Source organism: Pararge aegeria, chromosome 14, assembly GCF_905163445.1.
Source record: "Pararge aegeria chromosome 14, ilParAegt1.1, whole genome shotgun sequence".
Lineage (NCBI taxonomy): Eukaryota > Metazoa > Arthropoda > Insecta > Lepidoptera > Nymphalidae > Pararge > Pararge aegeria.
In genome coordinates this window covers 12,266,255-12,327,202 of record NC_053193.1, presented here as the reverse complement: position 1 = coordinate 12,327,202, position 60,948 = coordinate 12,266,255, and the positions used below count along the sequence as shown (strand labels likewise).

At 34.3% G+C, this 60,948-nt stretch overlaps 5 protein-coding genes across 8 annotated transcripts; 2 read left to right on the top strand and 3 right to left on the bottom strand.

The window, feature by feature from the left end:
- Positions 1–2,937: 2,937 nt before the first annotated feature.
- On the bottom strand, positions 2,938–13,025 carry LOC120629206 (translation factor GUF1 homolog, mitochondrial). Of its 3 annotated transcripts, none has more exons than XM_039898062.1 (11): positions 12,825–13,025; positions 12,569–12,755; positions 11,881–12,003; positions 10,720–11,233; positions 8,986–9,196; positions 8,763–8,894; positions 7,571–7,686; positions 6,284–6,516; positions 5,848–5,976; positions 4,512–4,595; positions 2,938–3,111 (listed from the first exon to the last, which is right to left on the bottom strand). In XM_039898062.1, exons 1-11 carry the CDS (start codon positions 12,890–12,892, stop codon positions 2,986–2,988), a joined length of 1,923 nt encoding a protein of 640 aa, XP_039753996.1. In that variant the 5' UTR covers positions 12,893–13,025; the 3' UTR covers positions 2,938–2,985. The 3 variants fall into 3 exon arrangements, with proteins under 3 accessions (XP_039753996.1, XP_039753998.1, XP_039753997.1); XM_039898064.1 differs by having other exon boundaries at positions 12,569–12,743; XM_039898063.1 differs by having other exon boundaries at positions 12,569–12,752; positions 12,825–13,024.
- A 958-nt stretch (positions 13,026–13,983) lies between these two features.
- On the top strand, positions 13,984–18,032 carry LOC120629207 (ER lumen protein-retaining receptor). The gene is made up of 5 exons (XM_039898065.1): positions 13,984–14,189; positions 14,271–14,530; positions 15,055–15,201; positions 16,289–16,394; positions 16,623–18,032. Exons 1-5 carry the CDS (start codon positions 14,099–14,101, stop codon positions 16,655–16,657), a joined length of 639 nt encoding a protein of 212 aa, XP_039753999.1. The 5' UTR covers positions 13,984–14,098; the 3' UTR covers positions 16,658–18,032.
- Positions 18,033–19,884: 1,852 nt separating this feature from the next.
- Positions 19,885–28,391, bottom strand: LOC120629083 (DNA polymerase subunit gamma-2, mitochondrial). 2 transcript variants are annotated; one of them, XM_039897825.1, is made up of 8 exons: positions 27,980–28,391; positions 26,824–26,970; positions 24,092–24,136; positions 23,859–24,018; positions 23,131–23,243; positions 22,709–22,813; positions 22,533–22,573; positions 19,885–20,513 (listed from the first exon to the last, which is right to left on the bottom strand). In XM_039897825.1, exons 1-8 carry the CDS (start codon positions 28,370–28,372, stop codon positions 20,447–20,449), a joined length of 1,071 nt encoding a protein of 356 aa, XP_039753759.1. In that variant the 5' UTR covers positions 28,373–28,391; the 3' UTR covers positions 19,885–20,446. The 2 variants fall into 2 exon arrangements, with proteins under 2 accessions (XP_039753759.1, XP_039753760.1); XM_039897826.1 differs by lacking the exons at positions 22,533–22,573; positions 24,092–24,136.
- LOC120629082 lies at positions 24,280–25,945 on the top strand. The gene is made up of 2 exons (XM_039897824.1): positions 24,280–24,467; positions 24,574–25,945. Exons 1-2 carry the CDS (start codon positions 24,429–24,431, stop codon positions 25,909–25,911), a joined length of 1,377 nt encoding a protein of 458 aa, XP_039753758.1. The 5' UTR covers positions 24,280–24,428; the 3' UTR covers positions 25,912–25,945.
- Positions 28,330–29,645, bottom strand: LOC120629084 (glutamyl-tRNA(Gln) amidotransferase subunit C, mitochondrial). The gene is made up of 2 exons (XM_039897827.1): positions 29,183–29,645; positions 28,330–28,536 (listed from the first exon to the last, which is right to left on the bottom strand). The coding sequence occupies exons 1-2, from the start codon at positions 29,482–29,484 to the stop codon at positions 28,362–28,364; spliced, it is 477 nt and encodes a 158-aa protein (XP_039753761.1). The 5' UTR covers positions 29,485–29,645; the 3' UTR covers positions 28,330–28,361.
- Between the last annotated feature and the right edge of the window lie 31,303 nt (positions 29,646–60,948).

Sequence of the window (60,948 nt, the reverse complement as noted above, 5' to 3'; positions counted from 1 at the left end):
TCCAGACCGGGTCGATTAACGCGAACAATAAAGACAACTACGTTTATAAATATCTCGATATTATATAAATTTCACTTACACCTTACATAACTGTAAGCGAAATCGAAAATAGTTTCTGAGAAATAAATTGGTAATCTAATGTAAAATATTAACCAGACTAAATTGACAGGGAAACAGTCAAAAGGAAAGCACTTGCTCTGTCAATTTAGCTTAGTTTCTAGAGTGATTTAGTGTTATTAACAGAATTGGCACTGTTAAAATCTAGAAATCCCGCTAGCTTTGTCGAGGCTCGTTCGCACGGTCTGTATGCAGCATTAGATGAGTTTTGTTTATACAGTACCAAATATTTGAAATCAAGCGAGCGCGATATTATTAATATAAAAAAAGCTTTTAATAAACGCAAATAGCACACGCATTTCTTGCGTAAAAATGTTGCCACTTGCGGCAATATGAGATCAACTTACAATGCAGATGCAAGGTACCGCGCTCATGCTTGATTTTTATACACCTTTGTACATTTATAATTATTGTTATCGATATAATTATCTAAGAAATTTATAATGTTATTAGTGCCTGTTATAATCGGTTAAATAACTACCTTATGATATCATTTTGATTGCCTTATAATAGAAGATCTCGAAAAAATGTTTTTATTAGTTAAACTAAAATGATGAAATTCTAAAGATTTTAATTGTTGTAGATTAGGATAATGTTAAAACGAAATTATGAATATTGCAAGTGCAATAAATAATAACTAAGACTGAACGTTTACCATCTAACGATTCGCGGTAAATAAAACCCGGTCAAGTGCGAGTTAAACTCGCAAGCTAAGAGCTCCGTACCTCCTCCATGAAATAACACTTTTTAAATACTTTTGTATAGGCGGGTAGATATTACCTTCGGTATCAAGCTATATAAGGATATACCGACCACTACCCTAGAAAGATTTCTGTAATTAACTGTGATTGCGTTGGGTTTATTAAAAATGGTTTGAGGTTCGGCTCGGCCGCCTCCCCTTAAATAATTCACGTTGTTAATGGACGCCCCAAAAAAAAAAGGGTATAGTAATATAACAAAGTAAAAAATTTTTCCAATATATTAACATCCGTCCATACACTATATAGCGGGTATTTTGAAATTCGCCCATCTTGGTTTTAAAACTCACAAAAAACACACACTGTTAAAATTTTAACTCTATTACGGTAGGACGGTACCAACACGGACAGAGGAGCCTTCAAAATAGTATCCTGTGGGCAATCCCTAAAAAGTATTTTGGTAATATAAAAATATTTCTTAGCCTTCGATCATTTTGAAAAATTTCATAAAATCTAAATTTATGAAAATTAATGTTAGTTTTTCATGATTTATTTTTAAATTGAACAGTTTTTTGATTAGCTGGTGAACGATCAGCCTAAATTATATTGCGTATTACGAAATTTATGCGTATTTTGTCATTCCCGTATTACGTCACACTTAAATCTTATCCTATCCGTGCTCGCTTTCTAGTAATGCCTTTTTCCACACAAATCGTTTACTTATTAACCTTCTGTTTTTAAATTAATTGGCTAGGCTTTTGGTTCTAGCCCTTTTATGTGACGTGACGTATTATCTGGATGACCCATATAACTTAATATGTAAAATTTGATGCGATTATTAATATTTCGTGAGATCAAAGCAATCTTAATGGTTGTGTTTTAGGCACGTATACAAGCACCTACCTAAAACACACCCTGTAATGGTGTTGATAGTACGTTGAGTTTCCAACACTGCCAATGTGAGCGTGGTAAATAACCGACTTTTGAGTTTTGTTGAATATGTGGCCACCGACTACGCCTTTTTGTTGAACGATCGATCTGTTTTATTATATCAGGGAGTAAAAATGTATATGGGTTTTCAGCCTCTATGTAGCCTAATTTTAAATTTCTTTAAAACATAAATTTTTTTGTAGCCGTGGCCTAGCCGATGGCCTACTCGTAAACCATTAAAACGCAATGCGGCAAGTAAGGCATTGCTTAAACGCGTTATTTAAATGAAAGAATACAGCAATAAGCGCTAATCGCTGTATTTATAATGCATAAGACGATGACGATTGTATCAAACTTTTATATTAAATAATCGGCCATTACGTCGTAATAATTCTGAGTTACCCTGATGTGAAATCAACAAATTGTTCATTATTTTTAAACTTTACATATTAATATATTTAATTTTTTGATTTTTACATACAATTAATATGCTATAGATAGGTACTGTTATACTTTGTTTATGATTTTTTTTTCAGCTATCCAATGGACTTTATTATTGTAATCCTTTTTTTTTATTAAATAGCTATAAGTATTTTTAACAGTATTTTATTTTTACTCCTTAAACTTCTTTAAATCGACACTACAGAAGTATATAACACCTTTTCCTACTCAACTGTTTAATCAAAACCGTTAAGATTTTCCGCATGAAAAAATGCCCGATACATTGTTGTATTCTAAAAGACAGACAGGAAAATTTTAGAGAGTTCAAAAAAAATAAAGACGCAATTTAAAACACGAGCAACGTGTAATAAATACTCTGGTACATTTTGGGATAAAAGTCAAACAAAGGCCCCGAGATATGTTAATCGTGGCCTAACGTCGTTATTGTTGGACAGTGTTTTGACAGACTACCATTGACATGAAAAAATACTACGTAACTATCCCAACGTTATGGCACGTTTATTAACAACGCCACGAAAATCAGGATATTGTTCTTATGTTTTAAATGACTTATAAAATACAAGGTAGCTGATGGGGAAAATGAAAATATTCCTATTAAGAATTAGAACTACTAGTGTCTGGAGAAAAATTGTGGTTTTATGCAGTGTTTCCACATTACCACGAAAAATGATGCCAAGCTGCCCTAAGCTGTTATCAAGTTTTGCGCCTAAAGAAATAAAAAGAAGTAAAGCACTAATAATAATTAATTTATTCACTAAATATTAACGTACTAAATATACTATCTTTTTAGTACATCTACAAATGTGTTTCGTGGTATTTTAATGTTGGCAACACTCCGCATCTTCTTTTTCCCTTCGGCTTGTTGTTTTAATAGTTTTTTTCTTCGAGTCACGTCCCCACCATACTGAAATTATAAAAAAGAAAGTTTTATCGCAGGGATACAGTAATTATCAATTTTACTAGCCTTTTTTAGCTTTTTACACATTACGTAAACATGAATGACAGTTATTTAATCGTTTATTTTAAAATGTTACGATTCGTTTACTGATCTGTATGTTTAACCTGTCAATCGACGAAGAAATCTAAATGTCAGTTTCAAAAAGTTCATATTTGGAAGCCGTTCTTTTTTTTTAAATTTTACATTTACGACACTTTTTGGGGAAATGCGTATAAAAAAATATCCATCCCACCTTTCATGATTCTGTAAACGGCATTGGCTTCTTAAATAATTTATCTTTATCATAGTGCTATTTATAGAAGTATAAGCCACAATGATGTACGGCTACAAATTGCGAGGAACTGGTTCGTATGGGATGGTACATTCAATCGTTTTAACTCGCCCGCAAGTCAAGCCTACTTTAGTGCAGCCTAGAAGTTCTTAGCTCTTAAAGTCTTAATCTTTCTCACCTATGCGAGGAGGCATGTGCCCAGAAGTGCAACAAAACACTAAAAATGATGATTCATCTTCCTTTATCATACAGTGCATCATCGATATAACAAATCGGTAGGGAACAAGTAAACATTGGTTATGTCAAGTTTACGTTATATCATGGTTTGTTATATTGAAATAGGGTAGGTCTAAAATTTTTACAAAGAGATAAAAAAATATTTTATTGACAAGGTTTTTGATTGACAAAATTCCTACACTTTTTGTTTAGTTCGTACTTTGCACAACAAAAATACACTTATTAATCATAACTTCTTATTGCTTTTAATAAACTTTTCCGTCACACCATTTTGTTACTGGAATTAAAATATAACCAAAGACAACTACCATAATTTAAATTGTCAACTACCACAGATACAAATTCATATATATCATAACATTTTGATAGTTGAAAGTTAGTTAATATTCGTTATAAAGCGGTTGTTCGGTTTTACATTGCGAAATTTGGTGTATTTTACATTGCGAAAATTCTATCAACTTGCCGAATCGGGGCTAAACTAAGCATTGGCGTCCCTTTTTCACATTTGAGATTGTTGGATTGAAACTCACAAAATACACTAAATAAGATGAGTTTTAAGCGACCACAAGTAAGACAACATTTCCCAGTCAACTGTCAACAGAACTACTGGGAATAAACGGACGGGAATTCCCCTTTCAGAGACAATTGGATTAAAGTAGGCAGTTGCCAGTTGCCACCTTCCGGAGTAATAAGCTTAATTTGCTGTACTCCGCGAAAACTAGGAGAATCTGTATGGTGTAATTTATAATATCTTCAATCTATATACTCCACACCAAACAGATCTTCGACAATGTTCGAAAATTGGTTTTTTTTTTTAAATATCTTTAAAAAAGCTTACCAGTTTAGCGGTTACATCTTTCCGATACGCCTTCAGTGTTTCCCGCGAATAAACTTTTCCAGACACAACGGCCTGGATGGCGATCTATAAAACAATTACATTTTGTTACTGAAGCCTTGTTATTATACTTATTTCTTACTATCAGTACATCGTTCCCGTTTATTAGCCCATTCTCTTGGAAACCGTTTGTTTTTCTGGGGTGAAAAGAGGCCTACGTTACTCTCCGTACTTTGAAATAACTCTGCCAAAAACAAGCTAAGTGAAGGCGTAAAGTAAGGCCAAACAAACAAAACAACAAACTTGCAACAGACGAACAAAACAGCGCACACTATTAGTATGGATTAACCTTCTTTTAATAACGAAGGTAAGCTATATAACGATGCTAACAAATACACCAACGAGGCGGTATTATCGAAATCATCCTATTACCGGCACGAATATATATACGTATGTATTTTTTAAATTTAGTATTCTTATTTTATATTCTAATTTTTTGTATGTTTATATTAATTAATTCCGTTAGATACAATTTTCTGCGACTTGATACATCGACCGCTATTGGTCCTATTATTATAACTAAAATTGATAATCTACTTTAAATTGTTAAATCGCTTGAGATCACTAAGGATGGAGTTTGCCATGACGATGTAAGATTGCAAGGCACTTTTTTTTCGCATCAGCGACCGCAGCTCATAGGGGGACGCCCCAAGGTGCTCGCAGTGGAACTCATGGTCCAGGCGGAGTCTTCCGAAGTGTGATGGTCAAAACAGGCTCCTCTCAGAAAGAGAAGAGTTTAGACCACTTTAGAGAACTGTGAGACAATGTTTTCTATCGCCGTTAATTAAGCATATTTTATTTATTTATTTATATTCTTTATTGGCACACAAAAATAATACAGAAGAATAAAAAAAACACAGACAGAAGCAGTATACTAAAGGCGGCCATAACGCTTAGTAGCGATCTCTTCCAGTCAACCTTTATTGCTTGGCAAATTTTATTGCTCATAACGCACATAACTCACACACAAACACATAACACACTAAAGTCCTAACCACTGGTATCAACGACGTAGTGGTCAAAGACGTTTATTTTTCTGAAATATATTAAAACTACAAACAACGGCACGTACGAAACAATCGGAAATTGTGTAAATAAACTTGAGGGTAAAATTATAAATAAATATTTCATACTGTCATACGTAGCTAGGACCGCACTCAGATTTTGTCAATTACAAAAGTTATAAGTTTTTTCTTAAAAATATTGAAATTTTGTTCTATTTTAATGTCGTTAGGTTAGGCTCCTTATTATACGTAGTAGGTATTAAATCCTTATTCACCTGAACCATCTGTCGTGGGATCATTTCTTTGAGTTTCGTTGTCAGTCTGCGGGCGCTGTACTCTAAACGGCTGGTATGCACTATCGTTGTTAGTTCATCCACTAAAGCGCCATTTATTAGTATATCCATCTGTGTATATGACACAAAAATATGATTAAGACTGTATACAGGTACATGTAATTTTCTGAATGGGAGCAGTTTCTTACTAGGCAGTAATCTTATCGCCTAGTCTTAACTAACCGTAGAAGTAACGGCCCCCGTCAGTCTTTTTTTTTAAATTTTTCATTGGCTGTTAAGTAAGAGTGTTATGCGCTATTCAAATAACTTTCCCTTGATACATGATTTAAGGGAAAAACACTACTTGTTAATCTTTTTGTCCAGCAATAAAAAAAAAATTGAATAAAAAATGTCATGTAAAATAATAATAAATACTCACCCTTACTAAAGAGCTCGAGTGGAATCCATAATCCTGATAGTCAAAGCTGGCGAATCCGGAAGTCAAACTCTTCAATGTGTCGTGAAAGTCTATGACGACTTCGGAGAGTGGTAAGATAAACTGCATCATTGTCATCTTTTCGTCGACAGAACTTGACGGGAGGGGGGTACCCCGTCGATCCACACAAAGTGTGTTTACAGCACCGATGTATTCCACTGGAGTGATTATTGTGCCTAAAATTTAAAGATATAAGTATACCTATATACCAAATGTATACTTAACATAAACTTAAAACAGTTACCCAGTTAATCTGTACCATGTATTATGTATATTCATTGGTACACAATAATAATAAAAAGGTGTTTAAGAAGCATCTTAAATGGTAAGTAAGCGGCACGGTGCGACGGCGTTTTCAATTCAATCAATTGCTTCCATGCCACAGAATAAAATAATTGATTCAATATATAATAATAACGAAATAAATATAATATAGAATAACGAATCCCCAGAGAACCGTTTGTTTTCTTGGGATAAAAAGTAGCCTTTGTTACTCTCGGCCAATTCAACTTAGCTTAGGGCGTAATGAAAAGACAAAAAAACATACTTTTTGCATTTATAATATTAGTAAGGAAGTAAGGATTACTGGTGCTTATTTTTTAATACAGTTTCCTAGAGTTATGTTTACTCTAGGAAACTATATCAAAATTCAAAGTTTTATTCACGTAGACCTGATTACAGGCACTTATGAAGCGTTCAACATGTTACACTAATGTTAGTGCTGGTGATAACTGGATTCGTTAACTTAAAACTAAAGCTAGGAGGGTTCCAAACGCGCCCTGGTCTAAGAAGAGCCCACAACAAACTTAGCCAGGTTTTTTTTTGTTATCACCATCTCACAGTCTACTTAATGTTGAGCTATGAAGTTAGAACAATTCATACTCAAGCTTTTTTTATCATACATGTAATCCTTAATATTTTTCTATAACCTTACGTTTTATATAAACTTTGAACTTATTGAGTGGCATCTCAAGGATTTCATCTGGTAATTTGTTATAAAATGATGTATATACAATTACCCTTAAATAAATTACTAATTTTATACAGTAAACTGCACTACAAGTTTATTTTTACTAGAAGTAAATGTTAATATTATTACAGTCTACTTTCTTTTTGAATTTTGTTATATTTTTATGTACATAAATTAAATTTTCAAATATGTATTTATCTTTATGGGACAAATTAAAGGGGCTGTCGATGTTTCAAAGGGAGAAATCAATGATTCCATACCAATCACGTATGGCTCGTAGTACTCGACGATGTTATGAGGATCCGGCAATAGTAAGGGATTCGTGATGATTACCTCTTCACCTTTATACTGTTTTATAGCTTTAGCGCCTTTCACTCTGAAAACATTTTTAGAATTTAGAGCGTTAATTGTAACTGTATTCATTGGCGTGCATAGAGGGTATGCACAGGGTTTCAGATGATATAAAATGGAGAAAATCTCCAGCACGAGTTGTAAATACTTGAGGGTAGAATTTTAATAACTCTTACAATGCCTATCCTTAAGCTTTTCATAACTTGTACTGGAGATTTTCTTCATTTTATATAATCTGCATACCCTGTGCATACCCTCTATGCACGCCACTGACTGTATTATACCGTATATTTAACTTTTCCTAGTGTGCATGCGTTATAACTACACAACAAAAGGCATGGAGTTATAACGCATGCACAATTGTATAAGCATAACTGTTACTTGTACATAATACAACGTGTAACAGAATTACGAAATAATATCGAAAGATGCATAAGTATATTTCATAAGGAATCGCCCTGTAAAAATATTATATCAAAAGAAGTATATTTATTTTGCCATACAAACGAATTCAAAACATTCCATGATTTCAAAACACAAGTGTTGACTTATGACAACCCTATTAAGGATAAAAGACCGACATGCGCATAGTACCTAATAAAGTGAAGGGAGTCACTTGATTTTAATATTGCTTGTGGTGTTAGGGCTGTATCTGATTTTTTCAGTAAAAATTATGGCAGCGGTTTACTCAACCTAATAGGTTATTAGGTTTTCGGTTGAGTAACTAACTGCCATTATTTTTACTGAAACCTAATAGTTATCAAACCTTATAGTTTATTAGGTTTTCGGTTTCACAGATAAGTCTCAGAGACAGTACATAATGTACCTTTAAAGCCTCTAAATTTTAACATCATTAAAGGTTATGTTTTGTTATAATTTGCATGACATAGAATGTCATAGACTGTAGCACGGGATGTTTTTCTCTTTATTGAAAAACCAAAAACAGTTAAAAATAGGCGGCCTTAGTCGTTAGTCGGTGGAAAATTTATGCAAAAACTAAAACAAGTCGGTTATCAAGTTTGAAGAAGACTTGATAAGCCGAAGCATTATAAAGTCTCTGGCAGAGATTCCGCGGCCAGCATAACGTAGGTACACCCTTACTTTATTTTGTAAGGCACGGACGGAGCAGTCAGAATAGCTTCGGCCTTATGCTCCTGCAAAAGGCGTTGCGTGAATACGTCCAGATGCAAAAGTCCCAGGAATCCGATTCTCCATCCTTGACCTAAAGCTGGACTGAAATAAAATTAGTTTTCAAAAGTCAATACCGATATGTACTTTAAAGAAGTAAGAATCCTGATTTGCCAAGGTATTAGGATAATATTACCTAGAATCTACATTGACGCTGACTGCTGAATCGTTCAAAGCCAATTTTTTGATAGCGTCACTGAGCTGCGTGTGTTGGGACTGATCTGAAGGGAATATTCCAGCGTAAACCATGTGTTTAACTGTTGGAGCCGATGCTACTTTTGTTTCTTCAGCTGATTCTAGGGATAGCAGTTCATCGCCTACGGATCCACCGCCTTTAGGTCCGCAACCTGTCCAATAAAATTAAAATGAAAAAAATTAAACAACCCTCGACTTTCAATATTATTTACATTATTCTACTAATCAAGCCCTTTTATTTGATAACCATATTGAGGGAGTTGTGAAAAAATACGTAATCCGCCATTTTGTCTAAGTATTCTTTTGAATTCAAAATTCATTGACTCGAGGTAAACAATCCTAAACCATTGTATGTTGTGTTGCAAGAACGAAGCAGAAAGTGCAGGTGATAATGAACCAAGCATTATTCTCTTTAACCCGAAAAACGGGGATGTCTGTCACTAGCAAACTAAGCTTGGTAATGACTGTTTATCTTACACAACCTTCTGCTACATAATCAGGCCCGAAAATCTATGTAGTACCTACAATCCGATGAAAACATCATGTCGGAGGTTGCAGAAGTTAGCCGCGAGTGTAGTTGCATAGGTAGTCAACTATACCGTCCTGGCGTAGATTAGCTTGATACCGAATATCGCAGCGATTCAGCGCTTCGATATTTCACCGAATATTGCACCGATTCAGCGCATTGAAACGCACTATGTTTGAGAAGTCACAAAGTTTGATTCCGATCATACTCCCACTATAAAAAAATACCAAATCAAGTAATCAAAAATTAAAAAACTGAGCTAGTTACAGTTAAAGCTAGTTTAAGATCAGGGTAACCATTTTATTGCCAGTATCCTTAGGTAATTAACCTAGCTTAGAACTATCACAGTCGATTAGACAAGTGAAAATAATAGAATACAATTGTATGACCAAAATCCCATGCCTAATTAATAGAAAAAAAAGATTTCCGCAATCGTCACTTGTTCATATCAATACATGTATGTATGCAATAAGTAAATAAACAGGGGATTGAGTCAAGAATGGACCAAATCAGTTTACCATAACTTCAGTTTACTAAATAATGCAATCTTACAAAACTTACAGGTTTTATAAAATACACTGTCACAATTAACTCTGTGGAATGCATAGAAGCCAATAAATTATCGCACAAGGGAGTTAAGCTACGTAGTACAGATAATTTTTTGCAAAGCATTTAAATTATTAATACATTTCTGTGTATCCAACTTAGCAACTTCGCTGGAGACAACTCCCAGGAATGAACCATCGAGTGCTAATTAAACCATTCAACAGAAGGTCCGCGTCTGAGGCACTCTACAGAAAAAACCTATGCATCCTAGTGCTTACGGTGCACTGTGGGCTTAACAGGCACATGTTCAACACACACAGATCTATGTAGACGCTGTAAAGAGGCTTCGGAGACGCCGTTGCAGTTAATCTGTTTCTGCACCGCGCTGATGCATAAACGCAGCACTCTTTTGGGGAAGTATATAATACAACCAGAGGATGCTAAACTTCTTCCAGCAAAGAAAGTGCTGCTATTCCTGGCGGCGACTAATGCTTGCTGGGAGATCTAGACAGCGGCGTCACAATAGATCGTAGCCGGTCGACGTGACACCAGGGACCAGGCGAACCTGAGCCGCAAGCATAAGAAGAAAAATATCCTACTTACCCACCATTACTACTTGCCCAGCGACAGCCTTTTCAATAGGTTCCTCATTCGGTCGTAACAGCGCCAAATACTTCAGCGTATGCTGCTTCAAATCTGACCTCCATTTCACTGTCTGCCCAACTTCAATTGAACCAGATTCAATATAGGCCAAGCACATTACACCTCTATATTTATCATGCCATGTATCTATTATTGTGGCTTTGAAATGTTTGTTTAAATCAGCTTTGGGTGGTGGTATTCTCGTAATTACAGCTTCCAATAACTCTTGCACTCCCCATCCTTTTTTCGCAGATATACTTAATACGGTATCAGGGTCTATATTGAATAGAGATTTTAACTGCGATTTTGTATTTTCCGGGTCTGCTCTTGGCAAATCAACTTTATTAAGTGTGGGTATTATAATTAAGTTGTTTCTTTTTGCAAGAGAGTGAACCGCAACGGTTTGAGCCTGAACACCTTCATTTGCATCTACTAGGAATATTACTCCTTGACATGCTTTTACACTACGAACCACCTAAAAAGTTATATTAGTTGATGTAAAAACATTTAACACAAAATTACACTGTACACACATTAACACGAAATTACACTGCTACATTTCTTCAGTTCCAGAGTAAAATTGAGGAACAAAAACAGTGCACCCCCTTCCTAACTTTGTACAATAAATTTCATTTATTTCACTATAAGTTAGCCCGACTGAATCTCACTTGGTGGTCAGCTATTTTTATTTTATTTATTAGCTTTTCAAGGGAAACAAACAGTATAATTATACATAAAAGTAATGCCGTATTTTTGTATTACATAGACCAATGAAGTTTCCACAACTTGGTGAAGTCTACAATAACAGGCTGTTAACCTGTATACTTAGGCAAGTAGCTGTATTAAATCCAACTCCATAAACTGTTTCTATGTGGATTAGTGGCATATCCTGTGTATAAAGTGTTGGCGGAGACCAGAGAACGTTAACATATTACAAATTCCCAAAATGTTTCAGTCATACTGCAGTAACTACATCTTCAGGCAAGGCACTCCACATTTGTATAACTCTATTGCTAATAAAGTGCTTGGAAGGATTAGTATAGATCTCACTTATGAACACTACAACTCTTACTTATGGGTCTGGGAGGTCAGGAATATAAAAACAATAATTTAATATCTTACCTCATTGGAAAAATCAACATGTCCGGGGGTATCTATTAGATTCAAAAGATAGTCTTCATTCTTGTATTTGTAATTCAAAGATGCTGTTACAGCCTTAACAGTTATGCCCCTTTCCCTCTCCACCTAAAAAATACATTTACTCCAACCATCAGAATCTTAGCAGGTTTTGATTTTAACAAGCTATTAACAGCACTTAACAGTTCTGTACACTGTATCAGATTGCTATGGTTAAATGTGAGATGACCCAACAAAGTATCAACTTTGAGCTTTGGACTACATGCTAGAACAATCGCACACACAAACTACTAATGTTTTTCATCCACGTTTTTGATACAATCCACTTGAACTACTCCAACTTGAATATAGATAACTTGTGTCCCTCTAAGTCAAGTGTGCAAAGGAATTTTCTAGACAAGCACGCCCAAATCTAAACTACAAAACAAATACAAATCCCATTAGGCTTAATAGCAATCATCATGAAATATTATGGTGCAAGTTTTAAAAACACATAATAAATATAAAGTATTGTATAATGTATTTTAAGAACTGAATAGTTAGTAATTTAAATAGCTTGCCAGCTGCTTACTGCTTGCATCTGTCAAAGTTGAGCTGGAGAAGTAAGTCTAAATTCAAAATTTCTAAATTTTAAGTTATTTCCCCGGACAAGCTTAATTATATCAATACTTGCCTGAAGTTGGTCCAAGACTTGGCTGTTTTCGTTGCCCGGTTTTATAGCTCCGGTTAACTCAAGCAACCGATCAGCTAGGGTGCTTTTACCATGGTCAACATGTGCCACTATGCTGAAATTTCTTATTCTTGACATGTCAACAGCTTCAACATCGTTAGTAGAGCTAGAACAGCGTCTAAAAGAACTACTATATAAGTTATTAATTGATTGAATTAACCCAACTTTCAATTAACAACTTATTATTTGATGAGATTACCTTTTGAGTATCCTTATATTATATGCACATGAATTAAAATTCCATATCTTATTTAATAATCTCACCATCTTCTAGATGATCGTATGATTTTTATTTATATATCATTTGACGTTACAATAAATGTTTACAATTTGATTCATTTGGTTTGAAAAATACGAAAACTAAAAATGAATGACAAATTATTATGATTGTCAAAATCAGCTGTATGTACTATGTACCATATGTCAAGAAGGATAAAAAGTTGCTGTAGGACTATTGTGGTCTTTGACATGCTCTTAGTTATAAACTATGGAGGGTAGAGGTAAGGAGAGTCATCTGATATGGGAGAAAAGTTGAAAAAGTGTCCAGTTGTTGCGCTAAATAACAGTTCAAAAATCCTCCACAATGGCGCTGGTGGATGCACAGGGTATGAATGTAGCAATCGTAGATGAAGTATGCCGAGTTAAAAAATTTAATGTCATTATCGACTAAAGTAGTTAATTATTGAGAATTTCAACAACTTACGTTGTACAAAATATTGTGGTAAATATAACCTTACAGATTTATTATAACCAAACGTGCGTTTAGAGTGATTTTATTTCGTAAACAGTAAATAGTACGGTATTTATATTTGGCGCTTCTTTTAAGAGTTACCCTGATGCAAATGTGGCGCCATCCTAATTTAATACATTTTGACGACACTTTTTCATATACACAGATGACTCTCCTTACCTCTACCCTCCATTTTATAAACAAAGGGCTGAATTTATACCGGTAAATTTTGACACCTTGCAAGGCGGTAATATTTCCCCGGACGAGCTGTCACAAAAATCTCTATTATTACTTAGAATGGATGGAATCCATATAATATTTTATGTTTCATTACTTAAATAACACTTCATCAATTTTAGGCATTGATACCATATCGGTTAAATTTAATCTGTTGTTTACGACTTAGGACAAAATAGTACAAATATTACCAAAAATTTATAAAAATTAATAATTATAATCGATATTTTTGTAAAATAGAGTTTGACACAGAAGGTAAAGCCTAATGGCGTCTATGGCGGAATGAATGATGATACAAACATTTTTAGTGTACTTGGAGACACAGACATATAATCTGTTTATATGTCTGTGATTTGGTGTACACTTGTTTTATTATTCTGGCAACAAAAACTTTCTTTGTCATTCAGCCACGTCATTTTTGTAATTTTTGGTTGAATGAGAAGATTGTTGAGTGTGGTGTTAGTTTACGCGGCGTCTAATTAAACTATTCCCCAAAATATTGAATCATGAATATATTTCGTTTACTCGCCGACTTATCCCACCTGTTAGCTATTATTATACTGCTACTAAAAATCTGGAAAACCAGATCATGTGCAGGTAATCAGTACCGGCTTGATCCTTGTATTTTCAAGTGTTATATACAGTGCATTAAGTTTTATGTTATATTTTATATTTCAGGGATATCGGGAAAATCGCAAATACTATTTTCCGTGGTATACACCGCGAGATATTTGGACTTACTAACAGCTTACGTGTCGGCTTATAACACGATAATGAAAATAGTCTTCATCGCGGCATCTTACGCTACAGTGTATTTGATGTATGTCAAATTTAAGGCCACTTATGATCACAATCACGACACATTTAGGATTGAGTTTTTGTTGATTCCAACTCTGATACTCGCTTTACTTATCAATCGCGAGTTCACTGCATTGGAGGTTAGTATTGTTCCCTTTTCTATCATTATATCGTATTCACATAACTAAATTTTGCAGCAACTTTGGGCCTGTAGATTTAATTCAAACTGAACTTAACTTAAAAAGTAACTTGGACTCTCTATATGATAACAATGTCATGTCTTTCATGTGTTGAGAATTTTATATCCAAAAATTATATTTATAAGTAGATAGGAAATTCATAAAGATAAAACATAATCTGTAATGTTTTACTTTTATTTCTACACTTTTTACAATACATTTAATAATTTAATTAGCTTTTTTAAGTCAGAAATACATGTACTGTATAAGGGTCCCCGTACAAAAAAATGAGCAGTTGGTAGACAGCTTTTTATTAAAATTAAACATGAATAGACAATTATTTTATTGATACTAATTCAAAAGATCTTTTAGGTTGTTCAAAAGTAAAACTTAAAATAAGTAGTCTCAGATAGATAAATTTGTTCAATTGTACCAATTGGTAAGAAGAATGATGGCATTTTTAATTGACTAATTGTAAATTTCAGGTTTTATGGACATTCTCAATTTATTTGGAGTCAGTTGCAATTTTGCCCCAGTTGTTCCTGGTGTCAAAGACTGGGGAGGCTGAAAGTATTACATCTCACTATTTGTTTGCCCTAGGCTCATACCGAGGTCTCTATCTCTTGAACTGGGTAAGTGGAATTTGCATATTCAGTCTATTACTTTATTGGTAGGAGCCACATGATGATTAGTATACATATTATTATGAAAATTCTAGATTCATTTAAATTTGTTTATTTTCAGTAGACCTACTTTATAAATACTTTTTAAATGTCTTTGAAAGGTTTAAATAGGCTTGCTCTATAAGTACTTTTGGAACATCAATATATATATATATATAGATATGACCTGACCTTTCAACTAATGCCAAAAATCAAGTTAAGTTCCTTTGTTAGGGCACAAAGTAAGGACAAACAAACACACTTTTTTGTAAATTACCAAATATAATTTAGTATAGAGAATCAATTAAAATAGATTGATAGTAGTAAAAATTAAATTAAATTACACATATAATAAGCTAATTAATTAATTAATTAAAACTATGATTCATTTTATTTTAATTGTATTCCACTGTGTCATCCAACTATAATCATTTATTACATTTGTACTTAACTGCATCTTTATTTGTGAAACTGGTTGTGAATTTTGTAAATAAGCAGCTATATAATTGATACTCTTATTAAAATATAATTAAAGGGTCATGTTAGAGAAAAGAATAACAGATAAGCTAAATGCTGATAAATTTGTAACACTGAAGATTATGCCCTATCTACTTTTCTCCTTAACCATCAGTTTTAAACCACTTTTACATGTTATTACTATTTTTGAATAATATAGGTTTATAGACAAGGAATTGTATGAGCTAAATTTCATAAAGCATAATACATGTTCCTTAAATATAAACTATCAAAGTTACTGGATATGGATATGCATCATCATCATCACACCAACCCATTAACCGGCCCTACAGAGCTTGGGTCTTGCAATGAGAATGCTAGCCCATTGCGGATTGGTGGACTCCACATACCTTTGAGAACATTATGAAGGATTCACAGGCATGCACATTTCCTCACAATGTTTTACTTCAAAACAGCCCCATTAAAGTAAAGTTGAGCTCCTACCCATTGCACCATCACCACTATATGCATTATTGAATAAATGTTATTCCTTGCATTTTTGTTGTGCATAATTGAATAAATTTTATTATTTGAATTTCAGATATACCGCTACTTTGTTGAGGAACATTTTGAACCTATAGCGGTAATCGCTGGTGTCGTACAGACTGTGCTGTATTGTGACTTCTTTTACCTCTACATCACTAAAGGTAAGTTGAATGTCTTTAGTTCAAGTCCTGTTAACATACATTTTAGTTAGTACTAATTCATAAGGCCGCCAAATTGTATATGTTGGTTGTTATACTTTTCTTTTTTTATATACTTTTTGTGGTGTGCAATAAAAGTATATTCATTCATTCATTATTTCTGCCAACTATGTTTAAAAAGCGAGCGATTAAATCAGCCATAAGTAATATAAAACCATTTTATTGTTACAGTTCTTAAAGGAAAGAAGCTACAGCTACCAGCCTAAGCCACACAAGCCTTTTAGGTGCAATATGAAACTGACAAAAATGTCTTCAAGTATATTTTATATAAGTCAATAATTAATTACCTAAGAACCTAGTTGTACAAGTGACACTTTGCAGCTGTGAAAACAATTGTTATTATGAAGCAATTGTCATTCTGTTATACACTTAATTTATGTAATTTTGTTATCTTCTATGCTATGACTTTGTGATCCTTTGTTTTATCCTTACGCTAAATGGGTGTACATAGATTTTAATCTTGGGGGAGAGTGAGAAACTAAGATTAATAGGAAATTTGTTAGGGGCCATGTTAGTGCAATATTATGGGTGTGAATGACCTATCTGGTAATGGTAGTTTCCAAGATTGTATTCAGATTACTTATATGAATTTTTGTACATTGGGTTACCTAAATATCTTAAAAAACAATTAGTATACATAAAATATATTATAAGGTTTACCCTTAAAAAGTGAGTGTTTTAGACCAATAAGAATGAGTTTTTGAAGATTTGATTCTTTGATCAATCGAGTCTTTTAAAATAAAGACTAGATGCTTAAGAACATAGATTTTCTCTTTATTTTTGGTGATTATGTTAAATGGCAATAATTAGTTTGATTTTTTGAAAGGTTTGTTGACTTGTCAATCTAAGCTAAGGTAAGAAAAAATACACTAAATCTATTTTTTTTTTTTTAATGAATTATTATAATCAAAAATAATTGTTCAAATAATGTCCAAATCTTTCTTTCCTCTGCCTCCTCTTATGTATGCCCATCTACCGCCATTTAGACCGTTGACTTAAAAAGCCAAACTAACAGCAATATTAATTCTAACAATTTAAACATTGTTTCTTAATTTTGGAAGCCAAAAATACAATTATTAGTTACTATTAAATAGTTAATTATTAGCGTGCATGTCTCACCGAGTTTAATATTGAATTAATAATTACGAAACTTTGTATGCGATCTATAACCAGCTGTGCCCGCGTTTAACTTAACCGAACTTATTGAATATAGAAAATCGAAAAACCACTGGTACAGTCCATGCTTCGCAATTATTTGCGAAAATCCGTAGGAACTCTTCATTCTTCCAGGTATAAAAAGTATTGTATGTAAGTATTCTGTAAAATGCAAGTTAGCTTAATGCCAATCATATTTCATCAATCAGTGCAATGGTTAAGCCGAACATAGATATCATACAAACATACACACTCACATTTGATACATCATTAACAGCTGTTAAACAAAAAGTGTAATTATTGTTTTGTCATTCATACAGTGAATACAGAAGTACGATAACACTGGTAACTTATTACCAGTGTTGTCGTACCACGCCTCTAGGAGTAGCTATCGTTATGTCCTACGGAATCTTGTTGTGGGGTAAAGCTGCTGATATCGAAACTATATTTATATTGCAGAAAAGAGCTGTACGATCAATATATAAACTTAAATCACGCGAATCCCTCCGTGAAAAGTGTAAAGAAATAGGTTTTAAGACAAAACATTGCTCTTTATAAACGAAAAGTGGATATAAACCGCCTTACTCGAAATGGACATTAGTTAGTGACATCTGCATGACGTTTGCGAAAGGTGCAAAAGTCAATTGTGGGATTGAGTATATGGTTTTATAATATGATTCCAAAGGTAATTTTGGATCTGCCAATGCATAAGTTTAAACACTGTGTTAAAACACATTTAATAAATCATAAATGTAAATGGTTGATTTTGGAAAAGAGCAACTGCTGAGTTTCTTGCCGGCTTCTCGGTAGAATCTGCCTTCCGAACCGGTGGTAGTCACTACAAACAGACAGACTTGACGTTTCAAAAGTGCTTATATTAGGCCTACTTGAAATAAATAATTTTTGCATTTTGGATATAATAGCTATGCCTAGCAGCGTGGCTCTGTTAGTTTTAATATTCGTTTCCTTTGTCAATAAAAAAACGCTTTAAATATTTTGAATCTGGGAACGAAAATAAATAAGCGATTCCCTTGTGAGCATTGACAGGGTTCATTGACCGCTCGATCGATCGATTTGTTATAGCGTTGCTAAATTAGTATGAAGAAATTCTAAAATTACGAATCCGGGTTAACCTACATAACGGTGTTTCGTAATTGATGTCGATCCGTAAGCTGTAGCTGTGTGATCCGTAGTACGTGCAATACTTCTCACTGTCTCCCAGGGCACTATCGTCTCCTGTGCCTTGGAACTCATTTTTATAAATAATCACAATGCAATAAAATTCAACGCAATAATGACAAGTTTCGTAATACAGGAACTAAAAACCATGTTAGTATTACTAATGAATTGTACCGCATATTTGACATGGCCACGACGTTTTGTGGACATGCCATATTTTAACCTCCGTAGCATACGTTTACATTATGCATCGGTTGTGGATTGTGACACAGTAAAATAATCTAAGTATATGTTAATATATTATTTCTTAATTAAATAATGAAGATTTCTGTACTAACCACCTTGGTTGTAGCCCTTAATGACTAGACACTTCATACATTCTGTATGATTGATAGGGATAGAAATTGGTTATCTCATTGTAATAGATAGAAAATGTTTGAAACAACATGATATTTCCATATCAAGTTTGGATTGTATATTTCGGATCAGCTATACTTTAGTTACAATGCTAAGTGACGCTCGTGACGTGACGCTCTGTTATAACGTCCTGTCTCCTCCACTAACTAGCGTGGCGTAGCTCTCGAGTTGCCGTTCAAATATTTTTGACAGCAACTTGTTTTCCTTCTCCAAATGGCGAAATGTATTGTGCTGCTTAGGAACTATAAAAAAACCATAAAGCAAAACAATAAAACTAATAAACTACTAATTTTAACAATTGTTTAAAATCCAATTTAATTTACCAATACTAGTATTTTCTGCGAAAACACTTGAGATATTTTTAATTTCCTTTAATTTAACATGTCATTATAATTATTAAGATGAATCGACAGAACATCTTTAAATATAGCTTAAGATTCTAATATAAAATATCATGAAATAAATATATAAATTTGGAAGTGAAACAAAATCGGTTATTTTATTTGCAGATTAGAAAAAAAGCCATTATCGTAATGTGTTTGCGAATTCAATAGGGCCCTTTTTTTTTAAATCACGAAAGCATTTATAATGTGTTTAATTAATTGAACGTGAATAAAATGAAACAAACAAGTTATTAAATTTTTTTATTCGTTTTCTAATAAAACAAACAACACACGTATGCTATTTTATCTATTAAAAATGGTTTGTTCACAACTCTTTTTTATTGGCTTATATATATTGGATACTTTTTAATAGGCCACTGGGATGGCATTACTACAAGGCTAAAACACCTCCGATTTTTTATTAATAAAGTTTGTCTTGATTGCAGTGTTACCTGGGTGAACTGCTTCGTCATCTTAAGATCATAAAGGATTAACCTGTTAGGGGTATAGCAGTTAAATGAAATCCATACGGATATACGGTTTTTATGCAGCGTCGTACTGGAACGCTAGAACGCTAGGTGCAACGTAATTATCGGTAGGGTAGTAACAAGCTACAGCCGAAGCCCCCAACAGACTAGACCAGGGAAATTGCTGAAATAATAAATTCCTAAATTGCGTTTGAACCCGGGACTTCGGCTTAAAAGTTTACAGTGTTTACCAGTTCGCCAGAAAAGTCGTCAGGAAAGCCGCATATAAGCTCATGACTGGTAATATTAGCCAGGGCAAACCCAGCATGCGGGTGTCTGACCTAAAATGATTCCCTGAATGCGGACTTCAGCTACTTTCTAATAAATACTATTGTTATGTTTTAATCTTTTCCACACAATAAAGCTGCATAGGTGTCGAAATCTGCAACATGAACTTGCTCCTGCAACAATAAGAAAAGTTCCATTAACATCGTGTTCGAAATATTAGGCTCACATAAATAAAATACAGTGCACATATTTAGAAGTTATTTATTTGCTTTGTACCTCGAGATTTATTTTAATTACCTACTAGCGAAACATTTTTCATACTAATACTTTACTTTCGATTTATTTAAAGCAGGTTGAGGCGGTATTAGGCGCCATAATGCGCTAAGAAAGCCAACAAGTAATGTACTAAACGCGTTTCAAACGACGATTTTCGTCACACTTCGAGGAAAAAAACAGGATAACTTTCAAATACGTTTCTAACTGACTATTTTTTGCTGTTTTTCCACTGCATTAGTTTCCTAGGCCGCTCTTTAGATTATGGTCTCGATTATTATTCCCAGCGGAATAAAATCTACTATTGCTTTCCAATAAAAAAAAAAAACTATTATCCGGCTAAATTAAAAGTGGTCCATATAACTTGCTGTTAGGTGCAAATTAAACTTAATCGGGTAGCTAAATAAAGAACAAATTGGTACGGTAATTTTAAAATAAATCAACTGTGTCTAATATCTTGGATATGAGTCTCTAGCGATGAGCGAGTGTGATGAAAAAAATAAATATAAGTACGACAATACACACATCGCTATCGAGCCCCAAAGTAAGCGTAGCTTGTATTATGGGTACTGAGATGACTGATGAATGTTTTATGAACAATACACATTAATACTTATAATATACAAATAAACACCCAGACAAACTCATAGATTTTCATTACACAGTGATTTTCCATTTGTAGGAATCGATCCCACAGCCTTGGACTCTGAAAGCAGGGTTGCTGCCCACTGCGCCAATCTGCCAATATATTTGGAAAGTCTAATCTTTTGTTATCTACTGTTTAACTATAGCAAGGATCAAATGAATTAAAATACTTAACTTATCAGTAATGGCGGTGTTGTGTGTCAAGGCGGTGTCGAAGATACACGATTAATGGGATAAATAATGAGTTCGTAACTTATCGCTTTATCTGAAGTAGGTACAAGTTGTAATTTAAGAGGTTTTTTGATAAGCATCGAAAATTAAGTGTTATGCCTTGTATGATACTCGGCTGATTATATAGTGCGGTTGGCGCATTCCCCAGGGTGTTATAGCTTACTATACATTAATACCACGACTTGCATCATGTTTAAGTGATAAATAGCAAGCTTAAATTTGTAGCATTGACAGATTAGCATTCATTCATCATCATCGTCAACTCATTACCATTTTTTTTTATTATTTATTTATTTATTCAGAATATTGGTAAGGGTACTGAATTGACACAGTAAACATGGTGCCACGATAACTTTAGCAGTAGTATAAAATGTGTCGCAACAATTAACGCCCACTTCCAACAATAAATGTAGAGTACAATTAAAACAAAAGTAGAACATAGTAAATGCCAATAAAAAAAAATTAGAGCCGGGTAAGTCAATTAAACAGAGATAAAAATACAATGATTAAGTTTCAAGTACAAAAAAAAACATGCAGCTACTCTTTAAGTGTGTGTGTATGTGTGCATGTGTGCGCCCGTGTATGTGTGTGTGTGCGCAAGTGTGTGTGAGTGTAAACTATATGGCACGGGTCTCCTCTCAATGTTAAGGCCATAATCTAACACAGTGTACAAATGCGGATTGACAGACCACACAAGTCTTTTAGAATGTTAAGGAACTCTCAGATGCAAGTTTTTCGATGCGGGAAGGATACAACAGATTTCGACGACCTCCCTGGCGCAACGGTGAGCGCTTTGAATTTAAGTAGGACGTCCCGGGTTCCATTCCCGAAAGGGGCAATTTGGGAATTTATAATTTCAGAATTTTCTCTGGTCTGATCGGATGGGAGGCTTTACCATACTCCTTAGTAAGTTAGCCCGCTACCATCTTAGACTGCATCATCACTTATTACCGGGCTAGAGAGACTGAGATGGCAGTCAAGGGCTAACTTGTAAGAGAATAAAAAATAAAAGATGCCCGGGGCGTATAACAAAGCCAACATACCTCCATCCTGCCCAAGGATCAGAGTTAGCCATAAAGCTTTCCTACAACAATACAAAAAAAAGCTTTGCAGGTTTACTCACAATTTTTTACTTCACTGTTGAAGCAAGCAATATTTTGATTATTTAAATTCAAAAGTTCAATATCATGTGGATCATAATTAAAAACAAATTACAAACCTTTAACATAGTGTTGCTGTTTAACAAATGAAAAATCCCATTTGATAGTGTATTTTCATTTAGTATTGCAGTATATGTTACACCCATCTGTAGATTTTCTTTGATCTGCAATGAAAGAGATATGAGAAAGAATGGAATGGAAGATTTAAAACATGTAAATGTGCAATGCCACTACTATTGCTAAACTTGTGTTGTAAAAATTAACATGGAACAGTTTAAATATTTTGTTTATACACATTTCATGATTTTCTGTTTTTTGAATAAACTTAATAATAAATCCTGTAAAATAAGCATTCAATATCAGTTTTATTATTCAACTTTTGCTTTATTAAATAGCGTTTTTAATGCTTGTGCATTCTAAAATAGATTTTATTTATTTATTTTCTTTAAAAAAAAATCATAAATTAATCTTAGATTTTTACCTGTAGTTGAAGGGGCAGTGTGAAATTTGGCAGCCAACTCGATATCTCATTTTTGCTGAGTTTGTGAAATATCAGTTGCGCTAATTCTTTTAGAATACTTAATATTTTTTCATCTGGGAACAGCCACACAATAATATGAACTTATTAAATTCGTTAGAGCTTCTACAAGATAAGGTTAGTTTTCTATCTATCAATAATAAAATATATTAGATCAGTGATTATTACATAATTACATAATCTTGACTTAATCTTAGAAACTTTAGTCAATATTTTTCAAGCGTTATTAATTGCTGTCTTGTTCTTAATACAGGAAGTATTTTTAAAATTATTTTAAGCAAGTGAATCCATTAAGCAGCAAAAGCCTAAGAAAGCTTAAACCCTGCCAAAAATGCTGGATTTTGTATTTGTTTGGATCTATTCAAGGCTAGTTTGTATACACATACCAAGCTGTGAAGTGATTTATAATTTTGGAATAAAAAGGTTGACAAACTCTGAGATTTTTTTTTTTTTAAACTAAAGGTTACTTTTGATTTTTATCAAATAAATTTAGTATTAGTTGTGGACTTGCTTAAGTGTTGTCCTGGTCCATTTCTTCCTACATTTTTAGATAGTGGTTACTATATTATTTTGCATACAAGATTACTACATTATTTTGGTTAGTTTCTTTTGCTTCAAAGCCTGCATAGCCCCTATTCCTAGAAGATGAGACAAGGTACCTTCATGCACACCTTTACTATCCAATGCAAAGGAAATTTTGTATGGTGCCATCTTATTATGGAGTTTCAAATACTCTTCTTTGGTTGCATTTGTAATTCCATCTAATAAAAGAGTCAGTAAAGCTGTCTCCAATCCCATTGCACAAGTTAGACTTGATGTATGGGTAGCATTCTGTAACAAAAAAAGTCAATAAGTAATTTCGTTTTGCTTTTTTAAGTTATAAATACAAATGTTTATTACTTACAAATTTAAGAATAATTGTTTGCTTGTTTGTTTTGCGTGCATCATGCTGCAACCATAGAAGCGATTAAAATAAGACTTTCCTAAAGCAATATGCTAAAAGTCCCATCTAAATAGTTAGAAAGTTAATACTTTAAACTAAACAAAGGCAATAGAAAACGGATAATTAATTCAGAGATAAAGACTATTATAGATACTTCAACTCAGTTGTGCGCGCGGCCCTATGTGTGCGTGCGCTTGTAAATATACAACTTTCATTCGTGTGGCAGTGACGCGGCAGTCGTCGTTCGAGCAAGACGTGTTCCTATCGCTTTTTCTTACGGGTACAGTCGTTTACGAAAATGTCTAGTTCTTCACGGAAAAAATGTTTAAGGAGTCAGGTAAATATTTTTTATTTTTAAATTTAGATGTAATGAATAGGTATTTATTATGATTCTATATACGAAAAAATATATCCTTGTTGACGTTTACGTATTATTGTTTTAGACTCGAGAAACCATTGCTAAGGTATACGAATTTCTGAAAATAGATGCGAGAGATATATTGGAACTAGTAAGTGATCCAGTTTGCAGTGCAAGTCCAATTTTAATATCGAAACTAAGTGAACATTTAAATAGCGTACGGAAAAGAACAGCAATGGCAGTGGGGGTATCAGAGAGAACAGTTACTAATATATTGGCTGAAGGAAAAGAATCTGACTCTAAGTTTAAATCTCCGCATAAAGACCGTAAAAAACGTTTAAAGAAGTTAGAATTAGACAACTTTAACGTTGATGTTATACGTTCCACTATTCAAAATTACCATTTAGAACATCGTGAGTTACCTACCTTGCTAAAGTTGAAAGGAATATTTCAAGATAAACTTAACTATGATGGAAGTATTTCGACTCTGCGTACAGCTTTGTTAAAGTTGGGATACAAATGGCGAAAAACTGTGGATAACAGACGTGTTATTATAGAGCGGCATGACATCCAAAAACTACGATTTTCCTACCTAAAAAATTTACTCAGATACCGTCAAGAAAATCGGTGTATCGTATATACAGATGAGAGCTATATCTTAACTAATCATGTTCAAAACAAAGGATGGGGTAATAAAGATGGACCACCTTTAAAGAGAAACCTGTCGAAAGGACAAAGAATTATCATTGTGCATGCTGGTTCAGAACAAGGTTTCGTACCTAACGCACTATTGACATACAAAGCAAATAGTGTTTCTGGTGATTACCATTCTAACATGAACGCGGAAAACTATGAAAAGTGGCTAAAAGAACGTCTAGTACCGAATCTTCCACCTAACTCTGTGGTTGTGCTTGATAATGCCTCATACCATAACGTTCAAAATGACAGAGCCCCAAATTCGAATTCCAAAAAAATAGAAATGCAGAGATGGCTGACAGAAAAAAATATAGCTTTTAATCAAGATATGAAAAAAATTGAACTGTATGATTTGATTAAAAAAAATAAAGAAAACTATATCTGTTACAAGATTGATGACATACTTCAGCGATATGGCATAAAAGTTCTTCGATTGCCACCATATCATCCTGAACTAAACCCCATAGAAAATGTGTGGGGAATTTTAAAAAATTATATTGCTTCGCGTAATGTCGACCAAAATGTGACGGAAATAATGAAACTCATAAATGAATGTTTAAGTCAAATTGATGAAGGGATGTGGGGTAATACTTGTCGACATGTACAAAAGAAAGAAGAAGAATACTATAGACATTTTGACATGGAGTCAGAATTCATAATTAACCTTGATGAGAGCAGCGAATCCGAAAATTCATCATTTGATTTTTCAAGTAGCGATTCAGAATAATGTTCAATAAATAAACATTAAATTACCAAATAACTGTTTTTTTAAAAAAAAACCCGTATATAACCCGTAAATAACTGTATTTGTATTTGTACCCGACTGTACCTCTTGTCACGCACACAAAGTCACTGTATATGTACAAGGTTTACCCACACATAGGGCCGCGCGCACAACTGAGTTGATGTATCTATAGGAACTATGTGTTCTCATTTTATCTTGCAATAATGAGAAAGTTTGTTTTGAATTCAAATTCAATTTTTTTTTCTATTCAGCCTAATTGAAACATCAAGTCTATATTTAGTGACTCTACCACATGTTCGCAAGACATATTCTACCAAGAAGCTGTGAAGAAACTCAGAAGTGGCTCTATTACTTCAGCATTTTACGATCATTCTGTCTAGTAAGAGATGAAGCAAAGTACATTATTAGTTATACAAACTTATCCCTAAGGAATTCTTTAACTATATTGTAACTTAATGTAATAATTGTGTTATAACTGTTTACTATATACTGTTACTGTTTAAACTTACGCATTGGTAGGTCAAATATTACCTAAGGAATCATGTTATAAAACATATACTCAACCCCACAAATGGCTTCTGTACCTTTCCCAGAAGCAGTGATCACTAGTTTATGACCATTTCTAGTAAGTTAATAATTTAGCGAAACTACTGTTGGTTTTGATTTCTTTGTTGGCTTTTGTTAAGACTTAAATTCTGCTGGAATACAGTTTCATTCAAATTATTATATACATTTCTAGTTTGGTGTTACCAGAATAGATATTTTACCAAATAGTAAAAATAATTTTGACCTTGCAACCCAAATTTTCAAATATATGGTGTAGTTTATGTGGAATTAATAAATATAATCACATTTATATTTTATAAGTTCTACATTTTATAGTTCATGTCTTACATTATTATTATTTTCAGAATCATTGCTGTTAATACCAATTGTCTCTACTATTTGAGATCCGCAGCTAAAGTTGGCAATAATATTCACATCAGCACTTTCAACTCCTTGCATCATATTTATGCTGAATAGACTTGGAGTGGTTGTAATCTGCAAACAGAAAGCATTTCTATTAACTAAAAATATAATATAAAAAATTTACAAAAACACTATATGAAATAATACATTATATACATATAATTGGTGATATCATTTAAATTTAAATTTTTCAAAAAAAAAAAAAAGTATTTCATAAAAAATAATATAAAAAGAGAAAATAAAAAATAATCTGAGTTTAAAATATACTGAGTAACTTAAGAAGAAAAGCCAGCAAATAGAAATACTGAATGGCAAGATGCAGCCATAAAAGCAAAAGCAAAAAAGTGCTCCCAAAAAGATTGTAGTCTAGTCTAGGAATATTAGTTTTACTGGCTTATAAATAGACCTTGCTTACAAATTTTGTAGTAGCCACAATACATTTGTTCAATAGTATTTTAGAAAGCATTATGCAAGTAATTTTGGTACTAATAATATTCATTCATTTTGGCTTGTTTGAATTGCACCCTTATTAAAATGACTAGAAATGTAGATCTTGCGTAACTTTTAACTTAACAAGTATGTAGCCTGTTGATAAACAAGTAATGTTTTTCTATTATGGAACAATGATTTTATGAATAACTATAATATTAGAAATCTTACTTACACAGACTTTTTATCCAGGGTAAGGAAACATTAAGGCCATTATGGAGACAAAAATATGAAATGAATTTCTATAAACAATATTTATTTATACTCTTTTTATGTATACCACATCAAGTTAAGAAAAGCAAAAAAAAATATAACAGACACTTCAAGTACGTAGTAGGATACAAAAGGCAGCCTTAATGCTTAGTAGCAATCTCTGCAGAGAAACTTTAGGTACGGAAGACGAAAAACGAAAAGATGGGGTAGTGTTTAAAAAATACATACAAATAAATACATACTAAACATAAAGCAGACTATGCACAAACAACAATACTATTGATAAATATAAAAAAATATATACTTTAGCATATCATAAATACTTAAATATAATAAAAAATGTTTTGATGTTATTTTAAATATGTGCATGTTTACTTACAGAACTCCACCAATATTTCCTATATCTTTGCCACTGAATGAAATACTGCATTATATCTTCTTGAGGAACTACTAAATTCAGTTTCAACTTTATAGTATTTCTTGGCTTAAAATCATCATTGCTATTGTCTATTATTAATTCATCAATATCTACTGACTGTGGTTTAATGAAACCATAACAGAATTTTTGCGACAACTGTGCTATATTTTTATCTAAATATATAGAAAAATGTTGTAAAGTCTTTCCATGTATTGATTTCAACCAACTACAGTAAATATTTTGAAGTAAAATCCTACTTGGTTTCTCTAGGCTTATTACTGTTTTTGTTTTAAGGGAATGCTTACTTGTGAGGAATTTTGCTAAGGAAGTAAGCTTTTGTAAATCAGTTTTCATTTTTCTTTACTTTTTGTGATTTTATTATTTCAGGTTGCACTTCATGGAGTGGTATGTTGCCTTGGGGAGCAACAAAATAGTCATCTTCTGTTACACTAGCATTTCTTAAAATATTAGCTTGACAGTTGCCTTGAGTTATTTGGTCTTGTCGTAAACTTAGATTTCTGCAAAATGATATAATTTTTAAAATGTGTTATTTTTTTTAAAATAGAACAAATTTAATTTTTTTTGCACAAATGTTGCAGTGGGCACCAATCCTGCTTTCTGAGTCTAAGGTTGTGGGTTTGATTCCTACAACTGGGAAATGTTTGTGTGATGAATGTGAATGTTTTTCTATTATAACTATTTATGTTTATTATGTTCTTAAAAATGCCCATCAGCTATCTTAGTACCCATAACACAAGCTATGCTTACTGTAAGGCAAGATGTGTGTATTGACATAGAATATATTTTATTCAATTACTATAAGAAAGAGAGGATGTTGTTTAAATAGAAAAATTATGATTAATTTGTGTAGATTTTGACAAGTAGAGTGTTGTGTTTTTGAAGTGGAGTCAGCCAGCCAGTTGTAGTCCACATTCATATCTTGGCTAAGGTCAACTATTTCTACATTGTCTGTTCTTGTGGATGTCTTCAGTTTTGACTCAAAGAATTCCTACCCGTAAACAAGTGCCAAAAAAAATTTTGGTGTATAGGTTATGTACTTCTAATACTTTGAGAGCAGCAGTTGGTCATGGTTTTTATCACTAACATGAAAACAGGACAACAGAACAAGCTTGCCAATCAGATGTTGATTATGTGGGTACTTACTCATTTTCTAAAACAGTATACAGAGGTTCCACCCCAGTAGTATCTATATGAAGAATTTTATCTGCAAAAGCGATAGAATCTTCCAAAACCTTAACACCCTCGTCCGTATCGCATTTTACTAAAGAAAGCCTCTCTAATAGAGCTATTGTGTTTGTATCAACTTTAATTCTTTGGTGCGTTTGTTTTTCTAATGTTGTCACTGGATTTGCGGGCACTTTGGATTTAAATCTTCGAGGTTGTACTGTATAACATATACAATATGTAGTTTTAGTAAAAGTTCTAATGGCAAACTTAAACTGCATAACTAAACAGTTGATATAATTTTTGATATAAATATACTTCTGTGATACTTTTTCGAAAAATCAGTTAATATTTTCTTTTATTTATTTTTATACTTGTCACCCATAGACTAAGCACCAGTTTGCTTTAGACTTTATTTACTGGTCTGTGCTTTCGACTCTGGGTTCGACTTTCCAGTCTAGACTCTAGAGTTGACTAAGGACATTAAATATATGGAGGGTAGAGGTAATTAAATAGCAATAACCCGCAATAACCAATGGCCAAAACTTTTTTTTTAAATTGACTGGCGTGACGTGAGCCAAAGAGCCCAACAAGATTTTGTCTGAACATTTTGGGGTACGATTTAATGATACAGTACAGGATGTAGCGTAGACAGAGAAGGATGTAGCTCGGGCGCCGAGAGCGAAAGCCCGTCAATGCTTGATGGTTTTGATTAATTACATAAATACTCGTAAACTAAAAGGAAACTAACGATAATACACAATAGAAAAATAGTTTAGTTATTGTCTTTGGTCATTAGCTAATGCCAACGATATTTGTTATCTGTCATTGTTATGACTTTTGAAGAATTGCAAATATTTTAGGTTATAAAATTTAAAGTAATACAAAAATTATAAGTTACACACTGAGGAGATAGAAATAAATAAGAAACTAGTTGATAGTATTTCTTTGAACTTTTTGTGTAGGTTTGTTATTTTTCCAGTCATCACTGTTTCTTAAAACTCATAAGAACCATATTGGGTTATAGTGTATTTGCATTGCTACTATGACTTATTTTTTTAAAAATAATGTATGTGTTACAGATACAATGAAGAAATATGCGCGTAGTGTTCTGTATGATAAATTACACAAAGGTGCAGTAATTGGCTGCGTTGCGTTAACCCTGTATGGGTCAGTTCTTCTAGGTGAACATTTCTACAGATATTACAGATATGTAAAGCCGCAAGTCGAAGCAGCTAAAGCGGCTGCTGAAAAAGAACTGCTAGCTGAAGGATCATCTGATAAAATATTATAATCACCTTAAACAATATTAGGATAAGTTTAAATATTTGTTAGTTGATTTAATGTAAATATTATTTAATAAAATGTAAGTAGTGATTCTACGTTTTATTTATCTCATTGAAATAGTTCTCATTGTTCCTTCTTTAGCTACCGCTATTTTATCATACAGCTTAACATCCCAGTTTTATTTTCTGTCGACATCCCCAAAGCGGAGTGTGAACTCACCCAAAACTAAAATTAGTTCCCCAGATGTGAATAAACATTTAAATGCAGGTATGACCAAATGAAGGTACAGTGGCCTGTATTCTGGAAAGCCTAGAGGATATTGAAAGATATAGAGATGTAATCATAATTTTATTTCCATCTTGATCAGTTCTTCTAGGTGAACATTTCTTTAGCAATGTGTAAAGCAGGAAAACAGTAGTGTAGGCAGTGATACAATTTGGTAACATTATAATTGTGATTGGCGGAATATAAAACACTAAAAAAGTAAGATAAAACTCACTTTAAGAAGCCCCTCTGATTTTATGAGCTTATCTCCGTAGCGCCAGCTGTATACTGTAAATGGAACTATGTATTATAATTTAGTGTGACCGTGGCGGCGCTCATGGCTTCACACAGTTTGACACATTGCATACTAGATGGCACTATGGAGTCAAACACATGTCCAAACCTTACATTATTATTTTGATGTATCTATTTATTGCTTAGATAAAGTAGCTACTGTAGTTGAAATATGAAATAAGGGTGTTTGGTATTTGATTATTTAAACAAAGCTTAACCCAAACCCACGTTTTTAATGAAGCCATTGTAAAAAAGTGTACTGCGCGAAAAAGGTTACATTAAAATCAGGTCAAGTGCGTGTCCAGCTACGCGCAGTGTTAGGGTTCCGTATCTGCAATATCACGTTCTGTAAAAAAAATATGGACTTAGAAAAGTAGGATGGTTGACTCTATAGTTGGCCAGATTTCACTTGCAGCCTTAAGTGTAAATATTAGGTAAATTAAGAATTCTCCGCTACTATATATTTCGTTTTATTTGCTTTTAAGTTGCCGCTCAAATCAATGGACAAAAAAACTCTCAAGCCTACTGCGGCTTGTCAGTGCTACTAGCCGTTTAGCCGCTATTGCGTCTGCTTTAGTTTGGCCCACAGAATCACCATAGAAAAAACTTGTTAACCTACCCTAGTAGTAAGGATAGGTTTTTGGAATTCTGTGTGATGTGGAAATGAACCAAAATGGATAGAACGTTTTTCTATTCGTAGGTATATAACTTTAATTAGTCTTACTTTAAGGCACGACACATAGACTTAAGCTATTAATAATTAAGTACTAAATATTTAAGTTACTCCGTAGACCGTATGTAAGTCTGTTTGTGTTGTTCTGGTAAATAAACAAATTCTAAGTATTCTATTCTATTCTTTAAGTTCGAAAACGAATAGTTCGAACAAAAAAACAGTAATGCACATCGGAACTGTTTAATATAACGACATTGTTAAGTAAAAAAATATCCCTCATTGGTTGGAGACTGGGACATGATTTTTTAGTATTTATTATTTACGATTTTCATTATTATTCATGTTATTATTTTATTACAGGTTAATCCGTAATCATTTTAGACTGCACCATCACTTACCATCGTGTGAGATTGTAATAAAGGGCTAACTTGTAAGAAAAAATTACATGGTTCGTACACATACTCACTAGCTGTTTTACAACCCCCAACAATTTCAGTTACCTAAGTAATTTCAGTTACCTAAGTAATTTCACTTACCTAAGTAATTTCAGTTACCTAAGTAATCTCAGTTACATAAGTAATTTCAGTTACCTAAGTAATTTCAGTTACCTGAGTAATTTCAGTTACCTAAGTAATTTCAGTTACCTAAGTAATTTCAGTTACCTAAGTAATTTCAGTTACCTAAGTAATTTCAGTTACCTAAGTAATTTTTAAATAAATTTACTTATACTACCAGAAGATACCCTAGAGCAGTGGTGAGCGCTCCCGGGTTCAATCCTCGGCAGGGGAAATTAAAAAATTCTTAATTATAAAATCTTTCAAGCGATTTAGCGTTCCGGTACAATGAAATGAAAAAAATGAAAAGAAAATGAAAATACACTTTATTGTAAACCTAACAGAAATGAAATTATAAACAAAAACAACACTAAATAAAACAGGTACAATGGGCGGCCTTTGACGGCCGATTGGCACAGTTTGCAGCGACCCTGCTTTCTGAGCCCAAGGCCGTGGGTTCGATTCACACTGCCGGAAAATGTTTTTGTGATGAGCACGAATGTTTTACAGTGTCTGGGTGTTTATATGTATTTTCTAAGTATTTATGTATATAATTCATAAAAATATACACCAGCCATCTCAGTACCCATAACACAAGCTACGCTTACTTTGGGGCTAGGTGGCGATGTGTGTATTGTCGTAGTGTATTTATTTATTATTTATTTATCGCTAAAAAGCGATCTCTGCCAGGCAACACAATGCTGGATACAAGTTATTTATGGATACAGCTTTAATTGACGGCCGAGTAGCGTGGTGGGCAGTGACCCTGCCTTCAGAGTCTAAGGTCGTGGGTTCGATTCCCACAACTGGAAAATGTTTGTGTGATGAACATGAATGTTTTTCAGTGTCTGGGTGTTTATCTGTATAGATATTATAAGTATTTATGTGTATTATATTCATAAAAAAATATTTATCAGTTATCTAAGTACCCATTACACAAGCTACGCTTACTTTGGGGCTAGATGGCGATTTGTGTATTGTGGTGGTAAATTTATTATTTATTTTATTATATAACTCCCACACTCGTAACAGGTAAACTGGCTAGCATAATCGGCTACATACTAAAGGATGTTGGATGGCAGGTATTTCATTTACTAACACTCTAAATCTCAGTTACTATAGGCTACAATACAAACTTAAAATTAAATCCACCCTTAAGAGCGTGAATCCCGTAGGAACCCTTTATTATCCCGGGATAAACAGAATGGGGTACCTACACGCCTGTTTACACACAATATTATGTAATATGCCCTAAACAATATTTGGTTTTACATCTTTTAATCCCGTGGGTATCCTTTGTTTTCGAGGTATAAAAAGTATCCCATCCCACAAACAAATACACTTACTTTCACATTTACAATATACTAGCTGTCCCCTAATGCAATTAAATGGCAAGTTTTAATATGATTTTTTTGATAATAAAATAACTTTTTAAGGATTTATAATATGCTATGCCTACAAATGGTAATTGAAAATCAACGTAAAATGTGGTTTATTTTATTTTTGTGGTTTATTTTTTAAATGTCTTTTACGCGAAGTCGCGAGGGAGAAAAAAATATACCCTTAAAAGATAGGCTTTTTTTTTTAGAACTTCTGTAGGGGAACAACTGTAAATACATGATTTTATCGAAACTTTAACCTTTTATAACGTGGCGCACGCAGCGGAAGCTCTCGAAAGGTAAAAAAAAACCCCGATCTTGGAACATTCCTCATTGATGCTATGCTTCTATTGGTCTCAGCGTGATGATATATCCTCGATAAATGGGCTATACAACAAGAATTTTTCAAATCGGACTTGAGATCAGAGATAAATCCTAGTACCTAAACACACAAACAAACTATTCAGCTTTATATACTTATTAGTATAAGAAAGTGACTTATTCGGTTGCACGTACTATTTTTATGTCCTAAGTCCGGAGTTTGGTTGGGTCGCACATAATAAGGTAACATTTTTTGTTCTGGCTTGGTTTACACTTTTACTTCATGCTGAAATCTTGCTATTACTGAAATACATTTAATTCGTTGTTAGGCAAGTACTAACATTAATTTAATATTATGTTCTCGTGTTACTTAATATTGTAGTATTTTATTGCCATGTAACCTATATTAAAAAAAATAGCTAGCAAACAATCCAAATAAGTGTATTAATCCAAGTCTAGACGATCAACAATTTACAACATTTATCTTAATTATAGACTGACGAGTCTATAATTATTATAGTGTTTTTAGGGTAAGTAAGTACTAAGTGTATGTTTCCTAAGTTTTTCCACCATGACACTTTGGCTTTATCCTCTGAGAGTGTGCACGAATGTAAATACTCGTAGCGTAGCCAAACTTGTCCTGAAAGTTCGATTTCACGACTCGCCGTAAACTTGACCACCATTGTTGTAAAGTTATAAATTAGAAAGGCTTTGTGGCTTTGCCTAGTCTTCCTTAGATGGCGCTTTGCCTCAAGTTGTTCTAAAGGCTTTACTTCAAAGTCTAACAATTAGCTCCTGCAACGCAAACTGATCCACTTGTCCCTTATTAGCAACTCTTCATATAAAAAAGTTTATATCACAAACAGCTTTTAGTGCTAAGTTGAGAGTTTAATTCCATAGAGTACCTATATGGACCCCGATACATCACCACGGCACACGGTATTATCATCTCAGAATGCGCTCTTTATACCTTATTAAAACTGATCATTTGCTTCGGGACGGTTTAACAAAAATCTTCCAAAAAAATATGGAAATATTCGACGGACCAACCTCTCGGCTCACGTGATGGTAAATGAAAACTTTCGCCCGTAAATAGAGCAAAATTTCGCAGGGCATGCATAAAACGCATCCTATAATGTGCTACCCTATTTTTATCAACTGAACCTTTTAGGCGCCATGTCGCAGGCGCCTGTAATTTACCGAAATCAACGCCTTCAGACCGAAACAAAGTAATGCTAGGCGATAACGCTAGGCAATAGAAATAAGCTTTGGAAGTAGTACATCTCCGGAGGAGCTCTATCGGAATAATACGCTGCCGATACATTTTTACTGTGTAATTTATAATTTATTTTTGTAATCTTGTACCACGCCACACAGATCTTCTAAAATACCTAAATGAATCTGTATCTACGGTATATTTAATAATTTCTTTAATCTTTAATAAAATCTTTAACACTAAAAAGATCTTCCAAAATAAATTATCTACGCACGTTTCGCACCGACAATGAAGAATCCTCAGGAGACGTTAACTTCCGTACGCACAATTACTAAAAGTTGCAGATTATACTAAATAGAGCACTTTAACAATTGATTCAATATGTTTATCTGCTTTTAGTAGTTCTTTGATTTTATTCAAAATGTATTAATTTTAAGAAGGCTTACTCGACATGTGGAAGTCAAAAGTGCCAAAGTGTCATGGTGGAAAAACTTAGGAAACATACCTACACTTAGTAGTTACTTACCATTTTTTGAAACGTCAAGTTTTTGGTTAAAAAAAAGCTAAGGTTTTTAAAACTTAAAACTTATGTATATTTGCCGTATCACTAATTAAACTATTAATTTTAATATCTCTTTTCTTTGTGTAGTAAATTAATTACACGATAAGCACTTTTTAAACGTCAAATCTGTCTGATTGTGAATCTACCAGTGCTATCGGTACATGTGGATTTAGGTTATAAATACCATGGCTTTCAGGAGGTGTATACCTCCTAAAAGCCATGGCATCCTGGTTGTTAGATAGTAATTAAATGAAGTAGCAAAAAAATTTTCATTGTAACTATATTATGGACTACCGCAACTGCCTGCTTTTATCCAATATTCATCCCTTTCTGTTTTCTATATAGTTCGCCTACCTGAATGTGAAAACGTGAACGAAATTCAGGAACCGGGTTATTACCCCACTTGATTATTCATTTACAGGAAGGAACCGATCCGTTTCCCACGGACGCTAATGGAAAGGTAATCTATTCAGCCGTGGACTACACGGCCACGTGGAGGGCGATGGAAAAACTCGTCGGGGAGAGATTAACGCGGAACATCGGATTGAGCAATTTCAAATCGAAACAGATTGCCGCTCGGACGTGTTACAGGATAGCTAATAAAACATAGGCATATATATTTTTTTAACAAAATGTACCGGACATTTTGTAAAAAAAATATGGATACTAAATAAGACTGATCTTAGACAAGACTCTTACGTCGAGCAAAATTTAATTCAGTATTTTTTATTACAAGTAAAAGATGATCGTAAGTGGAAAACTATGGCCTACAAACAGAGCAGTACTTCGCAGATCATGCAAGGAACGTGTACTACACTCTGTGTCCATCAAATTGAGGTGAAGGTGTGTTCCTTACGTGTCTGGAATTACACCGGAAACAACGCTTTGGACCAATGCACCTAGGCTGCAGAAACAGGTATAAGAGCTATGTCACAGAAAGTCTCCTGCAACATTCACTGTATTTTTGGGGTCATAAAAATCTAGGGACCGTTTTAGTAAGGTAATAAGAAAAATAAGAACTGTATATCTTCTTGTCTCTAGATAAGTTCAGTATAAACCGTTGGTCTCAGTTAATATTTATATTAGTCTGAGTTTTATTAGTAATGAAGCATTGTGTAGAATCTCTTTTATGGGATGATAGATAAGATTCTTCTAGACGTCTAGGCCTGTGGATGATAATGAAGCGGGACTTACACCCGTTTTCACTATTAACAGACAAGGCAATGCCTTAGTAAGGCTTAAAAACAAAAAAGATTCCTAGACATACATTTACCTTTCACCAATTTTATTCTTTGATTTTTACGAGGCGACTCTTATAACCTAACTCGTCGTGTTGCGCTTGTGTTATCATGTTTTTCATTTTTCGTATCAATTTATGTTTATTTAGGCGGCGACCAACATCGTTAATCATCACATCACAGTTGTCATACGTTTTATTTTATCTAGAAATCACCTAAATCACTAGGCATCCACTTAAGGCAATTCCTAGATTTATTAAAAATGGGCATGAGTGCGTTATCTTATCCAACTATGTTAGCCTAAATCTTGTCGTCACGAAAGTTGTAAAAAGGAAAACCGTGTAATCTAGCTTGTTAAAGATAAAGGATGCTGTACCGCGGCTTACGCTCATGACACCGTATGCTATCAATCATTAAGCTATCAGTTCAAAACAAACACAGTAACAATCAAATGTCACTGTAACAACACGTAGTGTTTATATCCTCTTTGCCTGTGTAGCTTTTTCAAATCGCTGCGGTACATAATATAGGTGCCTAAAATATAGAGTTTCTAGTTGTAACAAACTAAATAAAGTTTTAAATCCTGCACCGTAAGAGAAATCACTGGGCTTTTAACTTTAAATGGATTTTAGAATACAGTAGAAAAACTTTGTTCAACACTTTTGGATTTATGCACGTATACTAGTACTTATCTCGTTTTAGGTTTTAGTTTTAGATGAAGATTCAATGGTGTTAATTCGCTTTTATGGTTTGAACTGTGTTTTTTCTACATTTTAGATAGATAAAAGGTTATTTTTCGCTCGGTAAAAAAACAGAGAAGAAAATAGAAATGCTGCCAATTAATTTCCGCTTTTACGGATATATCGGTAAGCAGAAAAATCTTTCTAGATATTTATAAGAATTTCGCAATCTTCGGATTTACTTAGTAGGTATGTAAGGAAAGTTCCAACTTTTGAAAGGAAAGGCTTTTTTGGGAGGAAAAAATAATGAAGAATGTTATGAAATATCTCTCCGTGTACTTACATAAATCCTGTACTTTAAAATTTTTTTTATTTCACTACAAGTTAGTCTTTGAATGAAATCTCGCTGGTAAGTGATGATGTAAAGATGTAAACCCTTACCCTGTTTAGGGAGTAGCATTTATATAAAACCCATACCCCTAAACGGTTTCTACGCGACGTCGTACTGAAACGCTAAATCGCTTAGCGGCAAGTCTTTGTCGGTAAGGTGGTAACTAGCCACGACTGTAGCCTCCCACCTCCCACTCAGACCGGACGAGAACAAGTTCAGAAATTATAAATACGCAAATCCTTTGCTGGGCATCGAACTTGGGACATCTCACTTAACACCACAGCGCTCGTCGGTGCTCGTCAAACCATATGTAAAATAACATATGATGGAGGTCTCTAAATGGTTTGAGCAGTCTCATTTAGTGATAGTTTTCTATTTGTATGTTATATTAAATGGTTCGATGTTTATTTGTATTTTTATTGTTTTTTTTGTTGAATTAATTATGGTTTGTATATTATTTCACATAGAATTCTATAAACTAGATGGTTGACTTATATTTTCAATGGTGATACTGTGGGCCAAACTAAAGAAGACGAAAATGTCGGCCGAGCGACTATTTACACTGACAAACCGATGTAAAACACCATTGTGTTTATATTTTTGTCTCTTGCTAGCGGCAACTTGATTGGTTGATTTGTCATAAAATAAAATTAATAAAAGTGAGATAGATTGTGGCAGGAATTGTTGATATTGAGACTTAATCAACAACTGTTGCCAGCTCAACTAAAAAGTCAACCATCCTATTATGCTAGGACTTTTTGGAAAAGTTAGAGAATTTCTATTTTGATTTGAACGATGTTGTGTTTGAATCTAGCAATTCAAATTTACTTTCATGCATTTCAAGTGTAGTGGTGTATATGTAAAAGTTCTGGCGCTAACGTGCCATTCACAGAAATTGAGCGAACGTGAGAATCGTGAAAGTGAAGCAATATCCGGACAAACGCGCCCGGCGTGTGTTCACGAATTGAAAACGTTTGATCCATGGATTCTATTCCAAATAGAATATATGCGATGTTTGGCAATTCGTCACCTTTACAATTCCTTGACTCGTCGGTACAACTGTCTTCATAAAAGTCGCCGGCAAACTTTGCACTAAATAATATACTTTATATATATATATATATATATATATATAAAGAAAATTTTAAGAGGACTATATATATATATATATATATAGTCCTCTTAAAGAAAATTTTAAGAGGACTATATATATATATATATATATAGTCCTCTTAAAATTTTCTTTTCAAAATTAATTTATTTAAAGTTTAGTAGATACTACGTGGATAAGCCAAGGTAGCACGTGGTCATGGATCGATCAGATCAAATCTGCAGTGGGGGGGTCCTTGAGTGAGTGTACCAGACTATCTGCAAATGGGGAGAAGTGGCGAAAGATCGTCAGGCGAGTAACAACTACCACATACAATGTCCCATAGTGATGACCACGACCACTCTAGTAAGAGTGTTGCAAAGAAGAAGTGACCCACTTTATAAGACTTTTTAAACGTCTAGACTGACTGTCTGTTTGGACGCTCCAGAGCACCGGATCGGAAGGCAGATTCCACTGAGAAGGAACCGGGAACGATATGAATGATACTATTCCAATCATCATTAAATTTTGCAAAGTTACATGATGTCAGAAGCTAGGTATCCTATGTGCCATTCATCCAGAAAAAGGTACTGTTCCCGAGCAGTAGAAAGTAACTTTTAGAAATCCAATTTGATTGACAAAATCTACATTAACGTGAGCAAATTCGCATGCAAAATAAAGTATTTGTAGGTATAAAACCTCCGTGGGTATAAGCGTTAGAAAGTAACGAAAATACCTACCGGTCATCCAAATACACTTTTTTTCCCAGGAAATGTTAATAAAACTGAACATCACAATTGACCGGCTCTTGAATTTTACCGCCCATTATCCAAAGCCCTAAAGGAGGTGTGTAATCGTTTTCAGTATTCATGTTCATTTATAGAAATGCAAATTAAATTATCGAAATCAATTTCTGACAAAGGAATATTACCGCTTTGTATTGCGCGCGGTTGGCCGAAGCGGCCCACGAATGATTATAAATTCTCCGCTCCGTTATTCACAATTGGTCGGGCGCACTGACAGGCGAGATAATTCGCTAAGTCCTAAGCTACGAGTACTGCGTAGGTCCGATAACGATTCAATAGGATTTTCACAGTGAGCCAGTAAAGCAGGCGCCATTCGCAGTCCCATCCATCGTTCGGCATTCCTCATATTTTTTGTTCCGTGGACAGAAGGCTCTTTTGTGCAGAATAAATGCCGGCCAATGATGAATTATGACCGATCAAAAGTTCTGATACAATTCAGTGCTGTTTCAGAGCTAAAGATCGCGATTTTCTATCTAATTAAAATTTTTCAGATGGCAAATTAAATTAAGTTTTGCTATCCTTCTCCTGTTTACTTTTCGCCGTAGATAAGGCATCTACTTTAGCATTACTCAACTAAATCTGCCATCTGAAGATTCTAGATTAGATTGATTATTTACTAACACCGGGCGTTTTAGCCTATTTAAAAATTTAATGAATTCGAACTCTAATCTAAAATTCTTAATTTAAATAGAATCAAAGTTCATTAATTGAATTTTACTCTGCATTTTGCCCTTGAGTGCAATCTCACCAATAAAATACAAGGAAAAGAACTCGTGTCTTATATCGAGCGAGGCACCATTTAAATTTTAAGAGGCACCATTTGTCAGGAACATGATATCTCTTCAATTCCGTCAATGGGTTAGTAGCAGCGTCTATGGAATAATCACAATTATAGAATAAGGAGATTTCGGATTTTTAAAAGAGTAGGTAGGTATAATGTATCGTAAGGCATTGGTGAATTAGATGATGCTACGCCATTTATTCTATGTTGATCTTCTTAAAGTCATAATCCCACGGACGCTGCACCTAATTTTCTGCAGACACAATTAGTAAGCGGGGAGACAAAAGGAATGAATAAGTAATAATCAAATAACACGGACAACCACTCTGGGAACTGAAGCAATTAAGGATGATGGATCGTTGAACTTGTCTACTGGAATGACCCGCCGCTTAATAACGTCTTGTTTCTTTCTGAAGGATTTTTCGTAATTTGTCACAAAAGAACTCGAGGAGTAGGTAATACACGGTAACGTAATTTGTATTTTTAAATTGTTTGCAGAAAAATTGTATAATTTTTTTTGCTCTCCGATGACTTAAATTTATGAATGTACAAAAATTATTTATGAAAATAAAATTACGTGAGCATAACATGAAAGGTGAGAGCCTCGGGCTTTTAAAATACAATTTTTCAGTTCAGAAGGCCGGAATATCATTTATCTATCTTCCATATATATAAAAATCAATAGACGTTAAAACGTGTAATTTAAGTAAAACCTCAAAAATATCTCATCCGATTTTTTTTTAGTTTGATTTCAGGCATACTTCAGACACTTATTAATAGTTAAAATCGTTAATTTTTTGTGGTTACGTTACTAGGAAACCGAAAATATTGCGAACAAAGTCGCGGGCGACAATGATAAAACAAGTGATAAAATATTTTTTCACTATTGGGTACATGCCAACTAGAAAAAAACGGTATATGGTGTGTGATATTCAATAGCATTTAATTTTCCCAGTGTTCCTATTATTCAGAGAGTTATGTAGGAGGTCCCGACGGTCATTTATCATGATGCCAGTTTGTTATGCGACGGTCGTTAGAGAACGCTGGACAGTACATTTTTTGTTTGTACTTACTTAAACGTTGACTACATGTAAGTGCATATATGGACAAATATAATGTGCTCGTGTGTAGAGTTTAAAGTTATTTATGCTGAGTTGCGCCTCAGACACCAGGAGATCTTTTCATCGTCGGAGTCTCACACAATACTGAAGTGTAAGGAAAATGCGCCCCTAATTAAATCTATATACCCGCTGACATAATGTCATGCACATTGACTGTGAACCAAACATAACGTTAATTATTTCTTGGAAACTTTTTAATAATTAAATAATAGTTATTAGCACATTTATTAAAAATTTACTTAAAAAAATGGGCACATATTAAGTTTAGCTATTTGTCCACTTTAAAAAGTAACTGTAATAGTTGTCAAGAGTCCCAAAAATATGCCTGAAAATAATTAACATCGTCGCACTGCTACGCCCAGGGCTCCTCTTTTGAAGGGACCTGAATTTATAGCTTCAACGTTTAACAATAATTTATCACTTGTTACTGATAATAACCGCGACCAACCTCGGCCAATATCTGAACTCCACGATGGTATTGAGAATTTGTGAAAAACCAGAATCGAACCCAGCTTCTCCTGATACGCAGTCCAACAGGCTAAGCAGAAGACCAGCGGCAGCAGACAATACCTTTTAATATGTGGAAAAACAATAGCGATGGAATAGGACGTTTCAGACAACTTGGCATGACTGTGTATATCAGCAATCAAAAGATCAAAAAAGTTCGAAATATCAACTTTACACGGTCACTCAGCCGTATATAGAGATAAAAACTGAATTGATAACAACAACTTGTTCAACGGCTGAAGGTTTATACGAAGGGAAAATTTTATTTGTATCATATTACAAACTTTTACCAGCTTTAATCAAATATGTCTCCAAATTTGTTTACGCCATCAGTGATGTATTAAACGCTAGGATGCGTGACATGCACTTAAAGTATTAAAGTCAAAGGCTCACAGGATATACGCATTATCAATCTTTATCAATGGGATTATTTACGTCGTGCGGTGGGTCAACCGAATGTGATAAACGGGTCTGCCCGCGACCTAATAAATACAGTGTTCGCTAGAATAGGATAAAAAGTCTGAATAAGTATTCTCATACAGTACTGGACCTGCCTGCGGGTTGGTTCGCTTGTGATTATTCTTTATATGAACCAATGATGTTATACTGCCTTATGATGTAGACGGCCGACTGGCGCAGTTGGCAGCGACCCTGCTTTCTGAGTCCTAGGCCGTGGGTTCGATTCCCTCAACTGGAAAATGTTTGGGTGATAAACATGATTGTTTTTCAGTGACTGGGTGTTTATCTGTATATAATTAGTATTTATGTGTATTATATTCTTTAAAATATTCAACAGCTATCTTAGTACCCATAACACAAGCTACGCTTACTTTGGGGCTAGATGGCGATGTGTGTATTGTCGTTGTATATTTATTTATTTATACTTAAATGCGTAAGTATAAATAATTAAATATGTATGTAAGAAGGAAGGTCTAATAAAATATATTTTCAGCAATCATTATCACCATCATCATCAAATCAATCAATGTACGCTCATTTCTGGGCTTTGGTATTTTATACAGAATAAGAACATATGGAACGCTCATTCAGCATGCATGCAGTGCATTGTGTCCAAAAACAGTGAAAACGCGCAACGCGCAGATCCGCAAAAATGTTGCTAGCTCACAAACATTTCCCATTTTCCACATTTTCCCCATGTTATGGCCGTTTATAACATTAGAGGTAAAAAATTTCAACTGCTAAATGGAATTAACTTACCGACTGATCGAGAAACAATAATCAATTGGAGTGGTTTTGTATGCTTCAATATTAGTCAAGTACACGGTTTCTGTATGTTCTTTAATTCTGTGGTATCTTATTACCTCTAAGATAGTTTGTCAAGCGTTTGGTGTTCACAGATTAATATTAGTCACTGAAATAGACAGGATTAAGCATAAAAACAAACTTAAAACGACTGTTTCCCGCCACATGAAAGAATGGTTAAGAAATATTTTAAGATTTTATTTTTGATTTTATTTGTAATAAGTAGTGTAGAAAAATTGTATGATTTAAGTTAATTGTAAATAAACTTACATTTTTTATATTAATTTTTTTTATGTTGTTTATCTTTTAGTGTTTTAAAGAAAATGATAATTACCTTATCTTAGTTTTAAGGTAATACTTTTTGAAAGGCTTCGAATCCATGGCCGTAAAAAAAAAACGAAGATAATAGCGGTTTCCTGTTCACGTATGATAATTACACTAAAACCATACCCCTAATTTGTTTCTCGATGCGGCAGCGATACCTCATAAGTGCGTTGCGTTGCTTTGTCACTACGGATCAACGAATTATAGCTCCACCTTCGGCGTTCCGACGAAAACGCTTTAATGTTGCATGCCATTCTAACTATAATATTATAAATTTGAATGTGTAACCAAGGCAACCAATCAACTTGATAGAACTATTGGATAGAAACAGGCGTTATTCTGCGGGATAAAAATTATTATAAAAGTTATTATTTTTATAAGATTATTCAAAAGATCGGAGAGTAATATAGGCTAATTATTATCCTAGGAAAATAATCGGTTCCCACGGGATTTGTAAAGAACCGTAGTATACGCGGATGATTCTAACTAGAGCAGCGGCTAGTTTAAAACATACGCAAAACGACGCAGCGACGACGCAACAAATGCTACGCAATAATGAGTAAGAGCTCTAACCGTTTAGCATCTGTGGAGCATGTTTTGACCAGTGGGGTTAGCCACGGCCGTAGTGTCCAACCAGACAAAACCGAGAATGTTTGTATTTCGGAGAATATTTTGCGACCGCTCCACTTTTAATATTCGTTATGGAAACAAATGGCACAAATCTAGCGCTATTTCGTATTGGGTCCTATTCAACGAGTGTACGTGAGTGAACCTAACGTGGATTGAAGGTGAAAGTAGTAATATCCGGACAAACGCTCTCGACGCGTGCTTCCGCTTCACAGCCGATGGATCCACGATTTATCTCATTCGAAATTAAGGATTTTTCTCCAAAAGATAGAAACGTATCTATCTTTTTCGTTATTCGGTTCTTTTGAATTCGAAAACCTTTCAGAGGGTAAATTATTTTTTCATAGGTCTCGACCGATGGATGGATTGAATTAGGAAGCTTTCATCCAATAACAATGCTTGGGTCGGTGACTACTTATTATAATTACTTTTGTTCACATATTATGTATCTCAGATATTTAGTTCAGTAGGTAGATATATGGCTTTATAAAAACAGAACTTGATATCTTCGATTCGGAAATGCTATACCAAATTCTGGATCTTACAATTGTAAATTTGAAAACAAAACATTACTAGATGTACCCCATTATGCTTAGCAAGATGAAATACTAGCGGTCAATCAACCCAGCCAACGCTCTCGTAACAAAACTGTTCAGTAAGCAGTTAATGGATTTCGTTCTCTGATTACCGTTTAAAAATATTATAATATTAATATGACTGAAGCCATTTTTTTACGTAAATAAACTGCTGTTATTTACTTTGCCATCGAAGCCTTTCAAGCATGTTAAAATTAATTTGTTTTCTGGTTTAGCAAATTTCAACGAACAATGATTACCAATTATCCAAAAATGATCGATTTACTTGTCCGAAGTGATAAAGCTACGAGTATATACGAATTCTTGCTGTGTAGTTATTTATTATGTTTATGCGACCAAGTTATGATGGATTACTCGCTTATTATTCTTTGCTTTTAATTTAGCCAGTATTCATACAGTCTAGTCTGTTATGGCAGGCTTGGGTGGTCATTTATCACGATGCCACTTTGTTATGCGACGCGATGACCAAGAGAGGATGCAGAAAATTCTTCGCTTAGTATATTCATGAAATTTCCTTGCTTGCATTATTAAGGTCACAATACGTGAATGTTATTCATTATTTTTTAGATTATATAACAACCTTACGCTTTTTACTTTACTGAGTTTTAGTCCAGTTCATTACTGTATTGGGCCATGTCTCTGTGTCCATCTATCCGTATATGACAGCAAATTTTAATAGCACTGTCACAAAAAACTACTTAACTGTATAGTTTTAGTAATTCATATCCAAGATTTTCAATGGCTTATAATTTGTGTCAAAATTAGGACTTAGAGTTATCGTTTAAACTAACTTTGAACAAAAGCATTTCAAAGATATTATTACTTATTTTATTCAGTAGTTTATAGTAAAATAGTTTCCTTTTAATGAATTACGTAGGTACTCAGGACCTACTATTCACGATAAGTTTATTTTTGACCCAAAAAAAATGTTAAAATTATTACAGTCAAATGGTTTTTATTCTATTTTATTACAAGTAACCTGTTTATGTAACCGCATACGACGCGATGGTAAGCTACTCGTATTGCTGTATGCTGGCTAACATGGTAGCTTGCTCTAATTCGTTTCTTTGAGATATCTTACCGGAATGCTAAATCGCTTGGGGTTGGGGGTACGTCTTTGTCGGTAGGGTAGTAAACAGCCACGGCCTAAGAACCTCCTACCAGACCGGACCGGTGAGTTTTCAGAACCCGGGGCCTTCCACTTCAAAGACCTCAGCACTCACCACTACGCCATTGAGGTCGACTAAATTACTAAGGAGATTTAATTCAATATTGATTGATTCAAAATCTATAATATTACTGCCGTTATACAACACGATGACAATCCGCATAGTAACGCGAAAATGCTAAACTTACCATGAGCCAGAGCGAGATAGCAACAGACGCAATGAACCGCATTGTCACTAATCTGCGATAGTCCATATTGAATGTATGAAAGCCATTACATGTGAATACCATAGCTTCTATGGTTGTAAATAAACTATTATGTTACGTATCTTCCAAGTGTGATCTATATAAACTTATTTAGAGCTTTGTAATTTTACGGTTGGTATAAAAATAGATTTAGTAACTATTTAATTATTTTTATATAATTTTTTTATTGAGTTTTATTATGTACATTATTGAGAATGGTAACAGCGATCAGAGATGCTCGGATTATGTATATTATTGAATTTGAAAAGAATCCATAGAATAATCAAGATCCATAGAAATTACTAGCTTTACAATAGCCTAGAACTATAACAATAGATTTAGGGTTACAGCGTTACGTTAAATATCCTTAACCTTTCCCAAGAATTGAGAATGGGAAAATTTAAAAGCAAGCAAATCGGTATGGTGTTATTTATAATTTCTTCAATCGTTAGACTTTACATCAAATACCAACAATAGCCACTTCGGCAATGCATTCTCTATTCAAACGTTTACAATGAGTCATGAGAATCTATCTATGTTGTAATTTGCTATCTATTGGGCCTATTTGAATTAAGAAATATATGACTTTGACCTTTATGTTCTACCTAATTCTTTTTTAAATTTAATCTTAACTAACTACGCGGCTTTTCATTCTCGCTGTCCCCTGCATTCTTGGCGCCGTTTCATTGCCCTCGCACGATATTTTATTTTATTACCAATCGCCCCCGGACTGTGGACAACTAATATTAACTAAATATAACTATGTATCGCACCTACACATAGATAAAAAACCTGGCTTTTTTACCACTTCTGAAACCTTCATAGCTTTAATTGTAAGTAATTTAGTGTAGGTTACATCCCCATCAATACCTTACTACTTGAAAAATAAGCGCTATAAAGAAGTTTTGAGTTTCAGTTCGAGTTTAAGTTTGGCTTGGTTAACAATAACTTTTTGCTGATATAAATGTAGGCAGGTACTTTTAGTTTAACCTATTTGTCCCTTGGGAACTATGACGCTGAGATAGAAGCACCCTTATCATAATCGCAGATGTAAATGTGCATGCGTTCTCGTGAAGTTGTAGGTATAAAATATTCTTATTATAATAAAAAGATCTGGAGGGATAGGAAACGAGTGAAAAATATAGCACTACTTGACGTTTCTTTGCAAATAAAAAAATATAACGTCAATAGAAAATGTCTTGCGTATTGGATTAAAATAAAACAGGCATTAGGGTATAAAAATGTTTTAAAAAAATACCGACGAAGCGCGATTCGTTCTCGTGCACTGACGGTTCTCGAGAAGCATTATTTTGTTTTGAACAGTCTATAGACTATAACTAGTTTTTTATTTTATCTAAATGGCTTTATCAAATAGGAAAGCCAGTGCCATCAAGTCTGTACAGTATCTGTCACGCTTCAGACGTCTGATTCTTTCCCAAGTCATTATGTAGCCGGTGGATTAGGGTGTTTTATTAAGAAAAACTGAAAACTTTTTAAGCTTAAACTTCATTGACAATCTTGTATGTTAACCCAAAACTTTGTATTCCCAATCACAAAGTAAAATATAGTTCCGAGGGTAAGGCGTATTGTTAACATGGCTGTGATCTCGCCTATACATATTTACATCCGAGATCACCATAACGGGCTCCTTTATCCGCGTAAGCATCATAATACCCAGAAGACAACTAAAAACTTCATTGGAGCTCAAATACTTATGTCGATATAAGAAAAAATATCCTAACACTTAGCATTCGAATGAGGAATAATCTTATATTGTAAGCTATATTTCTCAGTCGATATTTTTATGGATATTTTGTTTTTCTCTGTAACTACTCGAGTGGCAATGCGAATGTAGTTGTGAGCATAAAGAGTATGTACAGGGTGTGCAGATTATATAAAACGAAGAAAACCTCCAGTAAAAGTTATAAATAGGTACTTAAGGGTAGGCTTTTTATAACTCTTAAAATGCCTATCCTTAAGTTTTTAAGAACTCTCTTACTGGGGATTTTCTTTGACTCTTAATGGAGCAGAGTAGCAAACTTGCATCGAAAAAACCATGGTAGACTACATTGCCAAACGAAATACATATAGTTCCAGAGAACAATGGTAACAGGTGGCTTAAATCCCTGAAGAGTGAACGATGATGATGCTGTGATGCCGTTTGCGAGCCTCAATAAACAAAAACAAGAAAACTTAACCTGAAACCTGAAAACTCATTAGCATGAATATTATTCATAAAATAAATTTATGTTCATGTGTGTCAGCCAGCCAAGCAAATTTTATTTTATCAATTTTTATATTTACAAGCAGTGTTGAATTCTTGTGAATTTCGGGACCAGACTGTCTTGGTGCCGTGGAGTAGCTGCCGCAGGGCAAAAGAGGTCATTACTGAGTAGCTTCTGAAAGAAAATAATGACTTTAGGTAACAAAAATTTCCGACGACCGTCGCATAATTAAGTGACATTGTGATAAATGATCACCAAAGCTTCTTCCGCAATTTATTAGGCTATAGGAAGACAGATTAAAATTAAAAGGTCAAAAATTGTCCGGGCAATTAAAATTAATTCTTTAAACAATCAAGTGAACTCGTCGAAAGAACTCTACTTGGCAGTGAATTCAAGCATTCACTGCAAAGCAGAGTTGTGTGAAATACCGAATACCTAATGTATAAAAAGTTTCTTAATAATGGTGACCTCATTTTACTAGTTTTCACTTTTTTACTATTCACACAGTATCCCTGTCGGATACCTCTCGATATTTATTTGCCTAAATCGAAACCGAGTTCGTTCCTCCCTAAAGTGAAGCTTAAGTCCTAACCACTAATACCATGGAAGTGGAACATACTAACAAAGTTAACCAAAGCCAACGTCAAAGACAAAAATATATTTATTAAAGTAGGCCCATAGATGGCACTTATGATGCGCACATTACACGAAAAATCTGTACATGGTGAGATGATGGCGATAATCATATTAGTAAACTTGAACACAAGCTCCGCTGGTGTCAAATGCCAATCGGTCTAAGTAAAAGCCCGCAACAAACTTAGCCGGGTGAACCAACGAGCCATCTATTTGTTACAGCTAGTAACTATGCAAACGACGGCTGATTGGCGCAGTGGGCAGCGACCCTGCTTTCTGAGTCCAAGGCCGTGGGTTCGATTCCCACAACTGGACAATATTTGTGTGATGAACATGAATGTTTTTCAGTGTCTGGGTGTTTATCTATATATTATAATTATTTATGTATATTATTCATAAAAATGATTTATCAGTTATCTTAGTACCCATAACACAAGCTACGCTTACTTTGTGACTAGATGCCGATTTGTGTATTGTCGTAGTATATTTATTATTTATTAAAAAAAAAAAAAAAACATGCATCATCATCATCACTTAAGCCAATTGACGTCCACTGCTGGACCTAGGTCTTTTGTAGGATGTTCGATCCCATGCCTGCTTGTTTTCAGCGGCTCCCCGTGACTCGTTGTATTTCCTCTGTCACCGTTGGGAGGTCAACGCTGCGATTCAAATTAAGTATTCAAATATTGTTTTTCTAAATTCTATGACAAATCATTAAAGATCACTTGAAACGAACAAGACGTTATGAAACAGGGGTCGGAGGGTACAATCCATCACGCCTAATTGCTCCAGTGCTAGCAGTGACTGTCTCTGTTATTTGATTATTACTTATCCATTTCTTTTGTCTCCTCGATTCATACTTCATTCGTAAGCCTACCGAAATTAAATGACGTGGAAACGACAAGAAAAGCTGCTATGACTTACTTAATGTTTTCTAGAAACCTGCTTCAAAATATAAATAACGTAGGCGTTATCTTTGGAAGTTGGGGTCTGTTTTTATTAATACTCCATACAGTTTGATTTAAAATACCCTCCTGCTTTTTTGCTGTACAAAACTTATGCCCGTTTTAGCTAAACAAAGGAATCACCTTAATCGGATGCGTAACGATTTAGGTGATTCCTAGAGAGAAATAAGTTACACGAACTCCTATGTGATTTCTAAAGACGTTAGGCACCGTATAAAGTTACGAGACCGATTTGGCAGATCGTAAAGTTGAGGGACTCGTAAACTGACACTTGACAGATGAAAAAAATATAAATTCGGTTTTTTTAACAGCCTTAAATCCTTAGTAGTAGTATAGCTTGATGTGACGTAGCTCGTCCGGGGAAGTACTATCACCATGCTTATTTCTGCCGCTAAGCTAAGCTAAGCATTGTTGCAATGCTGTATTCCGTATGTTATTCGTTCAGACGAACGACGTAGTTGCCGATGTAATTGCAGGTACATGAGGATTGAAAAAACTTTACGTTTGGTATCTCATTCGTTGAGGTTAGTGATGACTATGTAGCAGTACGCTGCATCCCGTAATTTACGCGGGCGAATCCGCAGGGCACGTCTAGTAAGAAATAAAAATAATTTAATAAAATAATAGCTTTCTTCGCGTCATCATACCGGAATGAAAAACTTCCTGGCGGCACTTCTTCGGTCTTTGTCGGTCAGTAGATATATGATAACGATGTTATTTTTAGTAGTATATCCATATACTTTTCAAATTCAGTAGTACATTAAATACAAAATAGAACATGACGGCTTAGTGCGAGTATTCAGTCCTATGCAATCACGCGAATCCCTCCGTGAGAAGTTTAAAGAAATAGGTATACTTACTGTAGCTTCACAATATATTTAAAGTAATATAGTATTTGTAAGACAACATATTAGTCTTTATAAACAAAAAATGGATATAAACAGTCGACTAACAAGAAATAGTCATAAATTAGTGACATCTGCATATCGTCTGCGAAAGGTACAGGGGTCTTTTGTGGGATTGATGTACGCTTTTACGCATATAATATTATGATTCCTAAGGTAATTTTGGACCTTCCAATGCATAAATTTAAAGAATATGTTAAAACACATTTATTACAGTGAGGTTACGATACAATTAACGAATTTCTTAATGACAAGGTTGCTTGGAAGCATCCGGCTCCGCTTTCATCTCTCACAAGATAGAAAAATGAATGTTAAAATGTAAAATGTAAATGGTCGATGTTGGAAAAGAGCAACTGCTGAGTGTCTTGCCGGTAGAATTTAGTAGTAGAACAGACAGACTTGACGTTTCAAAAGTGCTTATGTTAGGCCTACTTGGAGTAAATGAATTTTGAATTTGATGAATTTAGATTTAAAAAAAACATTTATTTCAAAATCAACGATAAATTCGACGAATCCACTCCCCAAAAAGGCTAAAAAGGTGTTAAATAATTCACAAGGACATCAATCAAAATACGTAGATTCGAAATAGGTTAAAATGGTTTGCATCAGTCAAACTAAAACTTTGACCGGTCATCAGTAACCAAATTCACTAACGAGGCGCGCGGACGGCCCCAGTAACGATGTTTCTCGCCTTTCTGAATATTTTTCGTGTTTTATACTACTAAATGTTTCAGCAAAGTAACATCGTTTTCATTTGAGCGATGCTGCATTGCGTATTAATATGAATCTGTGAGTCTGTTGGTTTTTACTCGCGACTTTGTCCGGTTTGAGTTAATTTAGTAAAACGTGGCCCGAAAAGAAATCGTCATCAACCCATTACCGGTTCACTACAGGGCACGGGTTTCCTCCCAGAATTGTTAAAGCCGCAGTCCACAACGTATGCCAAGTGCAAATTGGTAGACTTCACATGCCTTTTAGAATATAACAGAGAACTCTTGGGCATTTCCTGACGATGTTTTCCTTCAGTGTTAAATCAACTGATATTTAATTGAAACGAATCTGATATAAAGTTCAAGTCATTTATATTTCTATGGAACAAAAATAACATATAAATGTACCATAATAAAACTAAATAAAATCTAAAACGTCTTCGAAAACACCGCAACGAGGCATAGTTCTAAGATGCTGGCAGCATTGCCCCTATCAATGGCCAAACTGTTATAACTGCGAAATGTGCCAGGGTTCGAAGTCAGTCCCCCAAGGTCCTAACCACTACGCTTTTACCACTTACTCCGACACAAATATTATCGTAGTGATAGTGACGAATTTTACAAGCAGTTGCTCAGCTGATAACACTGGCACAATGATACAATATGAAGATCGGTTTTTATTAAAGATTAGTAAACTTGGTCAGGTTGGGATAAGCAAGCCCATAGGTTTGTCGTTTCACCGTTCCACCACAAATCCCAAACAATCAATAGCCTGTAACTTGCATCCTGGAAACATATCCTACTAATATTATAAATGCGAAAGTTTATTTGGATGAATTGATGGATGTTTATTATGGTTTCACGCAAAAACTGGTCAACCAATTTGACTGAATTTTGGAATGTGGATAGATAATACCCTGGATTAACAATATCCCGGAAAGATGCACGACTCCCGAAGTATTCATGAAAAACCATAAAAACCGCGTATCAATTGCCGTGGGCAACATCTTTTATAGGATACTTATTCATCCTAAAAAAGCACCAGGGTAACGCTCACGGAAAAAATAAAAATATAACATTGGTTACCTATGCACGGCTTCAGTGAAGGAGGAGGCCTCCAGTATGCTTTGATACTGGGAATTATAACGGTTTCCGTGAGACTGTTAAAAATCGCGGATGAAGTCGCGCTAAACCGCTACTTTTTAAAAAAATATTTAAGATTGAGTAAAAATTAATAATTAAATAGAATACTTTAGTAATAATAACTATACAATATTTTTAATAAAAAAAAGGGTATGTAGTGTCGTGTAGGGACGGCATATTAAGAGAGCATTCAAGACGTTTGCCGTGACGGCATACGGGTTGATTATACTGCTAAAGCGCGCTTATTGATGTGTCATGTCGAAAAGATTAATGCATAATACATTTTATAATCTCTTAAATTCGCGTTCTGAGAAAAACAATCCCATACGATGTTTTCCTTCACCGTCGAAAATGATATTTGAATTGCTTAAAACGCAAATAACTTAATGGTTCTAAGCTAAGGGGAGCTGGGATTCGAACGTGAAGGCCTTACAATGAAGCTATCACCGCTTCAATGATATCTACTATTGAAAAATAATATTTAACTAAATCATAATGTTCTGGTTTTCATTTTAAAAATCGCTAATTTGACTTAGCAGTAGGTTTTTGAACCGGAATAAATAAATAACAAATGTATGTAAGTGCTTCCAAATGAAAAAGGCCCGGAGCGAAACGCTCCGTGATGTTCAATTTGCAAAATTACATTTCTTTGCAAGTTCCTCCATTTAAGCGTCAGATAAAAACGTGTAGACGGGGCCCGTGATAAAGACAGATTAGAAATATCTTGAATATGACATGTAATTCTACAGAACCTTGGCATATATAAAAAACCCAGGGAACCTTTGTGAAAAGTGAGAAAAGAATCGAATACATTACATTGAGTGTATATACTAGTCGTTGCATAGCTAGATAATCATTTTCTTTTAGATTATTGTATAAATTGTCGGAGCAAGCAATCTTTTGACAAAAAGAACCGACTTTGTCGTACAACTAAAAAGCAGGAAATAAATATTTTTAAGTCGGTGCCAAGTAAAATGTAGAAAGTTACTATGTTCATGTACTTGGAATTCCATTTTTTTTAGAAGCGAGGAAAGTAGCAGTAATTTTCTATATTTAACTTGGCAAGAAAATTTTTATTGCCCATTTTTTAGTGGGTACGTTTGCAATCATATTTTAGCTATATAATAGCCGAATGATATATGCATCAAGCGGGTACATGGCATAAAATGGAAAAATTCCCTTCCAATACGACTCATATAAAATAATTTGGGTATGCAGTGCTTTTGCGCATGTATAAAATGCACGCCACTGCAACTGCCCATAAGCTTCTACAAAATATTTCTTTTCCAGGATCCTTTAAACAGATCTTGATCAGATGAAAATGGGAACACATTAGAAGTATACCGTCTCAAACAAAAAAAGAAGGGCACACCATACCAAAAATATAGGTTTACAAGAGGCGGGGTACGCTGATCTGATCACATTAGGTCTTAAACTGGTAGTACTTGCATTAAACTATGCATTTTAAAGTAAAAAATGATATACTTTTATTTTCAAAGTATTAGGTTAAGCTATCCTCTTGTGCTTTGATGAAGTGTACGCTACGTGGAGCTACAAATTAATTATACAAGATTAAATGAAAAATAATACTGTTTGTATGGAATTAGATAGTTCTCAAAATGAAGCCCGAACAGGTTTATGCATATTAGCAAGATTAATTATAGAGACCATGGTGTTTGTAAATGACTAAGGAATTTCCTAGTGGATAATCTCATTGACTAACGAGAAGATAAACGAGTAGCAGCAACTATAAATAAATACATGCTTAAATATATTCTTATTCTGAAGAATCTTTTTTAACTAACAATGACAAAAAAATCAGTTAATTAAGATATCATTTTGTCTTTATGTTATTTTGTAGAATACCACTTTTACTACAAGTATAATATTATGTTAGCTAGATATTTTGGGCATAATTTTGTTATCTTTGTATATTTATATTGTTATATTTGTTACGTTTAGAAAATTTAATTTATGCCAGTAAAAATATAATAAGTTTCAAAAAGAAAATTCATAGTTACTAGGTAGTTAGGTACTAGGTTACATTAAATTGCTAATTCAATCAAGGAAATTGTATATTATTTTGTAACAAATTACTGGATGAAATATTTGAGATGTCTCTCAATAAGTTCGAAGTTTATATAAAACGTAAGCTTACAGAAAAGTCCTATTATAATGTTACGGATTACTTAAACGATAAAAAAGCTTGGGTATGAATTGCTCTAACTTCATAGTTTAATATTAATTGACTGTGTCTTAGTTTGTTGCGGGCTCTTCTTAGACCAGGGCGCTTGGAACACTCGTAGCTTTACGTTTAAGTTGGCGAACATAGTTATCACCATACCCTTACAATTATATAATATAGGTATGTACGAACACTTCACAAGTGCCTGATAGGCCTAAATTAATAAATGATTTTTGAATTTTAATTTATCTTAAATAACCTTCAAATGTATTTAGAATGATTTTATTTGGAGCGATAAGAAATATTATTTGGCATAATGAAAAAATAAAAGAAACACATTTTTTAACGTAGTTAAAACGTAGTTAAAATATATTAAGGTTGTAAAATATTAGTTAATATTAATTAAAATTAGTTTAAATTATTGTAAACTTTTGGCATGGACAACTTTAGTCCTTGAAAAGAAAGTGCGGTGGAAGATTGGTAGAATGTACTTGAATATGTGAAAATGTTTGCGAGACCTGAATATTTTTCGTAAAAGCGAAAACAAATTATATTTATACTAGTGCCGCATTTTAATAAACGTCGTACCTACTAGAATTTGTGCAATAAACGCCACACACTCATACCAGAAATTTTCGAGCTAAAATACACAAAAAGAAATGTACTTATACTCTGAATAAATAACCTTTTTAGTGCAAACTGAAAACGTTGACCTACAGAAAGAAGTTCAAGGAACTTTTAAACAGCTTTAAAACTTCTATAGGTGAACGCTTTGGTATTGTTCTGAAAATTAAGGATATTAAAATATATAAATGAATAAAACTCAATTTAATTTCATCGTTCGTACAAAATAAAATGTGTTTTCATGTTCACCGAGGGTTAGAAAATAATGAAATGAAGTAAGAATAATACAGCTTGGTTTTAACATAAGCTTTTTTATTGGTTTTCTTAACTTAATGTCGAAATTGTCTGGTCTCCGCGTTTTATATTAGCAAAATAATGAAGATCCAATTAATGTATCGATATTATATATAAAAAAATCTTTTTGTACTGAATAAGTTACCACTATCAGTTTAGTTTTGCCCAAATTTCGTGAAAATCTAGTGAATATGATTGGAGAGAGCGGACAGAACTCCTGAGCGAACAGAAGCAAACCCCTTACTTAAGCCTTAACAACACTGAATACGTAAAGAGTTGCCACATTTACGAAGACTTCAGTACTTAGACTAAATAAAAAATGCAAGAATTTTTCTTGGTTAACCTTAAGCATACGAACCAACCTACGAAGCGATTTCGATTCTTCCTTCAATTATTACTATTCTTTGTAAGTGGTAGGAGCTGAGACTGATGGATACCAAATTATATTTCAAACTTCGGGCACCCATCAATTTACTGACTTGGGTTAAAGTTGCGTAGTGCTGCTGTTAAGCCACACATTATTATTGCAGTCATTTATTATAGGAAATTCTAAATAATTAAAAAAAAAGGCAAAACGGGAGTAGGTCCTCGGGATGGGCGTTTACGTATGACAATGACGTAATTGAAGGTTTCAAATAGTGGGTGATTAAAGCTCCAGTAACAAGAACAGATAACTATATATATTCACCCACACCTCAATTCTGTGTTTAAATATTTTGAAACCTAAACCTATGACATTAAGTACATATAGTCATATGTACTTAATGTCATAGGTGTGCATATTTGGCACTTCCAGTACTATTGAGAAAACTTTACGTACTCGTAGGTGACAATGAAGCGGTACGCTGCGTCCTGTAATTTACGCGGGTGAAGCCGCAGGGCACATCTAGTACTTAATAGGCGTTATTTTACTAAGATCTTTTATAAAAAACATAGTATAGCTGGTGATTAGTTGCACAATGAAATTTGAAGAAGAAGAAAAAACGATTATTAGTATATATGGTGTAAGCTTTAAGTGTTTTCATATCGATTATCTGCGTAAATATACTTGTATGTCTTGTGTAATGTTTTAAGAAAATAAACGAAATTCTGATTCTGACTTCAAAATACGTACAGAAATTCCAAAAAAGGTGTTTATGTGATACGTATATCCGGAGTATAGCAACGCAATTGGTGTACACTACGAATAATTAACACTCGCTCTTTCTCTTTATGAGAGAAATAAATTTTTCTCAGGGTTTCTAATCGACTGTTACTTTAAGTTTTCTCTCATTTAAATCATTGATTGCTGCATCGTGCATTGCAGTAGGACTAAGCAATTGAGCAAACTAGCTACGACCAAAACCTCAGTCCACTTTTTTTTTATCTGTGTCTTCTAATAAACGAAAAAATAATTTCCAAAGCCCTTTGTCCGACATAACAGTGCAAAACGATTATAAGTAACTGGCACATAGATGGCACTTTTTATGCGTACATTACATGTAAAATATGACATAGAAGTGAGTGAATGGCGATAACTAAATTCTTGAATTTTAAACTTATTCGGAACTCCTCATATTTTCTGATTTGATCACTCAATCTATAACGGTCGTATGTATCGGTTCATACATATTATGTTGAACTCATGGTTTCGTATTATTTTTCCCGGTCATGACTCAGTATAATCATTTTATGAAAGCATGAGTTAAGCCCGTTAATCACATTCGCTCGACCGGACAACGCAGGTTATCCTACTGATAAAGATAGATAGCGTTACGCTTCGAATGTTAATTCTCACCTTATCTCTATTGTTTTATAAAATACATTGCCTCTTACCACCAATAACATCACACATGCTAACCAATGGTAGGTTTTGTTGGTAGTTTTGCCGCTAAACAGCATTGCGGTTGTCGGTTTGAAGAATGTGGTTTCTGTGGTGGCATTGGCACAGTGGTGAAAATAACTAAATCTGTTATGTATATATATCCTCCTGGCCGTATCCGACCACAGCGACTCCTTCTAGCTATTATGAGCGTACCTGATGTGCTCTCCAGTGACTGGCATAACCACTCTTTGTTTTAAACGTGCGATCACATTGACAGCACGTCAATACTCCACCAATTATATTGTAATATATGGCCGGCGATGGTCTGGCCTTTATCTCATTACGCGTAGCATCTTGCTCTGCACGCCTTTTAACTTCAAACTCCGATACATTTTTATTTACGGAGTGTCTCCATCGCGGCCGATCTTCTGCTTCAAATTCCCACAGTGATGGGTCCATATCACATCTCTTCATGTGCCGCTTTAGCACATCTTTATACCGCAAGTGTTGCCCGCCCTGCTTCCGTTTCCCAACCTGCAATTCGGAGTAAAATATGCGTTTAGCCACTCTTTCTTCACCCATTCTGGATATGTGTCCACACCACCGGAGTTGCCGTCTTATTATATAAGCCTCAATCCCGCTGACATTTGCTCGTCGTAAGATTGTCGTGTTTCTCACACGATCCGACCAGTGGATGTTCATAATGTCGCGTAGGCACCTAATGTGGAACCTGTCTAAAGTACGAAAATGCTTGCGGTATAAGCACCACGTTTCTGAAGCATACAGTAAGGTTGGTAGTACTATAGCTAAATAAACGGAGACCTTCGTTGAGAGCCTTAAATCATGCGATCGAAACACCTTAGATCGAAGCTTTCCAAAAGCAGCAGAAGCAGCTCCTATTCTGCTGTTCATTTCGGCATCGAGGTTGCAATTGCATGATATAGTGCTCCCCAAGTATCTGAAATTACTAACTTCCTTGAGCGTTTCACTGCCTAGCTTAATATTGAATGGCGAAGACGTGGTCGTGTCAAGGGCCATAACCTCGGTTTTCTTACAATTGATCCTTAGCCCAAACTTGTGACATGATTCGTTGAGACTTTTTATAAGCTTCTGCAGGCCGTTAGGGGACTCCGCCAGGAAACAAAGATCATCCGCATACATTAAATCTGTAATAGTATCGTAAGCTACTTTGGTATTAGCTTTTAGCCTTGCTAGATTAAAAATACCACCGTCAGACCGAAAACGAATACGAATGCCCTCAGATACTGTTTGCAACGCGTCACGTACTGCAACCGTAAAGTAGAGAGCGAAAAGAGTAGGTGCAAGTACACAGCCTTGCTTAACGCCACAGTTGACAGGAAAGAAAATTGACTGTACACCCTCTACAGTAATACAGCATTGCATATCATCGTGCAAGAGTCGGACCAATCTCACAAACTTATCTGTGCATCCAAGCTTTGTCAGTACCAGCCACAGAGCTTCACGAGGCACGCTGTCAAAGGCTTTTTCTAAGTCAACGAAACAGAGGTATAAAGGTTGTCCTTGCTCTCTGCTTTTCTCTTTAAGTTGACGTATAGAAAATATAGCATCACATGTGCCTCGTTTCGGTCGAAATCCAAACTGTGTTTCTGGCAGGACATTTTCCGATAAGCACAACAAGCGATTGAGCAGAATCCTCGCAAACACTTTCCCTGGAGCGGTGAGAAGGGATATACCTCTGTAGGAATTGCAATCAGAGCGGTCTCCCTTGTTCTTATAAAGAGAGTGGATGGATGAGATACGAAATTCCGCAGGAACACGCTCTTCGTTCCACATTTGCAAAAATAACTTCCATACGGCATATTGTAAAGCCTCACCTCCATACTTAAGCAACTCCCCAGGTACTCCATCAATGCCAACGGCTTTTTTATTCGGTTGCTGTTTAATAGCATCTACGACTTCCTGCAGTAGCAAAGGCTTATCGAGTTCCCATTCGGTAGGTAATGCCGTCATTGAACGAATATATTCTAAATCCGCACGCCGATCTACGCTTAATAAGTTATGATAATGCTCACTCCAACGATTAAGCATATCTTGTTTGCTTGTCAGTAACTTGGTGCCATCATGCGATCTTAGTGGCACGCTACAATACCTGGTTATACCAACTAACTTACGAATCTCATAATAAAATTTACCCATTTGGTTCGACTCCTTAAGGCACTGAATGTAATTAGCCTTATTTTGCCACCATTTATCTTTTGCTTCACGTACGTACTTACGCAGCTCAGTATTACTACGCTTAATTTTATCGGCCTGGTCATTAGGAAGACGTCGCAAAACACTTCGATGTTTTTTGATTGCTTCGGTAATAATTTCGTCATTCTCATCAAACCAGTCTTCTTGAACACTAGATACAAAACCCAGTGTCTTTGAGGAGGCGCTGATTAAACCATCTGTAACATTTCGCCAGTTAGTTAGATAATCCCCCCCCTCAAGGTCTAAAGCTTGTACTGTTTCGTTAACTTCATGAACAAAAGCGTTTCTAGAGTCAAGAATTTGTAAATAATCCACATTAATTCGCTTCGTCTTTACTCCTTGATTTCTATGAGGAGCGCATAAACGAAGTCTCATTTTTATAATGACCAGCCTATGATCACTCCAGCAGTTGGCACCACGCATGACACGAGTAATATTGACTTGGGAAAGATTTCTTTGTCTTACTATCGCGTAGTCCAATAGATGCCAATGCTTCGACCTAGGGTGCATCCAGGTGGTTTTGTATTTTGCCGGGAGCCTAAACATTGTATTGGTAATAGCCAGTTCAAATTGGGCACAAAGAGACAGTAAAAGTTGACCATTACTGTTGATATTGCCAATACCATGCCGTCCTA

Bases quoted from the DNA above. Each gene is read 5' to 3' on its own strand.
- LOC120629082 (XM_039897824.1), top strand. From the start codon at position 24,429: ATGTCTAGTTCTTCACGGAAAAAATGTTTAAGGAGTCAG. The intron at 24,468-24,573 runs GTAAATATTTTT...TTATTGTTTTAG, and splicing joins AAAAATGTTTAAGGAGTCAG to ACTCGAGAAACCATTGCTAA.
- LOC120629084 (XM_039897827.1), bottom strand. From the start codon at position 29,484: ATGCAGTTTAAGTTTGCCATTAGAACTTTTACTAAAACTACATATTGT. The intron at 28,537-29,182 runs GTAAGTACCCAC...ATCATTTTGCAG, and splicing joins TATACTGTTTTAGAAAATGA to AAATCTAAGTTTACGACAAG.
- LOC120629083 (XM_039897825.1), bottom strand. From the start codon at position 28,372: ATGAAAACTGATTTACAAAAGCTTACTTCCTTAGCAAAATTCCTCACA. The intron at 26,971-27,979 runs GTAAGTAAACAT...TTCTGTTTGCAG, and splicing joins GGAAATATTGGTGGAGTTCT to ATTACAACCACTCCAAGTCT. The intron at 24,019-24,091 runs GTAAGTAATAAA...TTTTTGTTACAG, and splicing joins AAACAATTATTCTTAAATTT to AATGCTACCCATACATCAAG.
- LOC120629207 (XM_039898065.1), top strand. From the start codon at position 14,099: ATGAATATATTTCGTTTACTCGCCGACTTATCCCACCTGTTAGCTATT. The intron at 15,202-16,288 runs GTAAGTGGAATT...TTTGAATTTCAG, and splicing joins GTCTCTATCTCTTGAACTGG to ATATACCGCTACTTTGTTGA. The intron at 16,395-16,622 runs GTAAGTTGAATG...TTATTGTTACAG, and splicing joins TTACCTCTACATCACTAAAG to TTCTTAAAGGAAAGAAGCTA.
- LOC120629206 (XM_039898062.1), bottom strand. From the start codon at position 12,892: ATGGTGAGATTATTAAATAAGATATGGAATTTTAATTCATGTGCATAT. The intron at 11,234-11,880 runs GTAAGATATTAA...ATAACTTTTTAG, and splicing joins ATGTTGATTTTTCCAATGAG to GTGGTTCGTAGTGTAAAAGC. The intron at 9,197-10,719 runs GTAAGTAGGATA...TTTATTGGACAG, and splicing joins TGGGCAAGTAGTAATGGTGG to GTTGCGGACCTAAAGGCGGT.